The sequence below is a fragment of the Benincasa hispida genome, chromosome 1 (assembly GCF_009727055.1).
Source record: "Benincasa hispida cultivar B227 chromosome 1, ASM972705v1, whole genome shotgun sequence".
Classification (NCBI taxonomy): Eukaryota; Viridiplantae; Streptophyta; class Magnoliopsida; order Cucurbitales; family Cucurbitaceae; genus Benincasa; species Benincasa hispida.
Genome location: NC_052349.1, coordinates 67725505 through 67779457, shown reverse-complemented (window position 1 = coordinate 67779457; position 53953 = coordinate 67725505). Strand labels below are relative to the sequence as shown.

The 53953-nt window shown below is 31.3% G+C and overlaps 2 protein-coding genes and 1 long non-coding RNA gene across 4 annotated transcripts; 1 reads left to right on the top strand and 2 right to left on the bottom strand.

Moving 5' to 3' along the window:
* Positions 1-9445: 9445 nt before the first annotated feature.
* Positions 9446-24449, top strand: LOC120091114. Of its 2 annotated transcripts, none has more exons than XM_039048969.1 (3): positions 9446-9931; positions 21442-21541; positions 22349-23057. In XM_039048969.1, the coding sequence occupies exons 1-3, from the start codon at positions 9661-9663 to the stop codon at positions 22353-22355; spliced, it is 378 nt and encodes a 125-aa protein (XP_038904897.1). In that variant the 5' UTR covers positions 9446-9660; the 3' UTR covers positions 22356-23057. The 2 variants fall into 2 exon arrangements, with proteins under 2 accessions (XP_038904897.1, XP_038904887.1); XM_039048959.1 differs by lacking the exon at positions 22349-23057 and adding an exon at positions 24155-24449 and having other exon boundaries at positions 9447-9931.
* LOC120091124 lies at positions 19559-21435 on the bottom strand. Its single transcript, XR_005485660.1, has 2 exons — positions 19918-21435; positions 19559-19839 (listed from the first exon to the last, which is right to left on the bottom strand). It is a non-coding gene; the product is annotated as an uncharacterized LOC120091124 (long non-coding RNA).
* Positions 24450-26706: 2257 nt separating the features above from the next.
* Positions 26707-28689, bottom strand: LOC120091104 (transcription factor MYB26-like). Its single transcript, XM_039048947.1, has 3 exons — positions 28395-28689; positions 27913-28042; positions 26707-27715 (listed from the first exon to the last, which is right to left on the bottom strand). The coding sequence occupies exons 1-3, from the start codon at positions 28525-28527 to the stop codon at positions 26908-26910; spliced, it is 1071 nt and encodes a 356-aa protein (XP_038904875.1). The 5' UTR covers positions 28528-28689; the 3' UTR covers positions 26707-26907.
* Between the last annotated feature and the right edge of the window lie 25264 nt (positions 28690-53953).

Below are 53953 nucleotides of genomic sequence, written 5' to 3'. Positions count from 1 at the left end.
CTACAAAAACAGGTTGAAGATTGATGGAAATTACTGAAGAATAGAAGAGGGGACGAAGAAGAAATGTGTTGGGAAGAATTTCGAGAGATTCTATCCTCGATCGTTCCGAGATATGAAACAAGATGAGTTTCTACAGCTCATGTAGGGAAACATGACTATAATAGAGTATGAATTAAAGTATATTGAGCTATCCAAGTATGCTTTAAACATATTGTGGATGAAAAGGAGCACTGTCGGAGATTTGAATCAGGATTAAGACAAGAGATTCGAACTCTTGTCACAGCAACCGCAAAGTGGGGAGAATTTTCAAAACTAGTAGAAGCCGCAATGAGAGTAGAAAAAAGTTTAACAGCAGAAGAACTAAGACCAGAAGGGGGCTCGTCCATGAGTAGGTGGCAGAAGGAAGAACCAAGAAATTTTACTCCCAAAATAGAAAATAGAAGTGTGTGAAGAGAAGAAGAATCACAAATATTAAAGCAGACCCCGAACGAGAAAGCCAGATAAAGGAGTCAATGGCAAGTGTAAATCAAAAATCGAGATGCCCGATTTGTAATAAATATCATTGGGGAAAATGTTGGGAACAAATCCAAGGACGATCGCGTACATGTTTTAAGTGTGGTAACCCGGAACACTTTAAACGAGAATATCCCCAGTTGACAGATGCTAGAAATAAACAGCCGCTAAACAACCTGGGAATGAAACCAACGACTGTCGAGGGAGGACGGACTGTTGGAGGAAGAAAAGAGGAAGCAAGAAAAATGACGTTGGGACAATTATATGGGATAGCTCAAGCAAGAGAGGAAGATGTACCAGATGTGGGAAAAGGGAAAGAGAAAATCCTAGAGGACTAGGATAGAAGTTGTTATGTAATAAAACTTTATTAAGCAAAGCAATTAATAAAAAATTTGTTGTAAATTAAGATTCGTTTAATTTCAAGGACGAAATTATATTTAGGGGGTGGTAAATGTAAGACCCTAATTTTAAATCCAGGGTAGTGGGTTACTAGGAGAAGGAAGAAATTCTAAGTTAAAGAAATATTACTAAAAGAAATATGTATTGGATCAAGACAAAATGGTAAGTGTTGTTTATGTGTTAGTGCTAAGTTTCTAGAGGTTGTGTGGAAATGGAGAGGATCAAAAGGTGACCAAGTGAAACAAATGTTTTGACTATGGACAGCACATGTGAGGGCCTAAGTTGTGCTGAACGCAAGAGATGCGTGGATGGCTGGCCCTAAGGATGCGAGGGTGGCTGGCTCCAAGTTGGACGCAAGGGGTACGTGGGCAACGGCCGTAGGCTTGCACGCGTGAATTGTTGACGCAAGGGCGTGCACTGACTCAAAGGCATGCAGGTATGCGAGGGTGCACGGGGTAAGTTAGGATGCAGGGCAAGGCAGGCGTTGGAAGGTGGCATGTGTCGATGCTCAGCGCCCATGCATCGACGCCACCACCCATTCCAAGCGCCTATGCATCGATACGGCCGAGCGAGCGTCGATGTGGCCAAACGCTTAAGCGTCAATACGGACCAAGGCGTGTGGTGAAGGGGCTTACGGCAATGGAAGTATGCATCGACGGTCAAAGGCATGCGTCTATGATGCACGGCAAAGTTATGGCATATGACAAGGCTATGCGTCGATGGCATGGGCCTATTGCTTGATAGAGGACGACCAATAACATGCATGGTTAGAGCCACACTATGTGATAGTAGTAGATGTGTGGACGCATGGACAAAAGAAAAGCTGTGTAACGGAGGCCAAGGATGCGATGATCAAAGGTTGCATTGACAAAAACCTCAAGAGGAGACACCATTCAAGTGATGCGTCCATGGGCATATTAAGAATTATGGATAAACATTCTTAGGCACTAAATAAATTAGGTGGTGGAAGAATATTTCATGCAAAAGTGACTCTTATCAATTTAAGCAGGAGGTGGAAGATGGAGATTTCATGCAAAGTAAATAATTTTGCTGGAAAATTAAGGTTATTACAACTCAAAGCATTGCTGGAAGGGATTTTTTGTTGGCAGCTAAAAGAGGAGACACCTGTAGGTTGAGGAGTCACAAGAGGGAGAGCTCAGGGCAGCTATAAATAGAAAGGCTGGATGTGAACAGTCTACTCATGCCATTTCCAAAATCTCGAAGGAGTCATAGTTGCATCGATAAACTTGGAGACTCGCACAGATGCATAAGCTCACCCAACCCAACGCATCCATCGTAACACTGTGGCCAACCGTGCACCACAGCACCAGTCCAACGCGTCAATTGTGACGTTGCGTCCATCCGTACAGCACAGTGTGCACCAGCCCAACGCTGTGGCCAACCGTGCAACGCAGCACGCGCGCCTCCTGCACAAAGCCGGACGCCTCAGCTGCCTGCCAGTATCCTTGCACGCATGAGCCATGGTTAAAATAACCTTTTAAGGGATTATTTTGAGGTTTTGACAAAAATTTTTAGTAGGGTAAGCTGGTACTTTTAATATAAAGAGGTATTTTGACATTATTTAGTGATTTAACAGTATTAATTGGGAATTTTCATTGAAATGGAGGAATCTCAGCGAAATACTCTCAAAGTTATTGGAATAAAACAGGCTCAGGGAGAAACTAGGGAAAACCAGGGAACTTGGAGAAAAAGGAAAAACCCTACTAACGAACTGTGAGTTGTGTTCCTTTAAGTTCTTGTGAATGTCTATATAAATTTCCATACATGTATATATGTATGTATGGTGATAAGAATACGCAATACAGGATGGTCAGGGGATCAAAAGACCTAGTTCATAAGCTTGTGGCAGAATCTCATGGGATGGTCAGGGGGTCGTTGGGCCTAGATCCTGAGCTCGTGAGAAGAACCTCATATGGGATGGTCAGAGGATCGATGGGTCTAGTTTTTGAGCTCATAAGGGGAGAGGGGATTTATGTGCACATAGTAAGAAAAGAGATATGTTTAACTATCTACCATATGTATGGGTATAACAGGGAACAGACTCGTTCAAGCTTGAGGTTTGAATAATAATCTCGTATTATGGATATGTTGATTGAGCTATTTATTTCTAAAGGTTGGAAGAGACCCTTTAAGTTGTTTACCACTCATTGGGCTTCTAGCTCATTCTTTTCCTTTATGCTTTTTCTTTGCAAGTAGCATAAGAGTCCGAGTTGCTGCAAGAAGACAAGGTCTGTCACGAGTTAAATGTTTTTATAGTAGTTTTAAAACAAATGGGTTGAGCAAACGATTTGTAAACTTTGAAACTAATTGAACTTTAATTTCTATTAATTGGAAACTTGAAGTTAATTTAATTTTCGACTAAGTTGAGTTAAAGTTAGTTTAGTAGAGATGGGTAGGTATCTCAAAAGGGCGGTATCTATCGTCTTCACACCTCCTTTCGAGCTTGGGAGGTAAGCTCAGAAAAGGGTATGATAGTTGAACTATAAGTCATTGTTCATTAGAGAGATCAATGGTACTGAAGGAGTTAGATGTAACTATAGGGGAAAACGGTAATTTTGGCCTAGTTGTACTTATGAGAAATTTGTGAATGGTCGACGCATTGTTAATTGATTATATCTAATGAATAAAAAATTATACCTATAATGTGAAGAGTACAACTATTGGTCTTTAGTGGAGTAATAGATAGTTAATGGAAGTTGACTAATTTAATCAAAAAGTTTGATAATTAATCAAGTACCATTGGAGCTTCAATCTATAGATCCATAAGATCCACTTGTTAGCTCAATTGAGATTTATGATAATCGAATTAATTTGGATTAATTTGAATTTTTCAAATTAATAAAGGAATTTGATTATATAAGATATAATTATAAGGTATAATATAATGTGTATAATACACTGTAACATAAAGTTTTGTTTGAAAGAAAATTAATTATTTGAATATGATTCAAATATTAATATGAATTTGATTCATATAAATTAAGTGAGAAAATATTTGACTATAGGCTATATTATATATGATATAATATAAAGTAAAAGTTATATGTTATATTAAGATACAACATATGGTTTTGATGTATTATATATATAATATATATATATATAATTATATATATAGTAGTTAAATTAATATACGTTTTAATTAATTATTTGGGAGAGGTTTTCGCGTGGTGGTGTTCAATTGACTATTAAGTTTTCATGATTAAAGTATTTGTTGTGTTCGAAAACCATATAAGAATTTTCAAGAGACTAGTCTTTAAGGGTATGTGATATCTTGATCTCTTGTTCCTCTTTAATTTCTTTACAAATGCTTGCTTGTTAGATTATGTATATCTTGTTTCCGTCATTTATATTTTCTGTATGTTATGTAAAAATTAGAATTATGACACGATTGCTTCCGCAATGGATAATCGCATATTCTTGTGAGCTGATTTGAATTTTTTTTTTTTTTTTTTGAGATCTATATAAGGATAATTACAATTGTATCAAATAGGTAAGCTCATTCGAAAAGGACTCTTGGAGCATTATAAGGATAATCAAGTAGGGCTCGTTTTGATAGAATTTTAAACAAAGATCTCAATTATATTTCATTTGATGGGCTATTTTAGAGAGGTCTTCTATGTATTACTTTAGATCGTTGAAAAAGTAAATCAAAGTATTGCTTTATTAAGTTAAGTCGCCCCATAAACTCAATTGCAAAAGAATGTTAGGTAAAGCAAACAAATTTGGTGTAAGCTTATGTGTGAGAATCAAGTTAGCAAATAAGAAAGCATAAAAGCTTTTATTTGACGAAAATGAAGCTTAAAAATAAACCTCTTGAACAATAACAGATTGATTTTTTTTACAAAAAATAAAAATAAAAATAAGAAGAAGAAATTTAAAGAAGAAATATTCTAACTTTTGGATAATAATTCTAAGGGCAGGCAGTTGTTTCTCAAGATTTTATTTGTATATCTCATCAACTTTTATGAGTTGGCTCAAGACATTTTTGTGCAAAGATTCTAGTCTAATCTTCAATAATGCGACTCTATTCAGCTTTTGTTTTCTTGAACTTGAAAGGCTTTTTTTTTTTTACTTTTTACTTTTAAGCCCTTTTTTTGATCTACTAACAGAAAGATTGATTATTACTTCCTCTGGTGTTTTCCTCAGTTTGTTGGATCTTTTGTACAATAATGAAGATTGCAATTTTACCTAACGAGCTTGATGACTTTGTCAATTTGATATTTTTTTTCAACTTAATGAATCTCCCGCTACTACTTTGCCCCAGTTTGTGGATCTTTTGTATGAAAAATGCTGATGTTAATTTTATCCAATGAGCTCTATGACTTTGCCGATTTGATGATTTTTTCAACTTGATGAATCTCTCGCTGCTACTTTGCCCCAATGGGATGAATCTTGTTACAATCATGCTCTAATTTGATGATCTTATGCAAACTTTGATTTATCTCAAGCAGTTCTCAAAATAATGATCAATTTATTTACATTTATTGCTCCAGTTACAATATGAATGTGGTCATGGCCTTTTTATTTTAATTCTTTCACCTTTTTGCCTTTTTCTCCTTTTCCTTTTTTTTGCCCAATACAACCATTGCAACAAAATTAGGACGTAATCATGCAAAGAATTTAACAATAAATGCGATCATGCTAAGAATTTAACACATGCTATGTCATATCGGGTAACTCTTAAGATTCATTTATTGACATCTGCTTGAAAACACTCATCTACGCTCGGTGTTCCATTGAATCTTGATAAAGTTGTATCTTGAGCAAACTCAATGAAAATGACAAGGATATCAAGATTACCTCTTGAGTTACTACTTATCCAGTTCTTAAAATTATGATCCAAAATTTACCGAAAAAGAGGAAAGGGAAATGATATATTAGGATATGAAACATGAATAAAGAAAATTGGACAAGAATTCAATGATATAGAGTTAAGACGTTGGATCATGTAACTAAATTACAAGTATTGAGCTATGGAGCAATCGACTTTATAAAGTTCAACATAATTTCATTACTTTCCAAGCTTTCCTAGTAATATATAAGGTGAGCAATTAAAAGGTTTTGGCTCCAAAGTTACACAATAGGGATAAAAACAAACTGTTTGCCCCAGTGTGCATACTTATTCATTGGTTGGTACCTATGATAACTTGGTAAATGTATAATAAGCCAACTAAGTTAAGGTAGCTTCAAAGCTAGCATAATATGGTATGTACCAAGGTATTTCAAAATGGTTGAGGCCTTGAATATTTATCATTTGTTCGCACATAAATGAAGGCATTCATACGACTTTTTTCAATTTTTTGGGCTTTTTTTTTCTTTGGTCTTTTTTCTTTTCATCGACTTTTTTTTTTTCACTCATTACATATCTATTTATTTACGACTTTAATAACATCTTAATTAACAAAGAGGGAGAATAAACAAAATAACGACTTATTTTGACGAAAAATGTGGAGAAAATTTCTATTTTTTTTCAAAATTTTTGTATGTTATGAATCCTTACTCGGAAAACATGGATCTTTAAAACTTGGTGAACTAGGTGTTGGAAATGACTTTTGGGCTTAGGTCCATAACAAAAGAACCCAAAAGTCAAGGGAGTGAGAGAGCTTTGTTCCATATTGGAAAATTTAGCAATGCCTAAAGGATATAAATACCAAGGCATGCTAGATATGAGTCCAAGATGTGTTGTCCGTCCAATGTTTGGTAACCAAATTATCTCAATGCATGTAAATGTAGTGCATTGAAGTGACTCCATGAACATATGCATAGAACCATTGATGAAGGAAATGGATACCCCAAAAAGTAACATTAATATTCCTAGACTAATATTTCTTTTTAAGTGATTGGAAAACAAAATGTATGAACACTTTCCTATGATGCATTCAATAACTTTGTGAACTAGGACTACAAATGGATTGGGAACAATAAAAACCTAGTGTTTATCCCAAAGTGTAAAATTATCTCAATGTAATGTATGGAACTGGGCTTGCAACAAGCAAGAAATGTAAATTCCTAGACTAATATTTCTTTTTAAGTGATTTGAAAACAAAAATGTATGCACATTTCCTTATGATGGATGCAATTTGAAAAAAAAAAATATTTAGTCAAATGAAAGTGAGCAAACTTAATCAAAGTTCTAGCTAATTTATGAAAGTGATGCAAAAAGGCATGATTATATGAACAAATTTACTGTTTTTATCTATTAAAAAAAAAAAAACATGTTTTGATGTATGACATGGGTGCAGCTATTGATTTATTACGTCTCTCTCTTTCTCTCTTTTGAATTTTTGAACTTCGAATATGTGAAGAACAAAAAGATATTAATAGCATAGTGTTGTATGAATTATATATGAAAATATATGACATGAATGTAATTACTGATTTCATTTTTTTTTTATTTTGTAGTTATTTAATATATATGAACGCATATACGAAAATGATATAAATGAGACATCAATAATTTATTGATGTACAAGATAATAAAAATTAATTTGATGCAAGAACATGATTGTAATTTAATTATTTGTTTTTATTTTGAAGATTTTTTTTTTGGTACCAATCTAATGGTGCTAGAAAATAAATTGTGAGGAATTACATGTGATATATGAAATGGTACAAAATGTTCAAATGTATAACATAAGTAGAAAATAGAATGTATTTTTTATTTTTTATTTTTGATTCTTTCAATAAAGATAAATGATAACGAAGATTTTCCCAAAAAATTTAACTAATTAAAGAAAAGACAAATTCTACCCTTTGCAATTATGGAATTTTCCCTTTTGCCCTTAATCACCAATTAAAATTTATACCAATGTATTAAAATACCATGAGATGTAAAAGTGGGTCTTACACCTTTTCTTTTCTTTCTCTTTGGTGAGGGAGGATTGTGAGAATACTAGATCTTGCGATCATTCCATGCACTACAAATTTTTTCTTACTTATCATGCAAGTATAAGACCTTTGTCTATTTTACATACTTAGAGTTATATTATTTGGTTCATATTTTTGTTACCACCTCAAAAGACCTTGATAATTAATACTATATTATCTTAACACTCAATTTAGCAATTGATGCATAAGACTTTAACAAAATCAATCTCTTAATTTGTCTTTTTGGAAAAAAAAAACAATAAGAATAAAAGAAAATAACTATCTAGGAGAGGATTACTCCTTTTTCTTGGAGATGTACGTAGCTAGGAGCAATTATGATACCTATAGTTTTCTCTGTGCTAAATGCGCCCTTGAGAAATGAGTAAGCCTTGGTACCTTTAAAGAACCTGCAACCTGTAGTGGATGATCGTTCATGTAACTTGTCTAGACAAGCCAAAACGAAAGTAACATATTTGAATAAGGTTTCTTATCCAAATAAAAGAAATAACAAAATAAAAAAGAGGGGGTAAATGATAAAAGGTTTAAGATTGGTTATCCTTTAAGTGTGTCATTATCACTTTGAGTCTAGGAAACTTAGTTCTTGATCTTTCAAACCGTAGGAGAAAAATGGATTGAAAGCTATATGAAACCGTTTCAAGAATGTTTGGACTTAACATAAGAGATTTCAACTCATTCATGCATGAATTGGTTTAAAAATCTATTTTTAGGAGTGCTTCATTGATTGATTGTGATTTGATTACTTTTTTTTTTATTGCAAACGTGGTCTGAGGAGAATTGTTAAAACTTTAGTAACATTGCAATTAAGTGAGCATCATTTATGCGATTGTATGGTGCGAGAATTGATTGTAGGCAAGAAGATGATGCCCTCTAACAGTGTCTCTCTGAGGATAGGATGACAACTTCTTGTTGTTTGTTATTAGAAACTTAATACTAATGTTGCTTTGTGCTCTATGTTCCAACTCTAGTGGTCTGGGTTGGGTACTCTTGACCATCTGAGGTGCATTCGTCTTGCTAGTTTAAAATTCGTACCTCGATGCAAGAAGGTAAAGTTTCTTGAAGCGATGACAATATGCATTGGGATTGAGAATATTTCTTCATTCCAAATCTCGAATATAATGGTTGAGTCTAATTGTTTGGAGGTAGTCAAGACATTAAATGATGATGTAGCCGATAATTTTGAAGTTTTTTTTTTTTTTCTTTATTGATGAAGCTAAGGAACAAGGTGGTAAAATGGGGTTTGTTGCTTTTCTTTCATGTTCTTCATAACCAACAAGAGATGGCTCATTGTGTTGTGCATAAAAAAACTTTAAAGGATGCAGAGTCTAAAATTCTTCAAACCCCTTATCTTAAGTGTTTTTTAAAAAAGAAAGCAGTAAACATCTATTAAGACATCGATGCCACATCCGACTCAACCAGAAATTAAAAACATATACTAAAAAAAGATCTCAAGTTTAACTTCTTTTAGCTATTTGAGAACTAAAATGATACCAAACTCAATAATAAATGCATTGTTTGAAAAACCAGAAGGAAAATATCTCAAAAAAAAAAAAAAAATTGAAAAGAAAAAAAAAAATTAAAAGAAGGAAAAAAAAAAAATAATACATATACCCTAGCACTTTCGTTCATTCTCCCCACTCGTCTTCTTTTTCTTGGAGTTCTCCTTCTCCCATCTTTGCCACACACGCACACCGCCGCTAACCCACCGGAAATTTGCTTTCTTCTCCCTCGCTCTCCTGCAACAGCTACACCAACCTTACCTTTTGCTGCCACTGTCACAAACCTCACCGCCACGTCCATCTTTGATTTCTAAGGATTAGTGAGCTCGTTCTTTTGCTAATGGCGTCCAAACTTCTGATTCGGACGGGAAATTCTTTGATTAATCGATTGCGATTAAGTTCAACGCATCAGAGTCACAGGATTTGTAGTAACCAAGCTCTGTCCTATGGCCATGGCGTTGAAGTCACTCCGATGCTTTTTCCTTCAGTCTCCAAGGATCAGACTGCTCATCATTTGCAGCAGAATGACACCGAATCGTTGAGGAAGCTCGAATTGGAAGGCATTTTCTTTCCTTTTGGGCTTCCGTCGCTCCGGTTCTTCTTGCCCGATGGTATGCTATATTTTTTCTTCCTCTGCTTGAACTGATATTGAAAGTTAATTCATAGTGCATGTGGATTCTGTTGCATCCTATTTTTTCGTATGAGTTTAAAAGTAACTTAATTTTCATACTGCATCTTTCTGTGGTAGTTTCTAATTTATATTAACTGCCTTATATAATCATAAGTTTGAAGTCTAAGCGAAAGTGGGATTGTCAAGTGTTTCTGAATTGCATAACATTTTGCCTCTCTTGTGGCTAAGAGAAACTTTAGGATGCGAAAACTATTAGCCAGTCAGTCAAGCTTCAGAGATGACTGCTCAATTAGTTTTGAGAACCTTGTTGCCAATGAAGATACTTGCCTGCCAGAGTCTACCCACTGTGATAATGCTGAGGGGTGTCTATCTACTTACTCCCTAAGGAACTGACTTTGGTTGTGGAAAATATCATGTGAACCATGCTTGTTAGTTTAAAGCATGATATCGCAGCTCGAATTCCCGTATTTCTGGGTTATTTATTACTTTTATCCCTTTCTATTTTGGGTTTTGCATGGGACTGTGAGAGGATTAACACTGCCCATTCTATTTAGACGCTTTCCTCATGCTCTTGGGCTCTAAGTGATGTGTTATGTGCATTGGGTTCCATTTTCGTTGTTTGATGGGGAAGTGATAGAGGTCATACACTCCTTTCTTTAATCAGGGAGTTCAAGCATAGACTAGGGAAAAGGGAAATTCATTTATGGAGCCCCAACCTTTATGAGGGCTTTTCTTGTAGCTCCTTTCTTCACTACTTGTTGAACCCTTATCCCTTTAAGGAGTTGCTTTTTGTTCTTTGGAAGGTGAACACTCCAAAAAAAGTGAAGTTCTTTGTTTGACATGTTATTCATGGAAGAGTCAATACTCTTGATAGGTTCTCGAGGAAGCCACCTTTGCTAGTTGGTCTATTTTGCTGAATATTTTGTTGAAGGTTGGTGGAAGACCTGGATCATTTACGTCGGAATTGTGATTATGCTTGGTTTCTAGGGAATTACTTTGGTGTGATTGGCCTTCATCCTGCCCTACATAGAGGCTTTAGCAATATGATTGAGGAGTTCCCCTTCCATCTGCGTTTCAATAGAAGGGGAGATTTTTATGGCAATTCAGAGTTTGTTCTGTATTGTGGGGAATTGGGGGAGAGAAACCATAGATTTTTCAGAAAGGTTGATAGAGAGCCTTTTGATCTTTGGTCCCTTGTGCGATTCCTTGTCTCTCTAGGTGTCAGTGTCAAACTCTTTTTGTAATTATTTGTTAGGTGTTTTTTTTCTTGACTAGAGCCCCTTTTTGTAGGGTTGTGTTAGGATACCACCTAACAAGGAAACACTCAAGAACAACACAAAAAATTCAAGTACAATCAAATATGGAAATATATGGAAATATGTTGTAATATTGAAAGAAAAGTAACAAGATAACCTAACATTTTGAGAGGGCTAGTCTCTCCCCAATTCCCCAAAGGAAATCTCACAAAATTCTTTGCACCTTGTTCTTAACCGACTCCTAGAGAAAGGGTTTCAACTAAGAGAAATATTTCCTAGAGAATAATTAGAAAAAGTCTTCGGAATCAAAGCCCTCAGAGAAACATGAAACCTCACCAAGGACCAAACATCACTGTGGTCGCTCTCTACCACGAAACACTCTAATATTCCTTCCCTCAAAGATCCCACAATAAACCACACATCCCCGTAAGCCAAAGAAAACAGGCTTTCTCTTTAAAAGGTGGATGAAGGAGGAACTCCCTAATCATCGAACGAACATCCCTCTGACAAGCAAGTGCAAAATCAAACTCCTGAAAAATGTCATTCCACACTGATCTTACAAACTGACACTCTCAGAGAATCTAAGATTTCCTCCACCTTCCAATTTCTTTATATTGATTGGATCTCAATTTCTTTTTATTGGACCAAAAACCCATTTGGACTTTTTGCGCTCTGATACCATGTTTAAATCACCAATTAACTGAAAAGCTTAAGCTAATTGGTGAAGGTAAATTTAATTATTTCATCTAACATTACTAATCGACCCCTTCTTTTTTTTTTTTTTTTTTTATGAGAAACAGTCAGAAAAATTTCATTGATAGTAGAAATTACAAAAGGGCAAATTGCCATGAGAGATTACATAATAGTATTCCACTGTGTAGTAAGAGATGTAAGACTGTAATCACAAAAAGATGGGGTAAGTTTACACCAAGTGAGAGGCTGTATACAAAAGATGATAAAAAAGGCTAGTGAAATTCATCTCTATCTTCAAAGACCCGATTGTTTCGTTCATTCCAAATGAGCCATAAATATGCTTTGATAATGAATGCCACAAGATCTCCCGCTTTTCTTTGAATGGGTGGCCAATAAGAAGTACATTCAATAAAGTGAGAGGGTCATTTGGGAACACCATATGGTAATTGAAGCACTGCAGAATTCTCTCCCAAAATGATTGAGCAAAGTCGCAAAAGATCAATAGATGCATAATGGATTCACTATTTTGATGGAAAAGAACACACCAATTAGGAGTTAATGAAATCCATGGGGCCTTTTTTGATGAGAACATCTGCAGTATTTATGCTACCATGATTGACTTCCCATAGGAAGAACCGAACCCTTTTTGGGTTGGGACCTTTTCCAAATATTTTTGTAGAGAGAAGTACTTTGATTGTGTCCTCTAGAGGCCATGTGTAGAGTGACTTTGATGAAAATTGACCAAATTTATCAAGAATCCATCTCCAAGTATCATTCACTATAGGGTTGATTGGGGGCAAGAGCAAAGAGGACATGGTAGTTCATTCCACAATCTCGGTTTCTGTTAGGTTATGTCTCATTCCAAGGTCCCATGCTTGATGGTCATGGTTCCAGCATTGAGCAATGGTGGCATCTTTGTGTTCGGCTAGAGCAAAAAGCCTCGGGAAAGCATCTTTAAGGGAGGTGGTTCCCACCCAATGGTCTTTCCATAATAAAGTATTACGACCATTGCCAATCACATGAACAATGTTATCGAGGATGAGGTCACTCATCTTAGCTATGTGTACCCAAGTTCCTTTGAATCTTTTAAAGAGCCTATTTTGTGGTTTATAATGGTGAACCATACTTTGCGTCAATAATGAGTCTCCAAAGGGCATTCTTCTCGATTTGATATCTCCAAATCCATTTTGCTAAGAGGCATTATTTCATTTTTTTAAAATCAGTCTAGCCAAGGCCCCCCCTCTTTAGTGGGAAGTTGAACAATTTCCCATCTAATTGAATGGATACCTCTATTGTCTTTTTGCCCGTTCCACAGAAATTTCCTATAAAGTTTCTCAATTCGATAAATAGCCTTGGATGAAATTGAAGATAGGCAAGTAATATGTAGGGAGGTTGCCAAGAGTGGTTTGTATCAAAGTAAACCAGCCTCCTTTGGAGACATGACTGCCATTCCAACTATTAAGATGTCTTTCCACCTTTTCAATAATAGGCTCCCAAAAAGTAATAGATGATGTTTTCTCATGCAATGGTAATCTGAGGTATGTAGATGGCCAAGTGCCAACCTTGTAGCCATATGAAGTAGCCACTGTATTAACCAAGGCATTATCTAAGTGAATGCCTAAAATCTCAGATTTGGAATAGTTGATGCGAAGACTAGAGGCTTGCTCAAAGGATCCACTAATCTTAAATAAATTTGCCAATTTTTCATCATTGTAGGATGAAAAGAGAATGGTATCATCAACAAATTGCAAATGGTTGATGTTGAGCCCAGAATTTCTAACCGTAAAGCCCTCAATGTGGCCAACAATCATGCCATTGGTGAGCATTCTACTGAAACAATCAACCACCAAGGTGAATAGGAAAGGGATGAGGGGGTCTCCTTGACGAAGGCAACGAGATGCTTTGATTTACCACTAGGTCTTCCATTGATAATAATGGAGAAGTTTGTAGAAGAAATATAACCTCTAATCCATCTTCTCCAGGTATTACCGAAGCCTTTTGCAGCCAAAATTTTGTCAAAAGCTTTCTCAACATCCAGCTTTATCCCGAAGCCTTTGGTTTTGTTTCTAATGTGGTGATCAATCAATTCATTTGCAATCAAGGAGGCATCAATAATCTATCGATCAACCACAAAGGCAAATTGATTTTTAGTGATGGTGTTTGGTAGGACTTTCTTTAATCTTTTGGATAAGACCCTCGCAATAATTTTGTGAAGGCATGTGGTGAGACTGATCGGTCTATAGTCCCCAACCTTTTTGGCGTCCACTTTCTTAGCAAATTGATTTTTAGTGATGGTGTTTGGTAGGACTTTCTTTAATCTTTTGGATAAGACCCTTGCAATAATTTTGTGAAGGCATGTGGTGAGACTGATCAGTCTATAGTCCCCAACCCTTTTGGCGTCCACTTTCTTAGCAATCAAACATATATACGTTTCATTGAGGTTAGCATTGATAATAGCTTTCTCAGAAAAGTCTTTGAACACTCTTTTGATATCACACTTAAGGATGTTCCAATACTTTTTGAAGAACTATAAAGTATAACCGTCAGGGCCCGAGGATTTATGAGTCCCCAAATCAAAAACAGCATGCCAAATCTCATTTTTAGTGAATGGGGCTTCCAAGGCATAAGATTGCTTTTATAAGATAGGGTCCCAATTGTTATTGGCTCTTTTCTGTATAGATCATGGTAGAATTCAAGAAACTCAGCCTCAATCTCACTGTCATCAAGCAAGCTTTGCCCCTATTTAGGAAGAATCTCAACAATCGTGTTCTTTCTTTTTCCATAGGACATAAATATGTGAAAAAGTCTACTATTATCGTCCCCCTCCTTAACCCATTTAATATTACATTTTTGCTTCCAACTAATTTCCTCTGAGAAAGATAGATCAATGAGTTTGGCTTTAATAGAAGTTCTTCGGAGTTGTGCAGCTTGGTCGAGACCATATGCCTCTACATAATCATCCAATCTACTAAATTCGGACATCAGATCTATCTTTTTGGTTTGTGAGCGACCAAATGTGTCTTTGTTCCATATTTTCAGTATTTGCTTGAGATTTTTCTGCTTTTGAATAAAGCCATGGCCAACCCAACCATTTATATTGTTACTTTGCCACCAACTAGAGAGCAGATTGGTAAAGGAATGATGTTCCATCCACATATTTTCAAATTTGAAGTAACCAGGACCCCATCTTTGTATTCCAAGAGTCAAGTGGATCAAATAATGGTTAGATGTTGGTCGAGGAAGGCGTTTGACAATGCCACTAGTGAACTTATCAATGCATGAGCTCGAAATGAGAAACCGATCAATTAACGTCATCACTGGTGGTGATCTAAAATTGGACCATGTATACTTGCCATTTGATAGGGGAGGATCAATGAGAGAGCAATCATCAATGAATTTGTTGAAGTGGTCCATGCTAGCAGTTCTCAACTTGCCAATTGATTTTTCAAGTGACCATTTTGTTACATTGAAGTCTCCTCTAATAACCCAATGAACATTGCAAAGTTGAGCAAGGTCATAAAGCTCTTTCCATAACTGATCCCTATCTTTTCCTTTAGATGACCCATATACTCCTGTCAACCAAAAAGTGTAACCATCCATGAGAGAGACGTTAAAGCTCTTTCCATAATTGATCCCCATCTTTTCCTTTAGATGACCCATATACTCCTATCAACCAAAAAGTGTAACCATCCATGAGAGAGACGTTAAAGCTCTTTCCATAATTGATCCCCATCTTTTCCTTTAGATGACCCATATACTCCTGTCAACCAAAAAGTGTAACCATCCATGAGAGAAAGACGTAAGGAAAGAGAGTGGTTAATGATTTTGTCAACATTGGTAGATGGATCATTCCACATTATAAGGATACCACCAGCCATATTGATCGCATCCAAGGAGGCCCAAGCAAGGTGACGAGAGCTCCAAATAGTTTTGATAAACTTCTGATCGATATTAGCTTTCTTTGTTTTCTGTAAGATAACAAATGCCAACAAATGTGGCATTGGTTTTGTTGAGAAGGCCTTTAACTGTTGCTTTTTTCTTCCTCAAGCAGAGGCCATAGACATTCCATGAAAGGATAATCATTCAAGGGTAGGCGACCCTTCTTAAACATGGTGCAATTGTTCCTTGTCATAATTAATGGAGGATGCAAGGTTTTTAGCTCCCTTTTAAGTCTTGTAGCTTTCGAATTTGACTTTCCACCTTTTTTTTTGTTTTGCTCGGGATAGCCACAATACAAAGACCATTTTTTCAGAAGCCAAGGTGCTGGCGTACGAACACTCGGGTGAAGTAGAGGGCTATATTCTACCCTGACACCTTTTCTGTTCAAAAGAAGGTTTTCACTAGCATCTTCATCATTGGTAGACATCATAAGCTCATAATCTCAGACAGCTTGATAACTCGGGGCATCTTCATAGATATCAAGAGAGAAGGCCGATAAAGGTGATCAAGGGTCCTACCTAGTTGAAACCAACTCGGCATAGGGACTGGAAAACTGCTTAGAATCGGATTGTTGGTCAATCCTTTTCCCAGTCGAATGATGAGTGACCTTAAGGAGGTAAGTCTGCTTGCCACTGTTAACAATTGGGCAAATGGCATCGGGGGTGGGCTGATTTGAGCTAGTTGGATAAGGAACAATGGAGGCGGAGTTGGTTTATGATAATCCACGTGGGGAGAAAGCAGAAGTTGATCGGGAAAAGGGGAAAATTAAAGTGATGATAGTGGCTTAGTATTTGGTTTAAAATGATGCGGATCCGAAGGATTTGGAAGTGGTTTTGCTTTGGTGGAGTAAGTGGGGGGGGGGGGGGGGGCGGAGGTATGGGTCCAGTGTTTGGGCCCGACTTAGGAGAGGTATCAAAAGAAGGGGTGGGCGGGTAAGTGAGGGCCCAATGATTGCATCGGGTATAGAGTTGGTATTGGAAATGGGGTTGGGCGAGGGATTTTGGTGGGGTATGGGTTAGGGATTGGGATTTAAAGAATCGGGAAGATCTGGTAAGTTAGTTGGGAGTAGGGCTTTTTGACCATTGGGTAAAGAGGGGGAAATGGCAATTAGGTTTGGAGAGGACGGCGATAGGTCAAAGGCAGGTTGGAGATGTGATTGTTGGTCAGGTTGTGCAGAGCGCGTGGCTTTGGGATTTGTAGAGGCTTTGTCCTTGGCAGCTTGGCGCATGTGTTTCTTTGATCGGTATCCATGGACACTGGCGATAAAGCCAATATGGTTATCCGGCTGAAAAGGGGATCTATCTCGACCATCATTGACTTCAATGAGGAAGAGGGTAGGTGAACAAAGGCGGGGAGGAAACCCAATTGATTCTCCTTCACTTTCAGACAGACCTTCATCATATCCAGGTGGGAAAGGGTCTTTTTAGCAATATCACAGAGGCCTCCACACATATCTCCGATGAGCTTGAAGGTTTCAATCGTCCACAGGTCAAGCAGGAGATGTCTCACTTTGATCTAGCCGCCATATGACGGTACTTTTATCTTAGATAATAGAGTAGCATGATCCCAATCAGCAAACTTGACCTTTTGTCCTCCGATGGTTTGCCAATCACATTCCTTGGCAATATGGATTGCTTATGCTCTCTGTTTTCACAAGTAAGAATGGCTCGGTCAAATTGTAGGGGGCTGATAGTACATTTTCCCCTAATGTTTTCTCGTAGAGCTTCTTGTATATCGAACCAATCATCGTGAAAGGAGTTCCTGAAAAGAACAACAGTCGTCATGTGTAAGGTAGCAAATTCATACTGAGAGGCATGATTTATCCAGTCTTTTGATGACTTTCTTCCAAGTCTTGGTCATTAATGTTGTCTTGTAAAACCGATTTGAAGGATGGAGCAATAAATTGGTGGTTGGTGACTATTGCTTTGTCAACATTGTCAACATTAACGACTTCTGGTGGTTTTGGATCTGATTGATATCCCCTGGAGAGCATGTCTATAAAGAGTTGCCATCCTTTTCTATTTTCTCCGGCTGGGACAATCAATTTATGGCAGCCCCCACTATTTTTCAGCTTTTCAATTTCTACACAGTGTCCTTGTCTATTTGATATTTTTTCAATCCAGAATACATGGCCATCTGATCGATCTTCCTTGGAGAACTTTTGGTTGAAAGGGGCATCAATGAGCTGTTGCAGGGTTGATGATATCCACTGAAGATTGAATGAAAAGGAGTGGTTGATGTTCGGTAATCTGAATGGAGCGGCCTTGGGTGTGTTTATGAGGGGCAACGGTGAAGGTCTTATGATCGAAAGTGAAGGAGGTTCGTTTTCCAGCCATCGACGATGACATGAATCATGGTGCTGTAGCAAAGGTAGGTTGGTTGTGGGAGGAAGATGGTGGGGGGAGAAAAGTCTAGAGAGTCTCATAGCCTCTAGAGCGCCCCTCTCGGTTCTCATAAGTTGCTCCCTTTTGTGGGTTATTATTATTGTTATTATTTTAATATCCTTATACTCTTTCATTCTTTTTAAATGCAAGTTTGTCTTTTATCTGAAAGGAGGAAAGAAAAGGTGATGTGTTCTGTAAATATGCTTTAGAGAGTTTGGACCATGTACTTTGGAGCCATAACTTTGCCACCTTGATTTGGAATGTTTTTCTGGAGAACTTTGGTGTTCCCTCAACTAAATAGCGAGGAGATTTGTACATAACAAAATGAGGAGCTTTGTGGAAAATGGTCTTGCTACTTGGTGGTGTAACCCCGAGAGAAATTGGATGATCTTTATCCACACCTCGAGGACAAGGTGTTTTTTGTGGTGGAGTAATGATAGGATTAGGAAGTAGGAAAAATATGGCATAATGAGGGTGGTTCATTGGGTGTTTCCTGGGGAGATCTATCATCAAGAGAAGGAAGGAAAAATGTGGGAGTACTAGTTAGGGATACATGGGTAAGATTAGTATGGTGTTAATAAGGGCTTAGGGGTAATTAAGGACCTTAGCAGTTGTGAAGAATTTTGGTAGTGTCCTTTGTGGGACATTTTGGAAGAAAGAGCCCTCTCGAAAGGCTATTAATGATTATATTATAATTTCTTTATTGATATTGCAACATAGTTATCTTTAGTGTTTTTTTGTATTTCTTGTGTCCAGACCTAACCTAACAAATTGGTGTCCGAGTACGTTTGTTCTAGTTGCCTTCATTTTGACTATGGATTTGGATATGGAAATGCTTAATTGTATGTTAGATTCATTTTGACTATGGATTTGGATATGGAAATGCTTAATTGTATGTTAGATAGGTTGTTGGAGGTACAAAGGAAGTTGGATTCAATGCAAAGAGTTTAGTTGTTGGAGGTACAAAGGAAGTTGGATTCAATGCAAAAAGAGTTTAAGGATTTCAATCCATGATGCATGGAAAGTGAAAGAGAGAACAGAACGGTTGACAACAATTGAGGTAGTGAAAGAAAATGGGAGCAAGGAAAAATCAATTGGACCATAGATCAACCACAACCTTGTTTAGACACTATCTTGTAAGCGCATTCATATTTTGGCTAGAAGGCGTCAATCTTAGCTGAGGACACCTGAAAACGTGAGGGAAAACCAAATGAAGAGGCAAAAGGGAAGGAAGGAAAAAGGAATTGTGGGTGAAGACAGAGTCGAAAAGCAACAACGGGAGAGAAGGGAGAACCTACTGACGAACCAGTGGCAGAGAGGCAAGGTAGTGTGCAGACAAAGAAATGTTGGATAAAGAACTATGCGGTGGTCAAATGGTCAGAAAAACATAGTGGCGGGTGGAAGAAATGGCGAACGCCGATATGGTTGGAGATGAAGTTTCAGGGAAAACAATGTTGCAAGTTTCGTGAAGAGAGGGTGAAGAGATTAGGGAGGGACAACCATGAAGGAAACATTGAAGGAGATCACTACAGGCGACAAGCGTGTGTGTGGCCAAAGAAAAAGGAGTTGTGGGTGAAGACAGAGTCAAAAAGCAACAACGGGAGAGAAGGGAGAACCTGTCTCTTATACACATCTAGATGTGTATAAGAGACAGAGACAGAGTCGAAAAGCAACAACGGGAGAGAAGGGAGAACCTACTGACGAACCAGTGGTCAGAGAGGCAAGGTAGTGTGCAGACAGAGAAATGTTGGATAAAGAACTATCTGGTGGTCAAATGGTCAGAAAAACATAGTGGCGGGTGGAAGAAACGGCGAACGCCCATATGGTTGGAGATGAAGTTTCAGGGAAAACAATGTTGCAAGTTTCGTGAAGAGAGGGTGAAGAGATTAGGGAGGGACAACCATGAAGAAACCATTGAAGGAGATCACTACTGGCGACAAGCATGGGTGTGGCCAAAGAAAAAGTCCCTACGAAGACGATGAGGCAATATTCATTTGCTAGTGAGTGTCCATGATGATAGGTTAGAAACTGAAGAAAATAAATGTCAGGAAGTTGGTGTTGGGTTGAAAAACCCTATCTTTATTCACGTGACAACAAAATGTGTTGGAAAGGGTTGGAACTGTTGACTTCTTAATCATGGGTTGGGTAAGTTATGTTTTAATGGGCTGGATTTTAGCCATGGAGATGGGGCCCATTTTCTTGCAAAGTCAGAAAACAAGAGTTTTTTTTTACAAGATGGGTTTCGATTCAGATTGTTCTTTGTTTTAAACCCAGGACCCACCTGCTATGGTAATATCATTCTCATGAGAAGTAACTAACCCTAACTGCACGGTAGTTTGCTCTTCACCCATGCTGCCAATCAATTACAACTGGGCAAGCAAACGCCAATGACTATTGACACCATTTGCCACCGCCTGTACCTCCACCACTTGCCACCATCCGAAGAACGTGTTAATCAACTATTTCCAATTTCAACTTCTGATGGGTATTAGATTATGGGATTTTGTTGTTAAAAAAAGTATTATTCAATCGTTACCCAATTTTTTTTATTGTGTTTTGATAAGCACACTTCAAGCACAAGATTTTTTTGAAGGGTGGGGTAGTGTGGCAATATTAGTTAGGGGTATATTGGTAAGATTAGTATGATATTATTAGTAAGGGTTTAAGGGTAATTAGCGAGGAGCGCTTTGTTATAAATAGAGGGTGTTAAGGACGTTGGGAGATGAAAAGTTTGGGTAGTGTCCTTTGTGAGACTTTGAGAGAGATAGCCCTCTCAAAATGTTATTACATTGTAATTTCTTTACTGATATTGCAATATAGTTATCCTTAATGTTTTTTTTTTCTGTATTTTTTTTGCGTCCGAGTACCTAACATAGTATTGTGATTGTTTAACTTTGAGTTGCTTAAGGGTGGAGGTCATGGGTGTCAAAGCTCTCATTTTCAGTCTTTTTGAGATAGATCTTTCTTTAGCATTCTCAATGGGTGTGCACTGCAAGTTGAGCATCCTGAATAAAGAAAAACTTGTTTCAAGTAGTTTGTAAATATTTTGACCTTCCTGTATCTGGCTGTCCGAGTAATTTGTAAATATATGGATTCCCTTTATTAAAATTATGCTTTGTAGAAACAATTTGTTGGGCTCAAATGATAGTTTAACCTGTCATTGCTTCTTTGTATTGTTATTTTTATATAATTAAGGCACTATTCTTTTCTTTCCGCAGGAGATGCTTCTTCAACCCAAGAACCAATGCTCTTATTTCCTAAAAGGACTTTTCAACCTAGCATCATCAGGCGAAAAAGGAATCATGGATTTTTTGCCCGGTATCCCCATTGCCTTTTCTGCATGTATATTTTTTTATGTAATGTTTTTACGAAGGAGGATTTATATTTTGCAAATAATGTTACTCTTTGCTTAAACATGCCTGGTAGAGTTTTGTGGTAAAGTTTCTCTCTCTCGTTTTTTTAATGAAATGAAAAAAGGAGCAAAATCACTCCCAATCACCAATAGGTATAGGTTGTAAGGTGGATTACAAGAATGATCGCCCATTTGAAATTAAAAAAGAGAGGCTGAAAGCTCTAAAGGGATGTTTACATTTAGATCAATAAAGATGAAGAAAGAGTATTAGTAAGTAATCAAATCCACAACACTATCGAAAGTGGAGTTACGATCATTGAAACCTCACCCATTCCTCTCACACCAAAGAATCCAAAAGATCATTTACTTGAAAGCAAGCCAAAGGGTCTTCTTTTCTAAAAGGGTTCCCGCGGATACTCAAGCCTCGAAAATAGTTGCAGTTGCAGGCATGGCCAAATTCCACCTAGAAGCTTCTAACATAATATTCCAATAGGGAAGTGCAAAATGGATACAACCAAAAAGATGCGCTAGAGATTTGGCATGTGTTACACATAACACACCAAGAGGAAGAAAGAGAGAAAGGCATCCTTTTTAAAGATGGTCTGCCATATCAATCTCCATTATGACTGTTCTCAAAGAAAAATTTTATTTTTCTTAGGATAAGGGTCTTTTTATATGAACGAATAAAGATTTTTTTTTTTTTTTTTTTTTTTTTTTTAAAACATAAAGATTGTTGATGAGCCATTGACATGTGTACTAAATCTTCAATTAAGGAACTGATGGAATACTTCTTTGTGGAGTCTGAGGCCAACACCAAAAATTACTCACTTTAGTCAGATTGATGGTAGAAAGGTGGGAGAGACTAGCCCCCACCAAAATTTCCTCATCTTGACTTCGCCGAAGACCCAAGTCCCAAGCAAGATGTATGAAGTTACGACAATCTGCTATAATGGCACCGGGGGCCTACTGGACAGCCTATATAACCGGGGAAAGGAAGATGCAATAACACCACAATAAAGCCATAAATCAGTCCAAAAAGAAAGTATGATAACCATTGCCAATCCTCCTTTGGATACGATCCTTAATCAGATGGGCAGTAGAGCATATGAATCTCCTTGGTGCCTTAGGATTAGTTCTAAATATACGAGCTGGGCTAACAAAATCAGCCACTTTATAATATTTGGCCAGTCTTTTCTTCAGGTTTGAACCTCAAGATCCATTTAGCAAGGGCAGCATCATTCTTAGGCCTCATATCACCAATGCCAAGGCCACCCATGAATAAGGGAGGCTGAATATCTCAGTTAATACTTATGTAATCTGCCATCACCACTAGATCCCTCAAAAAAGAGAAAAAAATCTTTAAGGTGTTGTTTGGATCGTAGATATTGTTTCATGGATTTAGATATTAAATATTTGAGATTTGAATGTCTGGATTTTAAATGTTTGGGATAATTAATATATGTGTTTAGATGTGCATGATAATTAATGTCTAGAAATTAAATATTTGTATTCAATTAATTTGTATATAGAAACTAAAAGTAAATTACTTACTTAAATGCAAGAGATCAATTAAACTTAACATTAATTAATTTATTGTTATGTTAATTAATTATTTAATTAATAAAATAAAAAATAAATATATACTTTTTAATTAAACTAATTTAAATTAATTAATTAATTAATTAGAATATTGATAATTAACAATAATAATTTATATTAAATAGTTAAGATAGTATAAAATATTAATGGTAAATATATTAGTTGAAATTTATCAAGTCTAAATAATATATTTATATTTAATAATTAATTATGATTAATAGTAATGAATACTTGATATCAATTAAAAATTAATTAAAATTTATTTTTACTATTTATCTCTCAGACATAAAAATCCCACATTTTTGTTGGTATTAAAAAATTCATGTCATATGGGTTTTAAAGTTTCTTGGATGATAATATTTTGGGTTTTAAAAAGTGGAATTCTGTGAAACAAACAAGGATATTAAATGTCCGTATGAAGTCATATGAGAAAACCTATGAAACAAACGAGACCTAAAGAGCTTCTGTCCGTAGATTTTGCAACCCCTGTTGGTAATTTAAACATAGAAAGATAGTGAGCATATTAGAAAATGTGGCTGGAATGAGTGTATGCCAACCGCCCTCGGAGAAGTACGCATATCTCCAATTATAAAGTTTGCGGTGAACTCTTTCATTAACCAGCTGCCAAATGATAGAGAACTACTCTTTTGAATACCACCCAAAAGAAGACCAAAATAGTTGGAAGGCCAAGTACCTAGCTTACAATCAAATTTCCCATTCAAAAAAGATAATTCTGACCGATTAATATAAGTGCCAACATTTCTCTCTTGCCGTAATTTATACTCAACCTTGAAGTAGCATCATATGTTGTCCAACTTCCTTAATACTTAACTAGCTTATCTGCATTGATTTTTTGGAGTAAAAAAAACAAAGTTACCAGCCTACGGAAATTAGTTTGGCTGGCTAGATTAGCTTTAGAAGGGAATGTAACACTTCATTTCAAAATGTGCATTAAAAATCACTTGTTCTTCTTTGAGCAGCAAAGCAACCAAGGGTGGACGGAAAGTTATTGCTCGAAGGATTGCAAAGGGCCGATCAAGAGTAACTGCGTAATGTTCATCTCAAGTCAGGTCCATTTTGAATTGCCCTGCCAATATCTTGTGTAGGCTATGCTAGTTTTTTTCTTTAATTAACTCAAAAGAATGTTATCACTGGCTGAATAACCCCTTTTATTGTCGGTTGTCGTCTTAGGCCTCGGAATACAGTCTGTATAAACTTCTCTGCTTTTAAAATTACCTTCCATATTGAAGTTTCAGTTACTCTTATTTTTATTTCTTTCTTAACTTGGCTAGAAAACACTTTACTTTCGGTTCATGGTGGCTGTTGATGCTGCAGAGCAGATAAACATACCTTTGAAAGGTGCGAAAGGAACAGAATGTGTGAGGGTTTTTTATTTTTTATTTTTTTTTTATAGTACAACCATTGCGAGTGGAGGATTGAATCTCTAACCTAAAAGGACAAAGTACATGCGAATACCACCACTTAACTAAGTTCACTTTGGCACATTAGGTTTTTAAGTCATTTTAAAACTAAAACCATTAACTTATCTAAATTCTTGTTGAGTTTGGAGTATCATTTTTTTTGTTTAGATATTATTCTCCTATAAAAAAAATTATAAATATTATTTTAGATCTTGTACTTTTGATTTTAGTCCTATACTTTGAAAACATCCATGGTTCATTTTAGTCCTTTGAGATGCCTGTTTTTATCCCATACATTAAAAGTGGGATCATTTCATCCCTTTGAATTCATTTTTATCTCATTTCTTTGATCATGATGCTAAAGTTTAAGCCATAAATTTGTATTAAATGCCTTGTGAATTTATGTTGAAGTTTTGCTAATAGGGATTAAAATAGTCTATTTTTAATTATAAGGATCAAAATCAATGCTTTGAATTTAAAAAGTTGGAACTATGGGACCAAAATGAACTAAAATCAAAAGTACATTGATCAAATTAATATTTAAACTGTTTAGGTTACTCTCAGCTGTAGAAGCTATTTGAGATTGGAATTAGAATAAGATATTGCATTTTTCAATTTGTGTGAAGGCCTTAGGAGTTGACAAGGAATTTCCATACTCAAAGACCAACATTGAAAATTGAAATGATTTGGTATACAAGCTATATGTAGTTCAGTGCCTATCTTTAGGACACTGGAGTATGTGCAGTTGCCATAAATGCATGGCACCATAATTATGATACAACCTCAACCTCAACCTACACATCCTTTTCTCATTCTTATTCCTCACATTAATTTCTTTAGAAACAAAAGAGAACTATGCTCATAACCAAATCCGAAGATAGTTCAACTAATAAAAACATATGTCAATGTTCGAGAATTTTCTTTAACTTTTGAACACAGAGTAAACTGGTAAACATCCCACTTCTTAAGCTAAAGGATGAGTTTGGCAGTTGATTCTTACAAAGGCTCTTTCCAATGAACTTTTTTACCCACCCGTTTTCTTAATACTTTTGAAAATTATTTAAAATATTGGAAAATTTTTTAAAATAGAAAAATAAAGAAAATTATTTACATAAAATAACAAAATTTAATTTTTTTTATAGAGATTGATAGAGGTTGATAGAATTCTATTAGCGTCAATATAAATTTTCTCTAAAATACTTTTACGTGAAATACTTAATTAATTTAATAATATTGTTAAAGAATCAATAATTTCTAAGCTTAATTTCATTTTCAACCTTTACACGGCACTTTCTTCAAGAACACATTTTTATCAATTTTGTTGAGTGACAACGATGACAGAATTCTTTTGGAACGGTTAAAAATTTTATTTTTCTTTTTTTTCTTTTTTTAAAAAAATCATAATAATAATAAAGAAAGAAACAGACCCTCTTGACATAATATTATGCTTGCAAAAAAAAGCCAATTTAAACCGCACGAAATTCTATCTTTTCCATATTTGCTTCTCTTCAATATATTTCTATTTATATTCTAAAATATATTTAGTTCCAAAATATATTTATATTCTTTTCACATTCACTAAAAATCTATATTCTATTTATATATTTATAATTTTTTTTTTACTAAAATATATTTAGTTCCAAAATTTTAAAGAATTTTTTAGATATTCTTTAATCTTCTACTCTGATTTTTTTTTTAAAAAAAAATAAGGAAATGATAACATCACATGCTAATTAAAAACATGATGTGTTGATTTCGGTACCGTATAACATGACAATTTGGCATTAAAAATAAGTGACTATCCGGATAAAATAGTGAAATGGATAAGGAGACAAGACACCTTATGAAACAAATAGTTTTTTTTTTTTTTTTTTTTTACCTCGAAGAAAAAAATTAATTCCGTTTTTAATTAACATAATCGAGGTTTTGATGGAACATTTTTATTATCTATCTTTTCATATATCTTTTGTTTTCTAGGCAACTGTTCTCATTAATTATACTTATAATTAGAGAAAGAGTAGGCTACAAATATAGGATAAGCTTAAGAATGTAGGAAGAATAAAACATAGTATACAGAATAACATATATTTGAGGAATCTGAAGGAGGCATGTGAAATAATTAAGGCTATGTATTGAATGGTACTTGATCAAGCATTACTTACTAAAGAACCTGAACTAGTAACTTTTAGGTTTTTTCCTTGTAGACTAGCCCTTACCTTCTCAAACATTTATATGAAACGAAAAAAATGCATTTTTTTTTCAATTATTACTTAGCTAGACACATACCATATACTACTACGTACCTATATATCCTATGCACCCCAACTCGACGAAACAAGGTCGCTTGATAATCCCGATAACCCCAATGATGATGATGACGACAATGATGAGCATGGCGGGTTCTGCAAGATCGATGACATGATCATGTCAATTTGCTCCATAGCCATTTGATTATTGGCTACCAAGCATTGATCTTGTGGATAGTAACCATTTGGAAAGCTTGATAATTTGGTAATTGGATCAAGATCTTGCAAAGGAGCTGAAATTTGTGGAATTGGTGAGCAAAGATTTTCCTCGCCAACCTCGCATAATTTCGGCATCGTCGTTGTGGGATGCAAAAACGAATTGTCGACGTATTGCGGTAATGCAGTGGTCGGAGTGACAAACTCTCCACCCACCACCACGGCTGGTTGATGATCAGAGTCGAGCGATTGGAGACGATAACCTCCCAACGACTGCCACAATGGAGGATCATGAGAGAAAAAGTTTGCTGAGGGGGAAATGGAAGGAAGTAAATGAACCAAATTGCCATCTGGATTGAGATTGGTAAATTGGTCAAGCTTATAATCAATGAGATGATCAAAACCAGCTTGTAGAGTTGAAATTGGAAGACATGGTTGGTCTTGATGGGCAGTGGTGGTTAAAATCAAATTAGGGTTTGCATTGAGAATAAAGAAGCCCTCATTATTAATGGAAGTATTAGGGTTTTGGAGACGGCCAGAAAAGGTGGCCAAAGCTGAAACCTCATGAGAAATCAACTTCTTTTTTATGTTTGAATTCCAAAAATTCTTCACTTCATTGTCTGTTCTTCCGGGTAATTGCTTTGCTATTTGAGCCCATCTGAAAAAAAAAATCCCCCAATAAACAAAAGGTTAAGAGAGTCCTCGATTCGATCTGAATTAATATTAGGGTGAATCTTTCTACATACCTATATAAAAAAAAACATATAGGCTTGTATATTATTTCGTCAATCTAATATCCTTATATACATAGAAGATAATCAATTCGGTCCTCGAGTAAAAAAGAGAAAAACTTACCTGTTACCAAGAATGCTATGAAGTTGAACAATGAGAGCAGCTTCTTGGGGAGAGAAACTCCCACGTTTAAGGTCAGGTCTTAAATAATTTATCCATCTTAGTCTACAACTTTTCCCACATCGTTGCAAGCCTGAAAAACTCACCATCAAAATAAAAAATTATAAGAAGAGCTCTGACTGACGATTTTATATTATTAAATAAATGCATTATAACCTAAAAGTTGTCTAACCATTATAAAAAACAACCACAAAATCATTTCTTAAATTTCAAAACAAACATCTAATAGAGAAAAAAAAAATTAAGTATATAAATAAAGGACTCGATTTTTAGTTTCGAGTGAGTAATTTTAGACACGGAATCAAAACAGAGTCATGTATATACACATTTTTTTAAAAAAAAGGTTGACTTATCTATAACCCATGAGTTAAGTTTTCGAGTTTAGTAGTAATTATGTCGGAGATGGGAAAATAGAAAGTGATTACCAGCAAGCTTAGGGACAGAGCTCCAACAGCCATGGCCATAGGTAGAAATGTAATTAACAAGCTTCTCATCTTCTTCAGGTGACCACAGCCCTCTCTTCACTTTCTGTTTGTTACAGCAAGAATGGTGTCCCATCTTCTTAATCTCTCTCTAAAAAAACTTAAAAAGAAAAAATGGAAAGCAAAGACAAAAGAGAAGCTTTTAGAGAAGCAGGAGCTTTAAAGGGTTGTTGTGTTTTTAGAGAGAGAAAAAAAAGTTGAAGAAAGGGAGTGTGAATGACATTTTGGGACGGGAAGGGAAGGAGGTTATGAATTTAATGTGGGGGAAATTGTACGGTTGTGAGCCGCTTTGGGATTCTGAGAAATGGCCTAAGGGAGTTTTGCTCTTTCGTCCCTCCCCAGAATTTCCGGGAATTTTCTACTACTACGTTAGTATGAAAATAATTAGAAAAAATACTTTTTTATCTCTAAGTTTTGGACTTAGTTTTTATTTCGTCTCTACGTTTGAAAACGTTACACTTTTAATTTTAAATTTTTGAGTTTTGTTTTAATTTGATCGCTAAATTTTAAGATCTACACAATTTATAATCTCTATTTTGTTGTGAATATCAACTATTAATTTTAGTTTTAATATTTACTAATTAATTAAGAACAACCGTAAAGTAAAATCCTGAAATTAATTAGTGATTTGAAAAATAGTGAAACTTAATTATTTATAATTCTTTTAAATCAATTAATAGATATTGACACTATCAGCTCAAAGTAAGTATATAGTAAAAAATCAAAAGTAAAAGTGTAAATTTTGAAACCTAAAGGTTTGTTTTTTTTTTTTTGGAATATAGATAACCATAATATTTAGATGCCCAAAATTATAGATGCTTAGAATTACATATGTACGACATCTTTAAATAATCATTTGCTTTTCCGTCTCTCCCGAGAATTTTCTATACTACATTAGTATGAAAAAAAATATTTTTTTAATCTATGAATTTTGGGTTTAGTTTCTATCTCGTCCCTGACGGGTTGTTTGGGGCATTAAGTTGAGATAGGATGAATAAAGTTCATATGTATGTGGAGTTTATATATTTCTGGAGTTCATATATGTCTGTGTTTGGGACGCAGAGTTATTTGGTCCGAGTTCATATATGTCTGTATTTATGGTGTAGTGTTGAATTCGTATATTTGGGGCATCTGATGCAGTTTTTTTAACTCTAATTATTTTTTATTACTATTTTTATTTTGAAATTTTTTTATTCAATAATTATACCATCTTTATTTGAAGAAAATATGTATTGTAATTTTTTTTTTAATTTTTAAAGTTCTTTTCCCCCCCTTTTTTGGGCAATTAACCATTACATTTGTTGCAAAAATATGGTTAAATAAAATGAGAAACCAAAGAACAATAAAAACTTTTGATTCTTAATTTTTTTTCTTCATGAATTTCATTATCATCTTCTTCTTTTTCTTCTTATTCCAATTGTTGCTCTATATTTTTACTCTGTCATGATTTTTTTTTTAAAAAAAAAAAACTAAATCTCCCCCTTCATCTTAGTAGTCAATGAAATGTTACCACATTTCTTAAATAATTTCACTTTCAATTCCTCTAAATTTGGAGGATCTTTAGAGAAAAAATTTCTATTTTTCACTAATTGTTGCTATAAAATGTTTCAGGAAAAAAACTTTTCATTATGTTTTTTTTTATGTTATGTGTTACAAACTTTTCAACTACATACATACTTTTTGTCTAAATATTCTTAACACTCATTTAATATGTGAATTCAATTAAATAAAAATATTTTTTTATAAATTTTTATGTATAAATATTGCACTTAATGTAAACAAAATACTATTATTTTTATAACCAACCACTTTACAACATACTTTAACAGTCATCATTCTTATAATAATCAGAAGTGATTGTCAAAGTTGATTATCGAAGATGATTTTTGTTGGAGTTTATAATCGGAAGTAGTTGTCAGAGCCTGAAGTTGGTCACTTGAAGATGGTATGTGAGTTGGTCGTCAAAGTTTGTCATCGGAGGTAGTTTTCGGAGCCTAAAGTTGGTCAGCGAAGGTAGTCGTCGAAGTTGATCATCAAAGATGATTTTCGCTAGAGTTTGTAGTCGGAGGTGGTTGTCAGAGTTCAAAGTTAGTCACCTGAAGGTGGTATTAGAGTTGGCTGTTTGAGTTTTTCATCGGAGGTGGTTGTTGAACCCTCGAGTTGGTCGTCAGAGTTGTTTGTTCAAAGGTGGTCATCAAAGGTGATTTTTGTTGGAGTTTGTAGTCAAAGGTGGATTTTTGAAGCCTACGAAGGTGGTTGTCGAAGTTAGTCATTGGAGTTTGTTGTCAGAGCCTAAAATTGATCGTTGGAGTTGGTAGCACGAAGGTGGTCGTTGGAGTTGGTCACCGAAGGTGGTCGCCGGAGCCCAGAATTGGTTGTCGGAGTTGGTCGAGCAAATATCAAAGCCTGGAGTTGGTCGCCAGAGTTGTCATTGAGGATGGTTGTTGGAGCCCATAGTTAGTTCTTAAAGTGTGACAATGGCCAATGGGTGAAGCCATTGAAAACATTGGAAGAAGAGAGAATTGGGGTGAGTTGTTAAAATATACCAACTCAACTCCACCAATATTTAAAGTTGGTGGGCAAAATAGTGAGTTGATATATTATACAAACTCAAATCAACTCATGTTCGTCAGCTAAACACCCCCTAAGTTTGAAAATGTTACACTTTTAGTTTTTAACTATTTAGTTTTGTTTCAATTTGATTTCTAAATTTTAAGATTTACAATGGAAAATTTTCACAGATAAAAAAAGTCAAACTATTTACAGAAATAGCAAAACAAATACTAATCGACATTGATAGATTTCAATCAATGTCTATCAGTGATAGACTTCTATAAGTTTTCACCACTAATAGACATTGATAGACTTCTACTAGCCTCTATCAACCTCTATCAAAGAATATTAAAATTTTGCTATTTTGTATAAAAAAATTTCCCTATTTTTCTATTTTTGAAAATCCTCTTTTATAATCTCAATTCTTCACTAAATATCAATATTCAATTTTGGTTTTAATGTTAAATTAATTAAAAATAATCATAAATTAAAATAATAAAATTAATTTTAATAATGATTTGAAAAATTGTGGAGCTTAATTTTTTATAATTCTTTTAAATTAATTAATAGATATTGATACTAATGGCTCAAAGCGAGTATGTAGTAGAAAAATCAAAGTCAAAAGTGTAAATCTTGAAACCTAAAGTGTTGTTTGTTTGTTGTTTTTTGGGAATTCAGATAATCATAATTTGTAGAGGCCCGAAATTATAGATCCTTGGAATTACAAATGTACGACATCTTTAAATAGTCATGTTTGTTTTGTAGGAATATGTTTTGCAGATATCCGAAAAATACTTTGATAACTGTATTTTGTTTAATAGTATTTTTACTTTAAGATGACTTAAATTTACTATATGTTCCAAGAATGCTCTTACATTAATTAATTTATAAAATTTTAGTATATTTGAACTTATATAACATATTTGTTTTTGTCAATTTGAATTTCTTTTTAAATTAATACAATTTATATTAGTTTTATATGTTTTTTCTCAAAAAATTACTATTGATAATAATTTAAATTTTTTATAAACTAAATGTTAATTTAAATTTAAATTTTAATGTCTTGCTCTAAAAAATATATATAAAAAAAAACAACTATGATATAATAAAAAAGGAGTGATACACATAATTCACAATATTTATTTTAAGGGTTTTTTTTCAAATAACCGAAAATAAGCCAACTTATTTACAAATATAACAAAATTTCACTATTTATTAGTGATAAATCACGGTAGACATCTATGAGCATCTATCACTGATAGACAGTGACATTTTGTTATATTTGTAAATATTTTTAACAGTTTTACCTAAACAATTGCCCTTATTTTAATTATATAATGCAAATATATATATATTGGGAGAGAGAGTGAAGCACAAAAAAGTAAAATGGGGATGCCCTAAGAATATGAAAAACTCATGTTTTAGAAGGGCAATCAAACTTCTTGAGATGCCCCTACAAGGGCATCATCTATAATCCTCGAGAATCTCTAAATGTCAAGACATCTTATAATATAATAAAACAAAGTGATAATCTAAATGTCTACTCTATGAGAATATAGGATGCCCGCCAACAGACGATTCCTAATTTGAAACAAAATTCAAAATTCAAAGGTAAAATTATAACATTTTGAAATCTATTGACTAAATTAAAATTCTAAAATTAGAAGTGAAACATTATGAAACTTAGAACTTAAGGACTAAAAAGTATTTTTTTTAAAAAAAAAATTCTCTGTGGTTTGTTAGCCATGTCAGCAATTAATGTAATAAAATGATTGAAAAAATAGTTTCTAAGTTTTGAGTATGTTGTTTCCAATATTATATTTTTATACACAAGTTTTTAGCTTTTAGTTTATATTTGGCCACTAGATTGCTAGATTTTATATTTACCCCCAAAGTAACAAATGCTCGTTTTTGGTCTTGGGTGTTGACCTTCAATTAATAAATTTTAAAAAATTATGGTAGATTTTTCAATTACTTTTGATGGTGACTGAAAATTTAAGGAAAACTAATTTATTTGTTTTAATTTAATTAATTGAAATTGAAATTTAGCACTAAGGACTAAAAGTGGCAATGAGTGAAAACTCAATGGTAAAACCGTAAAATAATTCTTAAAATTTATAGATCAAATGAAAATTAAACTCAAAGCTTGTGGTAAGAATATAACATTTTAAAAACTAGGGATCTAATAAAAATTTAAATTTGAAACTCATTGGTAAAATTCTAAGTGATTAAACTAGTTAGTTCAATATCTAAGTGTGACGAGATGTTCCAACTAAATATAATTTAGTGGATATAATATCTTTCATCATCTGAAAAATCGATCTGTGAGTAAGAAAAAGTGAAAATGGAAGTATTTATATTACTATACAAGTATTAGAAATTTTTCGGACTCTTTTATTTTACTTGCTTTGAAGATGAAATTACTTTATTGATACTTATAAACCTTGTAGGATACAATTAACATTATCTTTAATTAAAATTAAGAAGCGTGACATTAAAAATAGTCATGAAATTTTTATCAACAATCTAACTTTTTGCATGAAAGGTTTAGCTAATAATTCAATATTATAGATCCATCTAAATATACTACCATTCCCTTTAACATTCAACCTAACATACATCTATGGTCAATTGATGTAGTAAAGCACAATAATATTGAAAATCATTAAAAGACAAACATCCATATAAAATATTATTGCATTAACATAAATCCATAACTAAGTTCATCAATACCATATAACTAGAATATTTAGCCATGCATCATTGCTATAAATGCATTCTCACAGTAAAGAAAAATAAAGGGAACGAAGAAAAACCACTTCTGAATCAATCTCTAGTATTGAAACTCATCAATCTTGTCTCGATTCACACTTTGGGTTCTTGTACGACCTCCAAATAACTCCCTAATTTTCCTCACTTTCTCTAGGCTCTAAATTCTGTGGTATAATTGATTGAATTCAGCAACCAAAACCTTCGGGGATTATATTGAACAAGTTTTCTAAAAATACAACTTTCTTTCCTAAAATAGTCCGGTGCCACGGCGTTAGTCTTTCTTATCGAAGCGTCGTCTAGTGCACCTTTCCATGATGCACAAACAATGATGGATGACAGTCAGAAGCTTTCAATGAGGCACCAAAGATGACGGATGACAAAAATCTGTACAAAAACCTCTCGAGAAATGCACTGAGGGTAGCGCCACGGTATTATGCTCGACATTGTCCTGGTTTTCCACATCTTCATGTTTTCTTCCATCTCTTCTTCCTTTGTTTCGATGCTTAACTTGGGTTTGACTTTGTTGGCCTTATTTAAGTCTTTTTTTTTAAACTCATTTTGACATTTAATCTTTATCCCAAACATAACCTTGAAAACACTAACAAATAACATCAAATCTAACCAAATCATATAAAAAAATCATCCTAAATCAAGAGAAAATAATACACATTTTAGGTACGTTTCAAGTATGTTGCACGATTCATAATCATATTAGATTGACTGATTGTCAAGATGATCTATTCAATTACTTTAGCATGAATCAATGGTCATTAAGATACGCAGGGTTTGTTAGACAATATGTGGGGTAGTATAATTGAGTTATATGTGATTCAAAATATTTTAAGACATTGCTATTGTCTTCTGTCAAAATAATTTACAAATGACTCGAGTGAAAGATAATATTGCCGATCAAATTTGGACAATATTTGAAGGATAGATGCAATTATTATTATTATTTTTAGTTGTGCATCAAGACTTATTTGTATCAAATAATATAAACTTTTGATAATTTCTTTTTCGATGTTTAATGTATGACATATCTTTTTTATATTACATCAATAAAAAACAAGAAACAAGAACCATATATCAAATAAGTTCTTGTTTCTGTTTCTTTTTTTTTTTCCAAAAAAACAAGAAATAATAATAATTATCAAACATATTCTTGTTTCTAGCTCTTAAAAATTAGGAAACAAGAAATGAGAAACAAGAAACAGAAAACAAGACTCGAGAATGTTATCAAACAAGCCTTTAGGAATCAGATTCTTGAGCCTTTGTTTTGGAATTGTGAAATTTTGGATTCATATTTCTATGTTTGGTACTTCTAAACCCTATGTTGGTCCAACTTTTTCTTATTTTTTTCCTTTAGCTATTTAGTTCTTTTATTTTTAGTGGATGTTTTTGTGAATTTTAAAACTCCCTGTATAACATGGATCAATTTTTCTAGGGACTATGGTCTAAGAATAAGAAAATTGTTTTTAAAAATCTAGACGATTGCTTACCACTAACAAAAAGAAAAACATAACATGGTAACCATTATATGGTCATGAATTTGAACATCAAAATACAAAGTCTAGAAGCAAAATATAAAAGCATGAACGAACAAAAGCAGATTAACTTGGCAATCAATTGTCTATAGAAAGTAGTCATCAAAAGGTTGAACAAAAATCAGTGAAGTAGAGTCCAAAAATATAGGAGGGTCAACCTTAATATACAAAATAAATTCACTTATGCATAAAATTCTATGATTGTATCAAATAATATAAGTATGGCGTTATATTTAAATAAATGTTTTATCTTGAAGGATATCATGTAATACCTATGAAAAAAAGATGTTTTTTTTTTTTACCATTTTATTTTACTATAACTTGACCATGTATCTTACGTGCAAAACTCTACATCAATACTATTGGTATAATTTTTATGTGTTGAGTAGGTAAAGATGCATTTGTTGATAATATTTGATCAACCGTTTAAGGAAGGCTTCCTTACTAACAGGCCAAACCATATCATTGATTATCTAAGAAATAGAAATAAATAAAACAGAAACAAAACACGATTGTAGTTTCTCAAATTTTGCCAATTTTTAAGAAATATTTTCTAAATTTTAGAAACTAGAAATGAGAATGTCAAATAAGTCTGTTTTTTGAAAAATAAGGAACAGTAAATGAAAACATTATTAAAACAACCTTTTAAGATTCTGATTCCAAAATAGGCCCAAACAACTCTAAATATTGAGTTGTCAGGGATAGTTTTATTACATTATTAAATTTTAATTCATTTATATTAGATAGTGTTAGATTCAAATCCTCACGTAAGCCAAATTCTATAATTTTCCTACAAATGTGGGTTGGGGGTGGGGTGTGGGGTGTGGGGTGGGGAATGTGAATAAAAGGTTATAATATTTATTAGAATGAAATATGAATTATTTTAGAGGGGAGACAATAACCAAGACCTACCTTTGCAAAAGAAATAAAATAATTAATTATTTAAAAAAAAAAACAAACAAACAAAAAACCAAGAACTCTTTTACTTTTATCTTTATTTTCTTTCTTTTCTTAAGTCTTATCTTACTTCAACAAAAGTGAAATTCTCTTTTTATAAGATGTGAAAGCTGATCAATACCCTCCTCCATGCAAAGCATGATGATGAATGATGATGATTAAGGATTAAGAATAAATATTTTCCTAATATGTGTTGCTATAAAATAACAAACCTAACAAAAGCAAAACAAAGAGGAGTTGTTTGGTTGGACGGAAAAGAGGATAGGAATGAGAATGAGTTTACAAAACCCATGTTTGGTTGGTGGGATTTATTTATTTACCTTGGAAAAAGCAATTCCTAGGTATCTTTTACCACACAAATGAAGGAATTGCATACTCATTGAGAAGTGTAGATTTTCATTTCTTCTTCTGCTTCCTACCACGATTTTCCTTCCTTTTAGCTGTGAAATCGTACACATTTTGTTACTCAGCGATCGTGTAGTATTTGGTAAGCAATCGTATAGCATTTGGTTACTCAACGATCGTGTAGCATTTGGTTACTCAGCGATTGTGTAGCATTTGGTAAGTGATCATATAGCATTTGGTAGGCGATCGTATAGCATTGGGTATGCGATCGTATAGCATTTTGTTACTCAACGATCATGTAGCATTTGGTAAGCGATCATGTAGCATTTGGTAAGCGATCGTATAGTATTGGGTGCGATTGTATAGCATTGGGTCAACGATCATATAGTATTTTGTTACTCAGCGATCGTCTAGTGGAGCTCAGCGATCGTGTAGCATTTGGTAAGCGATCGTATAGCATTGGGTAGGCGATTGTGTAGCAGAGCTAAGCGATCGTGTAGCCGAGCTTAGCGATCGTGTAGTATTTGGTAAGCGATCGTATAGCGTTTGGTAGGTGATCGTATAGCATTGGATAGGCAATCGTATAGCGTTTTGTTACTCTGCGATCGTGTAGATAATTTAAGCGATCATATAGTATTTTGTAAACGATCGTGTAACGGAGCTCAGCGATCGTGTAGATAATTTAAGCGATCATATTGCTACGAAATCGAAAATTAAAGAACACAAAAAAAGGGAACGTAAAGATAGAGAAGATCGACACACAGATATACATGGTTCACTACGAATTCTAAATAGGTTTGGGGGCGTTGTCCCCAAACCCCCACCAGGGCGCGCCGCCTCTAGACCCGGCTCACTGACGACTCCTGTACTTGGTTGTTCGAAACGCCAACAAACTGATTTAAGGCATTTCAACAAATACTTGATAGGGACAATCTCAATTTTTTTTTTTAATTTCCACATACTATTCCCAAACATTGTTTTCCCATGCACAACCAAACATAGTTATCCTTGATTCCCAGTAATTTTATTCCCAAACATCCTTAATTCTTGGACATTGAGAAAATCAATCCAAACAGCCCCAGAAAGAAAAAAGAGATAGAGAGCAAAGTAAAGAGGAAATTATATATTCACAATTGAGAGATGTTTTAAGATGTGTTTTAAGAGCTTCATACCAACATTATTTATAATGTTACAATGAGTAGGTTAGGCATTAAAAAAATTACAAGTCTAAATTACTAAAAGAATAATATTTAGGTGCACGTGACAACTTGACAACTTATGAGACGTGACAACTTGTGATTAATGGAATAGTCTATATGCCTCTAACTATTTTTCTTACTAAAATTAGGAGAGTCAAATAGAGGGAGAATAACTATAATGTGAGAGTGAATGTGTCAAATAGAAAAATATAGGCCATTATGTACATGTGTCTCAATTTTGTCTTATTGCTGATCTTTTAATTTTTTTTATTAATTATAATTTTAAAATCAAGTCTTTACCTTTGATAAGGGTATAAAATGTGAGTGGTTAAATTACTTTGTTGGATAACTATTTAATTTATAAAAATTGAGCTTAATAAATTTATTTTCTTTTTGAGCTCGTTTCTTTATTATGTGTTCTTTGATCTACTTTTAGAAAAGAAATTTTTTAAAAAAAACTTATTATTGATTTTAGAATTTGGTTATGAAATTCAAATGTTATTTTCTTTCAAAAAAAAATATAAAAAACATCATAAAGAAATTGGAGAAGAAACAAATATAATTATAAAAATTTTAAAAATTAAAGATTAAATAATTACCAAAGAGACATTTAATTTACAAAATGTATTTTAAATGTGACACATGAAATTTTGGTTCAATGGAGAAAGAACACTTAATTAGGAGAAGTAAGGAGAAAGAACACTTAATTAGGAGAAGTAAACCCAAGATGAAATTTTGGTTCAATGGAGAGAGAACACTTAATTAGGAGAAGTAAACCCAAGATGAAATTTGAGGATTATATATTGTAACCCAAATAAAATTCCCACACTATCAATTTACAAGTCAACTTTGATTAAATTGATGGACAACTAATATAATTATTGCCAAAATTTCCAATTCTTTAATAATGGTTAACTTTTTCTCCCAATAATTTGGCACAATCTATTTTCAAAAAAGAAAAATAAAAAAGGGGGGGACAAACCCATATAGAAAATGCCCACAAAAGGACCTAATTAATTAATCAATTAATTATTGTGGAGTTTTATTGTACAAATTTTTGTGATATTTTTAAAGTTTTTTGCTACAAATTTTGTGAGATTTGTATCCCAAAATCCAAATAGGAATTAAAAGGGGAATGATATATATGAACAAATTGACAAAATGGGTTATTTTATTTTGAAGAAAAGTTAAGTCTAGGCACCTAAAAAGAGAGAATTTTTTTTGCCTAAATTATAATGCAAAATATAGCTAAACAACAAATATGGATAATTAAGCAAAAAATTATCATAAAAATGATCCAACCTACAATTTTGCTTATTGCAATTAATTGACATGACGAGGAATAACACCAACAACCATTAATATGCTACTTTCTTTTATCATTATTATTGTTTTTTTTTTTTTAAATGAGATTTGTTTTAAAATTATTGAAAGATTAATCACTTTCTTCTCTCTAAATTTAAATTATCACATCACCAATTAGACCTTTAGTAAAACTCCATTAATTTCTTCAATGTTCTCTTGAAATTATGCAATTGATATCCTTGTTTAACAAGGAAAATTTAATTACAACAACTGGTTAAATAGCAAGTTTAAATTTTTAATACATCAACTTTTAAGTTTACGCCTATTTAATCTTTAAAAATTTTAAAAGATGTGTAATAAATTAACGATATATAATTAAATTTTATTTTATCCAGAACTTTAAATTTTTAGGTCAATTGATGATTTAAGATAGTATTAAAGCACGTGGTCTAAGGAGGTTCTATATTCATGCCTTTGCAATTTTATTTGAGGCTTCAAATATAATTATGATATTTACAACTAATTATAATCTAAAATTATCTACATTATTACTATTTCACAAACCCTTTTTTTGTTACAATTATTTCTCATATTTTCTTTCTTTGACTCTTATAATTACTGACTATAATATTCATGGATCTATTATAAACGTGATTGAAATATTTCGAATCTTCATTACACAAAAAATTTAATTTTATATCTAAGAAATCAGGTAGTACTTTTTAAAATTTTTGAACACTTCAAAGACTTTGTTTTTTATAAGATGTGAAGAGGTGAGGGAATCTAACCCCTGACTTTGAAATTAAGAATAAAACATTAAGCCAATTGAATTATGCTTATTTTGACAACACTTTAAAGATTTATAAGACACAAAATTGAGAGTTTATTAGATTTTGTAGACATTAATTTTAAACTTTTAAGAACCTAAATGAAAGTTCAAAAATGTTATTGAATATTTTTTAAAATTTAAAAGCAGTTTAGGGACTAAAACTGGTAGGTAACCTTGCCAAAATCATTATAGCAAGTTTTGTGAAGGATTTTTCTTTTTTTTCTTTTTTTTTTTTTGTGTCAATTTGTGTTCTCTTTCAAGTTTTTCTAAAAAAGTAAGTTAATCTTGGTACTTTATTATTAGTTAATTGTAATATATGAAATAAGATGTTTTAGTTCTTTGGATTTAAGTATCAATTTCTTATTGGTTCTAACTTCAATTAGTTTCAAACTATAGGATTAGGTTAGAGCACAAATAAAAAAAGAAAAAAAAAAAAAAAAAAAGGAAGCTAAATGTACAAATAGAATTATTAAGAATAAATAACCTTTAAAGTATCATATTCACTGATTTGTTTTAAAAATTTTCCAATAATGTCATACAAAATAAATCTTACATTCAATCCAATATTATTGGATCTTCATTCAAATAATAAGTATAATACGATAAGATAAATATTTTAAATAATAAAATTATTGAAAATATTTTTAAATATAAAAAAATGTCACCTGATAGATGATAGACACTCATAAACATCATCTATCTATCACATTTATAAATAAATTAATTTATTCTTTTATATTTAAAAAATAAAACTCTAATCATGTTAGATTAAATTTTACTAATTTAAAAAAAATTACAGCCTTCAAAGCCATACTCATTTTAACTTTATAAACATATGAGAGACCCATTTTTCACTTTTTCCAAACTTTATTTCTATGGAAATTCATACATCAAATTGGATCATTTTTTTGTTTTTTGTTTTTATCAAAATCAGAGAAAACTTTTAGAAAAAAGGGTGAGAAAAATAAAAAGGTTAATAGGACCATTATGAAATTATCAATTATTGTCCTCTTATTTTTTTCTATTAAGATGAAAAGTTTGCATGGTTTTCTTCCAGAAGGGTCAATATCATGTCCTAGACATTTGTTATATGATATCAAAGATATAAAATCCTCAACAGATCTTTACACAAAATGAACAAAATTACTTTTGTCATTTTTAAAATCACTTTCCTCTCAAATATTGAATGTTTGTTAAATGTTGAAATGATTTTTTAAAAATTAAAATCATTTAAAATTGATTTTTCAATTAGAAAAGTAATTTTTAGTGGGGTGATTGGACTGAAAATCACCACAAAATTTTGCCCTAATTTTATTTCATTTATTGAAATAATAAAATTGCCCATGTATTTTAGGGGCTCACACCCCAAAAGTTTTCCACATTCATCTTTTTAATAATTTTGTTACTTCTAAATCACTTTTGGAAGTTTGAAACAAAACATATGGCACGAAAATCAATTTACAAAATCATTTGTACCCATTTTTATAAAATTGTCATTTCAACTCTCTCTCTCAAATATGTATTATAGTAATACTGCTTAAGCTAACACAAACATAATATATAGAATTTGTACTATTAATTTCAAGATTATAGATTTGATTTTTTCACATCTATTTCAAAAAAGTAAACAAAAGCACGAGTATATTCAAAAGTATGGTAAAAATATTTTTGAAAATTTCAACATATAAGTAAAGAAAATTAAAATTAAAAGTATTTTGAAGTTGATCCTCAAAAGAATTAGTTATTTAGTGTACAATTCTTTTTTTGTTTTGATCATCATAACTAGAAGGAATCTTAGTATTCTATTTTATCGTAAATGTTGAAACATTTTATCAAAATAAAGAAAAAAATAGTTAATAACGTAATTTAATTAAGTAAAACTATACGGCCTTTGAAATAAGAGATTATAATAATTGAAATTTGAATTTTTATCTTTCATTGAAATGTTAAAATTAAAAAAAAAAAAAAAAAAAAAAAAGAAAAAAAGAAAAAAAAAGTCACGAAATGACTAATACAAGACGAAAAGCAAAGCAGTCTTTTTTGTGAAGCTATGTCGAGTGTCATCTCACTATCATCTCATCAAATAGGGAACATCATTTCATCATCTTCACCAAGTCTTTGCTTCAATGGTTGGTGAACATTTGAAAGTATATATATATATATTTAATTATATTTATATTTCATTTATTGTAATTAATTCCATGAGTTATTATATTTATATTTCATTTATTGTAATTAATTCCATGAGTTATTCATAGATACTTGTTAATGAAAATTTTAAGTTGTTAAATGGAGGAAAAAAAAAAGACATTTTGAGAATCTCACATTGCTTAGTTTGGAAAGTGAAATCTCCTTCTTATACTCCCATCTTGAGTTATGGGTTTGGACCTCCAAAGGTACCCATATTTTAAGGGGAGACTTGTGTCGGTGATTATTTTTTTATTAAAAATAATTATTGTTTTAATTATTTTTTTTTTTTTTGTTATTGAATAAAAGAAAGAGTGGTTTGCACAACTTCCTGCATTTCTCTCCCCTTAGTTGTGCGTCGCAGTTGGCCCTTGAGGCCTATACAAGGTGCAAATCTTTCAGTAGTAGTTTCACATATCTCAATTCGTTCCATTTTCTCATTTTCTCTCTCGACCTTTTTTTCTTTTTTCGTTTTGGTTTTTTCAAGCATCTCAGTCACCAAGGGTGTTAGTTTTTCGGTCGGGTATAGTGCAGCTCTAATCGTGACAGTTTTTATATATTTTTTACTATTTTATCTTGTGGACGTCATTGCAACTCCATAGAATTACTTGCACATTTGGACAAGAGAGTGACATCCGTGACTCAACCTATAACAAGTTTATGTTTTGCAGGTTCCATTTTTTTACTACTGTCATTCGTGGCCATTCATATACTTGTCATTTTCTATCTATCGGAGGGTAGGGGTTCCAATAATACTTGAAAGTATTTCTTTTCGTAAATGATAATAATAATAAGTGTTAGTTTATAAATAAACCATTTTATATTTAGGATAAGTAAATAATCCCAATTTTTTTTATCTATTGGTCGAAGATACATGCACTTCATGTTTGTTGAGCGATGTTCATATTACCAAGAATTGTTATTTAGCCTGAGTGTTTGGATATATATATATTTATTTATTTATTTGAGTTAAATATAGAATAATTGGGTGAGGTATTCAAATCTTAGATCTAAATGCGTGGACTCTTTAACAATTGATGTATTATTATTAAGAAAAAGAAGTTCATAAATCATAGTAATCATTTTTAATCGGTAAAACCATATAATTTATAGAATTATTAAATATATATATATGTAGAGTAACCAATAAGATTATAAACAACCATATTTCGAAGATTCTACTTAATTAATAATGCTATGTATCAAATTATGAGTATAATGTATTGTGACAAAGGAATGAAGCTGACTGGGGAATATATTTAATAATACGTACAGTACTATATTAAGCTTGATTATGTTCACATTTAATGATCTCAATAACGACAAGCAAAATTAATTTTATACTTTGCCTGTTCCTTGACATAATTAATGCAAATTATATTCTCTTTTTATTCCTTGTTTTTCGTAATCAATAATTCCTCAAAATATAAATCACTTTCATAGTGAACAACACAGTGTTAATTTCAAAAATTTAGAAAATGTTAATTACGTACATATGTTTATTATTTCCCTCTGACTTTTATTTACTTCAAAATATATATATATATGGAAAATAGTAGTAAATAGTTGGGAGATTTTTAAAAATAGAAAAATAAAAGAAATTATTTACACAAAATAGAAAAAATTTAATTTTCTTTGATAGACATTTGATAGAGGTTGATAGAAGTTTATCAGTGATAGATGCTTATAAAAGTCTACTAGTGTCTATCCGTGTTTTTTGCTATTTCTGTAAATAATTTGACATTTTTTCTATCTGTGAAATTTTTTTTAAATAGTTTATATATAGATTGTATATGTATAAACCCTCGAGTGAAATTCACTACTATTTTCTTTTAAAAAACATGTAAACACAAAAAATTATCATTTTGGGTTTGATTGAATAATATATTTATTCCACGCAAATATGCAAATTCCATGTCAATCTAAATCTAATTATAACTTGTCAATAATAATTAATATTAATTGAGTGGTATAAATTAAATCTCAACCCTAAACGTTGTTGAGTGAATAATATAATTTATGACATTCCATTAGAATTTTGTTTTAAAATCATTGGTGTTTAGTTTTTACCCATTTATAAAGACTTTTTAAAATGGAAGAATTATGGTAAGTTAGATAGTATAACAAAATTAAATAGATAGTAGCACTTCTCATTAAATTTGAATTGTTCTTATTTCCTTGTCTTCCTCTATTTTCTTTTACGAATTATGTGATTGTTATATTAATGAAATAGGGGTTAAGATATATGATGACCGATGAGAGTGTTATAAATGTGTCAATTTGATTGAGATTTTTTTATGTATTTATTGACCCACTTTTCTGTCATATATTTCTAAAAGAACATATGATAATTTTTCTTATTACTTTGCTAGTTGAAAAAAATAATTTTATATAGGTGAATTTGAGCTGTGAAATCAAGTAAAAGTAGCTACAAAATAAAAAGAAAATGATTTAAATTGATTAGCTTACTAAACCTTAAAATTTTAATTGATACACCAAAAGTTTAGGAATTTTAAATTGATATTTTCTTTATAACTAAATTGGTAAAGATATTAACAATATCTTTTTGTGGTTTTATAAATTCAAATATGCTTATTTCTATTGCAATATTAAAAATATATATATGAGCTTAATTTAATTTTCCCTTTTATCTACACAATACACTAGCTAATAAAAATTACACTTAAAAAAAAATTAAATTTTTTTTTTTGTTATATTGAAATTAGTTCTAGAAAAGGGTTATATTCCATTTTTTTTTTTTTTTTTGAATTTTTAAGACACGGTTATATTCAATTGATACCAAACCTAATTCAATTATTTAAGTAAGAATTTTGTATGTTGTCACATTTTTCTTACTAATAAATTAAATAGTAATCATGAAAACGAGAGATGCACATAATTAATATTGGACAAATTGGTATGACGCAAGAGATTAAATGTGTACCTCCAATTTCATCATTTGAATATAACTTTTTTGATAATGTATAGTGAAATCCAAAGAATGACATATCAAATAATTCAACTTTTATTTATTTTTTTAATATATTACTAGATAATCAAAAAAGAATATTATGTAGGACCCAAAGATTGGAAAATGTTTCCCTTTTTCTTGTAAATGAAGTGAGTAAAAAAGGGTAGTTGACCAAAGTGTCAATGGAAAAGGCTTGATTTTGTATCTTCTCTTAGACGATTCTCATAAGTTTTTTCCACGACTTTTTAACGTAGGTTCTCAATAAATATATATTTTGAGCTTAACGATAGAGTATACATGAAAATCCAATCATCAACTTAACACAAGTTTTATCTCACTTAAACTATGTTCATTTGAGTGAGGCATTACAATGTTTAGACTATATAAAAACCAGAAATTAAATCAAAATTTGTAAAAAATCAAACAAATATATTTTTAAAATTTGTGAAATTAATTATTACACTAAGATGAACAAATCCTACTTTAAGTCAACCACCTCAAGTAAGTTTCATGTTTTAATATATTGAAATAGGTATTTTCTAAAAAGGGTTTTCATACGGTTTTATTTATAGAGAATTAGATAAATATTTCATTTTTTTATAAAAAAAAAAAATACATTAGTCAAAACGAGATATTGTTTTTTAATTATTTTGAGAAAAACATGAAATGCATCTCTTCTATAACGCATTTAGAGAAAATTTAATTAAAAATTTTTAAAAATAACTTTGACGGTGAAGTTGGTGGAAAACGAGGAATAGATTAAATACATCTTTTTAAGAAATACATTTACTGCATAAAAAATAAACTAACATCCTTTTAATATACTGGTCATATACAAGTTTGGTTAAATAAAGAAATTTTCATTTTTTAAAATTATTATATCACAATCTTAATAAGTTGAAAGATAAATGAATATTGGCATATTCTTAATAAGCTAAATATTTTACAATCCATTTGTTATTATTGATAATATACCATGTATATTCTTTCTTCTTAGTTTGGGAGCTTCACATATATGACCATGTGTATCGTTTAACAATTTACAATATGTATTATGAGTTTTGAATATTACTGCTTAAAAATAAATAAATAAATAAATCATTAGTGCTTGGTCAATCATTGACTTATAAAAATAGTTAATATTATATATTTTTCCTTATTAAAACTTTTTGAAAAGTGTAAAAAAAAAGGTTAAAAATTTTAAGAAAACTTGTTTCTTCTTTTATTCTTTTACTTTTATAAATTCAGAGATGTGTGTATTGTAATCTGTTTTTCTCCACTTAATTTTAGTTTTCTGTTGTTTTTTAAGGACAAATTTTATTTAATTTAAGATATATCCAATAAAATTTAATTCAAAAAAATATAATAATGATGCCATAATAGAATATAACCAAAGATATTGGACATTGGCACTTAGGAAATGTTTGGGGAGGTTGAAATATAATAGGATTACTTGAAATCAGAGAGAGCGAGAAGCGTAAGAAATCGAGAGTGGAATGAAAATGAGATTGCAAACGAGTTGAAAACTGTGAGAATGAAATGAATTTGAATCGGACTCAAAATGCTCAATTCAAATATAAGATTTTTTATTATGTTACATTACAAATTCATTCCATTACCGATCCTCAAACAACGACAATTTTACTACAAAATAAATTACGAATATATCCCTTTCTAGAAGTCTTTGATTATTTCGGTTCAACCCTTTAAACCTATTTAAAAGGAAAATGGAAAATCTTAGGTCAGCCTTCAAGTTCAAATTTGACACCCAAACTTGAATATATTAAAATTACCATTAACATTAGTTGATTTCTAAATTGAGAACTTTTTTTAACCAAATCAACATGAGTTTAAATGTGTTTTATGCTCACCCATATTTCTCTTTAAAGAAAATAGAGGTTTACAAAATTCAAAATCAAAGGAGTAGGTATATTTACATGGCTAATAATATTACATCAATTTAAACATATGAGTATCCACACAATAAAAATGTCATATTATATACATCACCATGTATTTAATAGAGGATAATATAAAGTGGGATCTTCAAAAATTAAAAAAAAAAAATAAGGGAAACTATTTACACAAAATAGTAAAATTTAATTTTTTTTCTATAGAAGTAATAGAAGTCTATCAGTGATAAAAATTGATAAAAGTCTATCAGTGTTTATCAGCAATAGAAACTGGTAAAAGTCTATCATTGATACTATATAATAGACGAAGTCTATTAATGTTTTTTTTCCTATTTCTATAAATAATTTGATATTTTTTTATATGGAAAATTTTTCTAATATATACTAGATAATATTTATTTCTATTATTAATTATTTTTATAATAAGATATTTAGGGTAATAAGTCATAGAAAGATTAATATATGCACCTTATTGTCAATTCTTCCACAGGAAAGGGAAAAAGTCAATATACAAATTTTGTCCTTCGAAAAGTTTATTATTTAACTTGGACCTGATTATCGAAATCTTTTGTTGTTATTTGTTTGTTTGTTTTTTTTTTTTTTTTTTTTTTTCAAATTTAATTTAATTTCTTTATTTTGTTATTTCCAAAATTTTATTTATTGAGTCAATATAAAACCATCAATTTTTTTTGTTTTAAATACAGTGTCTTATATATATATTCTATTCCTCTAGCCTGCTTACCTAATACCTAACCATATCTATATGCAATATTCCCATTATTTTAATTTATTCATTTCTTAAACTAATTCAAGGATCTTCTCTATTTGATATGAAAGCTTTTTTCTTTTTCTTTTTCTTTTTGACAAACTCCTAATCAATATCTCACTTCCCAAAAAATTTGACAATGGCAATATAAATTCTAAATTGTTTGTTGAGAGTATAAACGTTTATATCATTTAATATATAAATTTTGAGGGGAAAATCCAATTATTGGAAATTTTCATATAAAATTGTGTATTAAATATCATAATATTAAATTTCACTCAACAACTTAAAGTCTTCATCAAAGTGGCTTTTAAGGACCAAATTTTATTTTCTTGTCACCATAATATAATTCAATTCATTGGGGGTTTAACTAATGAGTTGTATTCATTGTATTTAAAAAAAAAATCGATGCTAAAATTCAGATTGTGAAAGATGCACATTATTTTTACGTGACAATAGTAATAATTTTTTTAAAATAAAAAAAGAATATGATTTGCGAAAGAGAAAACCAACACAATACGGCTAATTAGGGAGTTCGAGAGTAGTATATTCAAGTTATCTATCCTCTAAGAATGTTATAACAGTATATTTATGGTAGTCATTAGTCTGAGTCTCTTTCTCTTTCCTTATAAGGTTAGATAATTAGATAATTTATTCATATAATTTGTGGGTTTATTGGACTAGCTACACACCCTCATATGTCGATTGGGCTCCTCTTTGCGGACTCGGAGCCCGAGGCTGAGGGATGGGTTGGCCCAAAAGCTTAGCTCCCATCCCTTGACTCAATTTGTTTTATCACGACTTCGTCTAGTTTTCTTCTCTTATTTTTTGTGAAAAATAATCCATAACAAATAATCAATCACTAATCCACTTTTTTTTTATAATATGTGAAGTGGGAGGATCAAACATCGAAATTATCGTAGATACTTGATGTTAGTTGAGTTATGTTCGTTTTGATGCTAATTCACTTTGTTGGTATTGATTGAAACTCACGTTATCATTTGTTGTTCTTTTATTTATAATATAAATTAATTCATAAGTTTTCAAGGTAAATTTGAATCTCTCTAAAATCTATCCAAATCGAATCGGTCACCATGAATCATAAACGAACCAAAATTGTTTAGTAAAAAGACCGTTTAAATATATATATATATTTTATCTTTTTAAAAACTTGTTTGTAGTTGTACACATGTTAAATTTCCGTTTATCTATCAACATTTTCATCCATAATTTTTCATTTTCATTTGTTAACATCCACATGAAGTGGAGGTGAATTGACGTTTCTATTATATACTAAAAATTTCATAAAATATAAGAAGTAAGCAACAAATATTGCTTAGGTAAATATAATGTAGTAAACATATTAATTTGTTAAAAAAAATTAAATTTTTATTTAATAATCTTAAATATATATTTTTTAAAATTTTGTTTTTATAACTTTTCTCTAGAAATATTTAAACATCAACATTTTATTGATATTTCTTTCATTTTTGTAAAATTAAACTTTAACATTTTTTTTTTCAAAATTGATATTTTAAATATTGCTTGTACACACTCCTATCTTAAATTAATGGTTTGTTTTAGTACATTAATGTGAAATATGGATATTTGAATTTCTCATATAAAAGAAAGAAATATATGTCAATTACCATGTTGATACGGAAATCTAAAATAAGGTCACGTTTATCAAACCGTAATGAAAATGGGTGTAATCGGAATGAGATTTCCTTGATAGATGAATCGTCATAGACCTAAATTACAAACATAATTGGACTGTTTTTTATCACGCTTATCCAAAATTATGAATCTCACATTTTACTGTTATCGTTACTGCTTGATCTTAACTGTAATTGTAATGGTAACTATAACGATAAAAATAACCCTAAATGTGGCAAATTCATAATTTTCATACTGTTACAATAAGAATATTTGTAAATGTAATAGTAACGATAAAGATAATGGGTCACACGTAATTGTCAGTTACAATCAAATCAAGCACATTTCATTTCTCAACTAGATTGCACGATTTGATTACAAATTATAAGGTGGGTCTCACATGTTATGTTATTACAATTAGAGGAAGTAAGTAATAATGGGACTCAATTTTTAAATTACCTCTCTTTAAACCATTGTAAACGTGGTCTAAATGAATTGGATAGGAAGGAATTAGGGAAATAAATTTTGCTTATAATTGAAGGGGAAAAGAAAAGTTGTGTAGCAAAAGAGGATAGGGAAGGGAAGGATATGAAAAGAAAAAGATTCTAAAATTTATTGTTTGCACATGCTGCATTTAATTCAAAACAGAACTCTTTTGCTTTATTTGTTAAGCAATCAAAGGACAATTGGTGAAGGAGTTTTTTGTTCTTTTACCCTTTTTATTTACAATAGAAATCAAAATAAAAACAACTTCAAATCATGTCTTCTGTTGCTCCATGGTTCTTTCTTTTTCTTTCTTTTTAATTTTCCCTTTTTTATGCTATCCATCATTTTCAACTAAACTCAATGAATATTTCTTCTATTTTTCTGTTTACTTTTTTTTTTAATTTATCCAAAAGAAACTTAAAACCCAAAAAAAATTTATTAAGAACTTTTAATCTTCCAATAATTGCAGACTTTTTCTTTGGTTAATTTGATTTTTTTTTTTAATATATATATATATATTCAACTACTTTTTCGCTTTTCACAATAATATAGGGTTGAGAAAATAAAACCTCCAACTTCGAAATTGATACTATAGTCTTATGTCAATGGAACTATGCTCGTGTTAGCCTGTATTTAGCTTTTTTTATTGAGTGATTGTCTAAATAATTGTTGCTAGCAAACTAATTTTTCAAATTAATTTTGAAATATATAAAATAGTTCTATTTTTCTAAGAACAATATTGGATGATACAATATATCTACGAGCTATTATCAATTTTTTTTTTAAAAAAAAACAATTATGTTGTTTCTAAAATAGTGGTTCATCAGCACTTGTGATTAAAAAAAAAAAAAAAGATTTGGAAAGAATGAGTGATAATTTGATGCCTTTCTTTTTTCTTTTTTTTTTTTTAAAAAGGTATATTAATAATTTCTTTTTTCATCACACATATTTTACAAGTATTTCTAAAAAAGGATGGCCAAATTTTAGGATTATTTGTTTTTACAAATTTTAATAAAGATTTAAAAATGTTTTTCTTTAAAAACAAAAATTGAGAGAAACAGAAGAAATGGAATGTTACTAAATAAGCTTCATGCTAAGTTCAAAGAGTACAGATAAAATTGATAACTGGAATGAGATTATTTAACATTTCTATTATATCTAATTAAATTGCAATCAATTACTCCATAAAATGAAAATAAAAATCAGAATATCATTCCTTGTAGAGCCTGTTTGAAATAATATTTCTAGTACTTAAAAACGCTTTTAAGAATGTTAAACAAATCGTTTAAATATGGTTTCAATTAGTTGAAATGTTAATTGAGCTATGCTCCTATACACTATTTTCTCCATCTTATATATACCTAAAATTTAATTGATTCAACTTTTTATAACTATTATTTTTTATTTAAAAGCTTGACAAATGATTTAGTTTAAATTAAATTACTTCCAAAATAAATCATATAAATTTCTAAACTGCTACTATTATAATAAATTAAAAATAAAATTTATTAAACATTGTTTTATTTCATTTCATAGCTTTTTTTTTTTCGGTTGCAAATATAATAATCAGATTCAAAGTATTAATAAATATAACATAATACAAAAAAAATTGCAAATATAGCAAAATTATGATGCTGCTGATCTCAAAGTATATCATTTATAGGAATCTATCAGAGATAAAGTCTATCATGAATAGATTTTGCTATATTTGTAATTTTTTTAAAAAATTGCTATATATTTAATTATTAATCCTAAAAGTGTTATCCAAAGATAAGTTGTGTTAAATAGGCTCTACTTTGAGGTATATTTTTAAAAATATTTCAAATAACTTTATTTTTTTATTCCTGGGTTTACCATTTTTTTTTAAAATTTTTATCTTACTATCCTTAACACACATAATAATTGTTAGTTTTTTTATTATTAATTTGGAAAATTGGAATATTTTTATTTTGTAATTTATTTTGAATTTGACAGATTTGAGAAACAACATACAAAAATGAGTTTTTTTTTTTTAAAGTTTTCAGTTGGAAAACTTCAAATATATCATTTCCTCTCCAGATTCTATTTTTCGGTGAGAAGATTATAAAACCATCAATTTTTTTTAAAAAAATGTTTATTTGATTCTTTTTAAAATGAAATTAAAATAAAATTTTCAACATATATGAATTTTTGTTATTTTCTCTTTTTTTTTCATTTTTTTTTCAAGTTTTGCATAAAAGTTTTTACCAATTTATTATTTTTACACTTTTTTTAAAAAAAATTCGACAATATTAATGGCATACATGAAGTTATTTTATGGGGGGGAATCCTTTCTTGGTATTGTTAGTGTTATGTTTTTAAATAATAAAAAATACAATATTTAAAGGTTATTATAGTAATTGACATATTAAATAAAAATTCATAATTATTTCATGTCAGATAAATTTGTAAATATTGGAAAATTTTAACATTTGTGTAATATTGAGCCTTATTTTGATCCATTTACGAAGAAACCCCTTTTCTAGAAGCATAGTTGATAAACTATAACAATCTCAAACTAAAGGTAAATTACAATTTATAATTAAGGAGATACCTATATTTTAATATATTCTTTAGCTCAAGAACTAAACCAATTTTTAGAACAATAAATTATATTTTAGCTACTAAACTGTGTCTAGATTGACAACATGATTTTTTTTAAAACAAAACAAAGATTATACATAGTATTTGATAGTGTTAAAGAATCTGAATTTCTAACTCTCTTGATCGATCACATCTATTTTAACATTAACCTTATATTCAAAGGTATAAATTTCATTCATTGAACTTATCACATACATTGTCTCGAATGAATTTCATCACACTTTTCATTTAACGGAAAAAAAACAAAAGCAAAACCCTAATGGCCCTCAACAAATTGTGTTCCTTGGTTTCATGGCAACAACCTAATGAAGCAAACATTGTAATGGTTACTCAAAAATGAAGAAAAGGGGGAATTTCTCTCTCTGAAATAAAATAAAATAAAATAATTTAATTTTCCGTTAAGAATCTCAATCAAATCATTTCTTCCACAGCATTGATAAAATTTCAGAGCTTTATGTAGCATCCTGATTTGTTGCCTTTGTTGGCGGTGTCTCTCCCACGTGCCTTCTCTTTCTCTCTCTCAACTTTAAAATTTCCTTTTTATGCATTCCCATGCACTCCATATTCTCTACGTATTCCCTTTTCTTTTTCATATCCATAACTTTACTTCATTCTTTGAAACAATTCCTCTATTTAATTGATATGGTGAATCAATTTGACAAAGCCATCCTATCATTTTCTAAGTAATATTATCTTCTTATCTTTGATGAGAACATATATATACAAAATATTAAAAGAATAGTTGTTCATCGTTGTAAAGGTTTAAAAAATTTATGAATTTCAAATACTTTAAAGGTCAGTTAGTTTCATAGGTTTTATCACAGAATTTATCTTTGTTTGTTTTATAGAATTTGTCGTTTTAAAATCCAAGTATTATTATCCGTGGAATTTTAAAACCTATTTGATATGAATTTTTTAATATCTCCATACGTATGGGATTTATATACATGGGAGATGAACAGTAAAAATATGACATTATTAATTAATAAATTAATATCAATTAATTATTATTATTGATTTTAATTAATCATTAAATATAGATATATTGTTTATATATTTCAATTAATACATTCTTTAATTAGTATGAATTTTGTTTTTAATGGTTAATATTCTAATTAATTTTTATTTATTTATTTATTTTAGTAATTCAACTAAATAATTTAATAATATTTAAGGAAAATTTTCAAAACTAGAAAAATAAGGAAAATTATTTACACAAAATAGAAAAATTTTAATCTTTTTTAATAGAATTCAATCAGTGTTTATCATTATTATTATTTTTTTTTTTTTTGCTATTTCTATAAATAGTTTGACATTTTTTCTATGTGTGAAAATTTTCCTATGCTTAATTAATTTTTAGTATAAAAATATTAATTTACTTTTATTTTAAGTGATTA

What these genes read in the sequence shown, in the direction of transcription:
- LOC120091114 (XM_039048959.1), top strand. Translation starts at nt 9,661, where the DNA reads ATGGCGTCCAAACTTCTGATTCGGACGGGAAATTCTTTGATTAATCGA. An exon ending in CCGGTTCTTCTTGCCCGATG is followed by an intron (nt 9,932 to 21,441) that starts GTATGCTATATT and finishes TTCTTTCCGCAG; the next exon opens with GAGATGCTTCTTCAACCCAA. An exon ending in AATCATGGATTTTTTGCCCG is followed by an intron (nt 21,542 to 24,154) that starts GTATCCCCATTG and finishes TTCTTTGAGCAG; the next exon opens with CAAAGCAACCAAGGGTGGAC.
- LOC120091104 (XM_039048947.1), bottom strand. Translation starts at nt 28,527, where the DNA reads ATGGGACACCATTCTTGCTGTAACAAACAGAAAGTGAAGAGAGGGCTG. An exon ending in CTCTGTCCCTAAGCTTGCTG is followed by an intron (nt 28,043 to 28,394) that starts GTAATCACTTTC and finishes TGAGTTTTTCAG; the next exon opens with GCTTGCAACGATGTGGGAAA. An exon ending in CATAGCATTCTTGGTAACAG is followed by an intron (nt 27,716 to 27,912) that starts GTAAGTTTTTCT and finishes TTTTTTTTTCAG; the next exon opens with ATGGGCTCAAATAGCAAAGC.